Source organism: Dunckerocampus dactyliophorus, chromosome 8 (genome assembly GCF_027744805.1).
Source record: "Dunckerocampus dactyliophorus isolate RoL2022-P2 chromosome 8, RoL_Ddac_1.1, whole genome shotgun sequence".
NCBI lineage: Eukaryota > Metazoa > Chordata > Actinopteri > Syngnathiformes > Syngnathidae > Dunckerocampus > Dunckerocampus dactyliophorus.
In genome coordinates this window covers 8339989-8401329 of record NC_072826.1, presented here as the reverse complement: position 1 = coordinate 8401329, position 61341 = coordinate 8339989, and the positions used below count along the sequence as shown (strand labels likewise).

Genomic DNA, 61341 nt, shown 5'->3' with positions numbered 1-61341 from the left:
CATGGAAACTGAAGAGGGTCTGCCAGCACTTTCCACAGCAGCATTGGTGGCCATTGTGTGTAACACATTTGCTGCTGTCCTCCTGCTCCTCCTGTGTCTTGTCGTTTATCGAGCCTGCAAGGTTCCTTCTTCCAGGCCGGACCGACTGATGGTGCTGGCTCCCAGTGAAGAAGAAAACAGGCCTCTCAATGAGCAAAAGTACTTGCTGACATCCTGACTGCAGCAGGAAGAGCTAAATGTAGCAATGGGTCTGAGGAAGCAATGGGAAAGCAATAATAGGACTGGAATTTTTAAATGTTTTTGTAACAGCTGACCTGGCTAGGTGCTTTATCATCAAAATACTCTGTGCACCTCGAAGACGGCTGTAATGAACAGAGGTGGAGGTGGTGCTGTCGGTGGTTTCTAAATATATCCAGTCATTTCATCTCAGCGTATTGCTGTAAACGGGGGACTTGAGCCTGTGTGTGTGTGTGTGTTATTGTCACTCATAAATACTAGTGATCTGTGTAGCAGAAGGCAGAACTCCTTACTGAGGGTGTTACATAAAGCCTGAAGAGGCTTAATAGAGATTGGTGTCCTCTTCTACACATGCCTCACACTGACATCAGCTTCCAGCTCTCTCTGATGACCCATGTGACTGACATGTTGAGACAAGTGAGATTCTACAAATGGTTCAAGTGTTGGGACACATCTCAAATCAATTTATGGATCATTCAGGGGTTGAGTTCCCCTTGAATCGTAATTCATCATTTCGCAAGGGAAGGCTGTTTTCTGTCTCAGCAGGACCGTGCCAAAACCTTGGGAACTAGAACATCCTTTGGAGGCACAGACCAAAAATCACACAGACACACTACTCCAAATTGCATAGGTGTAATGGCCAGGCGTCCCATCTAGTGGAATCGCAGCCCAGCCAACATGTACTGTATGTCAAGCAAACAGAACTGTAATGACTGTCGTAAAATAGGACACACATTGTTAAAAGCAACAAAACTTGAGGAGCTGAACTAATGAATCACAATTAATGGACAGAGTGCTTGCATGTGTCCTGCGGCAAGATGTTAGCGCAGCACTGAGTGGTACTTAATGAACAAGAGCATCACATCAGCCGTAACATCATGATTCAAAGCTCTCCGTGTAGATGGAAGTCAAAAGGCTCCTAGTTTGATCCCTGGAATGCTGCCCAGGACTGCACGTGCAAGTCAATAAACATCATTTGTCTGATTATGGTGTGTAGATGTTTAATCCATCATGATAATTTGTTTTAAAGGAATGCACTCCCGCACTCAACATCTTAATCAACCTGTACAACACATGGAATTTCTTTAATGAGTCCTAATGCTGCCTGTTTAGTGTATGGGGTAGTGCAGTATACCAATAAATGCATTTCAAAATGGAATGGGAATTTATTTATTAAAAATAAAGACTATTTGCTAGCAGGCTACGTCCTGTTTCACAAAAAAATGATGCATAATTTGGGGATTCCAGTGTGGGCGCACATAAAGAGAAAAAATCCTGACGAACATGAAAATAAAAAACGCAGAGTGCTGCTGTATTTGTGTGTTTGTTTGTGCAGTAATGTTTGTTTATGTAAAATAACTCTTCTCCTCCCGAACCACTGCACACTAAAAGGTGAAAACTTGTCAAAACATGCACCTCAACTGTGTTGTCCGTGCTATTGATTTTCTGACAAATAGCGACATAATTAAAACCCAAAGTTTTACCCCTTATGTCGGAGCGACTTGAAAATTGACACAACTCAATGTGGTCAACAAAGCACCCACTGTAACTTTATGGTGTTTATCGCAATCACCATAAAATTTGGTACTCTTTTCGGGGACTGAGAAGTACATGTAAAGGAAATTTTAACAAAATTGGTTGAAAAATGGCCGCCATCAACCAAAATTTTTTTGCAGGGCCACGGGCGGAACTTAGCAAGTAAATAGCCTATACATCTTTGACAATTTGTCAAATGACAATAAAGTTTTGATGAAATCTGTATGAAATTTATGGTAGCGTGTCTTCCAAAGCAATTTGTGCACAATCGACGGGGGGCACCACAAATGTCATTTCCAGTTGTCCCTCATTTATCACGGTCAATTGTTTCCAGACCTGACCATGATAAGTCAATTTTCGCATGGTAGGATTTCTTATTTATAAATCCAATATTTTCATACTTAAAGAGCAAAAGAAAACCTGTTTACGACCTTATATATATATATATATATATATATATATGTTTGACATTATAAGAGCCCTCTAGGCATGATATAACACCCCTATAGTCACATTTACAATCGCATTGCCCAATATCATGTAGTAGACATGATAAACGAAAATAAAGACATAATATGGACTCACACACACAAACACAACCCTAGCCTAGGTTTGTTTCCTTTGATGTGCGTACTACACAACCACTAACCCGTGAAAATACTGCAACTTGTTTGATGACGATGATGATCTGCTGTGCAGATACTGAAGATGAAGTGATGAAGATGAAAGGGTTGAATTTGGGTGAGCGCAGTACGTCTTCTGAATGCCTTATATTTGTATTTTAGTTCATTTTGCCATTTTTATGCTTGAAAATCCTTAATTTAGGCGTACAATATGTTAAATATGCATATTTTTAACTAAAAATAGGCCATAGTCAACCACAAAACAGCAAGGAACCATGATAGGATTGTTTTAATGAATATAATCGAAAAAAACAGTGACAGAGGGAAGCCACAAAAGTCATGTGAAAAAATTAGGAGATTGTAAGAAGGCTACCAGCTACTTCTTGGTTCAAGAAGAATGACACATGAGGTAAGAAAAAGACAGACAGGGCTACCATATGCATTCCATGCCAAGAGGAATGGCTCCAGTGTGACTCAAAGGCAAAAGTAAATTCTTTATTACCATTTGTGTCTGTGCCAAAGTTTAATACCTATTATTATTAGATTGTGTGCTATCCCTCCTCAATATTCCACTTTAATTGGTTGTGTAGTTTTTCTTTAATCCAGTTAAATAACAGTAATCAAAACAATAGCCCTCATCTTGATGCTTGGCTGCGAAAAAAAGGACAATATGCCCACAAAGCCATGCACTACTACAGTATTATAGTACTCTCAATATCATGGATGCATGTATACTTACAGTGGTACACAAATATTGCCAATGCTCTACTTTGTAATTCCTATACTCTTTCATTTACAGGTTAACAAACAATTGCTGGCAAAAAAAAACGACTTCCTTGGCAAAAAGTGTTCTTATTTTGTTGCACTCACTGAATAAACAGAAAGGATACCATGGGGACTTGTTTAAACTGTACTCTGCTTAGGGTCCTTCAATAGGCTGAGGAGCTTCTCCATCTTGGCGAATTCCACTTCAGGACCTTCAGGCAACTCTTGACCCTTTTTGCACTATGAATACACACAACACAGACACACACACACATACACACACAGAGTATTTACTGTACTTGACCTCTGCTGTTTAAACACACAAAGAGATGTCATACCCAGCAGGTAGACAGTCGTCATGAGACCACGAAATGTTATAGCAATTTCTTATTGAAGGTGAAGAGAGAGGCTTCACAAAATCTGGCGCGTTTTGTGCACATGTAGCTTAATCAGGGTAAACAGAGCCTTGTATGTTTGTTTACATGTGTGGTTCAATTTGCTTGGAATCCAACTATTCTCCAGTTCTTCAGACGAAAACATACAAGTAATAAATGTACTAAATATACATTTTAAAAGGGCTAAAGGGGACCATGCAGGCCCTCGGGCAATATGACAATAGCCTGCATTTTCAAATCTGAAGAGCACAGCATTGCGTCCATCATTTTGTCATTAGTGAGTGCAGCCCTCCAGCTTGGATCAGTATAACAGATAGTGCTCAGGGTATTATAAAACACACTTGGCAAACGTCATTAAAATCCCATTCTCCTGATGACATACAACTCCTAACCTCTCTTTGTCAAATTAAAATAACAAAATAGCACATAAATTGTGTAAGATATGTTCAGTATCACCCAATGGTATTGCTGAAAATTTGGCTGTGCAATGTTTTACTGTAAGTAGATCAGACCGTGGTAGTTTAAGTGGGCCTCTGTGTCCATGTTTTTAACATACTGTTGATAATATTTGCTGTGGGTGTGGGTGCGTCTGATGGCTATTTACCACTCTGAGGCCCAAGAGCACTGTCAGTGGTGCTGAACTGTGCAATTATCTCCCAAATGTACTCTAAAGGACTGAGGTTGCTAATGATGTACTACAGGGCCTTTGTGTGCTGCTATGCTGCATACTCAAAGCTCAAGTCAAACAGTGTGTGTGTTATGGCCCATAATCTGCTGCACAATGTTACAAACGATACCAATAGTATCCCAATTTAATGTAGATACCATGAAACATTAGGAAAGATGGACCCTACATTGTGACTCTTGCGTGACAGTTGGGTTCCTCCGATATTAAGGCCTTGAATGGCTAATAATTAGGGCTGTCAAAAATAACGCGTTAACGGCGGTGACTAATTCATTTCATTAATTACGTTACATTTTTTGGTGTAATTAACGCATGCGCACCAGAGCAAGCATGCCTCTGTTAAGACGGCGGACTGAATCACAGTCCTGTATGTCCTTACGACGACGCCTCCTCATTCTCACTACTTGAAGCGAGATGCCTTCAGGGACACTCTAAACATCACAAAAACAGCTTTACAAGGCGTGCATGTGTGTAAATAAACTGGAAGATAAAGAAAAACGTGGATATTCTTATCACTCTCTTCGTGACTCTTAATTTGGGTGTACAATTTGCTACATTTAAATATGCGAGAAAATAGGCTCAAAAAAGTCAATTTACCTAAAATTGCGTGATGTCTTTGAACACAACCCCTCGTTGTTCATAAGAACACGGTTTAAAGTGTGGTTCAAATGTTCTGCTGCTGTTAAAGAGACTAGCGTTAGACTAATAGATTTTTAGACTTGTGTGACATCTTTTAGCTTGATTGACATATTCAGTTCATGTTTAGCTGTTAATACATACAGATATATATAATCCTGTCCAGTCATTGATCTTCCTGTTCATTAAATACAGTAAAAATGGGCATATTTCAGACATAGCTGCCAATGGTGATTAATCATGATTAATTAATAAAAAAAAACTATGATTAATCTAATTAAAATTTGGAATAATTTGACAGCCCTACTAATAATACAAAATCATTTAAAATATAAACACTAATCTAACATAAACGGTGCTTCTTAGTACTTGAAAGTCTCATCGAACAGCCTGCAGACACATTACAACCCATGAGTCGCCAACATTTTCTTTCTTTCTTTCTTAAAGTAAGACATCGAGTGAGATAATCTGTTTTGCCTCTGGCTCTGGTGACATTTCCTGACAAACTAATCTAATCGGAGCACTCAAGGCTCCGTGTTGCTAATTGTTAACTGGCCTGAATGAGAAAAAGGAAGGGGCAACAACATTGATTAGTCATGCTGATAATGAGAAGATGAGTAAAGAGGGAAGGTAGTGTCCATTAGTACATTTATTAATCATGTATGCTGTGTTCAATGATGTGGGATATCAACACAACAGGAAATAACAGAATACAAACAACAACACATGCCTGAAAATGGCAAAAATAAAGGAAAATACACAATTATTGACATGAGATACTTCCAGGTTGGTTTAATTACCTTTGGTTTCTTGCGGAGGTTGGGGGAGAGTTTGAGGCTGGTGACGGTGCCTCGGTCATCACCGACTATGATGATGGGATGGATGGGATTAAACTCAATGTGAGTCAACTTGGTCTTGTTTTTGGCCACCACTGATTGCCGGCAGATAGCCTGATACTTGTTGATGCTCAGGTCAAACACATGAACCTGAAAAACACAAACCAATCACTTCACGGGCAACGCTACCAACAGATACATACACACAGTGGCCATAACAATACAGTATGTACCGTTGCACAATGTAATGAAAAAAAATAAACAAGTTGCATCAAAATATATTCATTAATGTAATAATGTGTTTATTATTGTGATCGTAGTTTGTAGTATTTTCTTGCAAATAACGCTTGAGAGTGCATTTGCACCACGGTGTGCATGTATTTTGGTTCAGTTCACTACAATATCCATTTTTTGCATTTTCATTGTCAATAATTTAAGTCGAGTACCGAAATAACTCTTTTTAGCACACTGATTAGTCAGCATTAACTCATTCATTTTCTGATGCTTATCCTGCTCAGGGCCTGAGAGACAGGGTAAACCCTGCCTAAACGCCAGTTAATTACATACAGTAAACAAGCATTCACACCTAATGGCTATTTCGATTCCAGACATTCTAACATGCATGTCTTTGGACTGAGGGAGGAAACCAGAGAATCCGGAGAAAAACCCATGCAAGATGTCCCACATGTGATTCAAAGTCAGAATCTGAGGCAGACGTGCTCACCACAGGCGCCATCGCACTGCCCATCACTTCCATGGAATGGAATATGAGGAACACAAAACATGCCTTTTCTCAAACAAAGCCTGTCTTCTTCTTATAATAGAAAGCCACATTGCAAGATGAAAGAACACAAGCTGCTGGGTGTGCTCTATTGTTGTCCTTTGTTTACTGTGTTATGTTCCTCTACTTTATTGTTTCTGCTGTAATGTCAAACTATTGAGCTATTGTAGTTGGCGCAGCTATCAATCACCATTGCGACTAAACATCAGTGAGCCAGGGTTTACCATTCTAAACTGCACTGTGGTGAAGAGTAATTAATTGCAATGCTTGTTAGAAACAGGCCGCATGGTGGGCTAGTGGTTAGCATGTTGGCCACACAAGGAGGAGCTCTGGAAGATCTCTGTGTGGACCCAAATCACTGTGTGGAGTTTGGATGATCTACCCGTGTGTGGGTTTCCTCCGGAAATTCCAGTTCCTCCCACATACCATAAATACACATGTTAGGTCAAAAGGAGACTCTAAATTGCACACAGGTGAATGGTTGTTTGTCTATATGTGCACTGTGATTGGCTGGCGACCGTTAAGTTAGCTGGAATAGGCTCCAGCATACCCCCGCGTCCCTGGTGAGGACAAGCGGCATGGAAAATGGATGGATGGCTTGTTAAAAACATGTCTATGCTGGATGGCACCACATAATAAATGAACTCTTTGCAGCCCACTCTTTTTAGCCAGCAGATGACTGCATGGGTCACTGGAGTTCACACTCACCACGAGTACTGGCTGCACACAAAGCATCGCAGTCATCACTTGTAATTACTGATCATAATATACCACAGCATGACTTTCAGCAGCTTGTGTCCCTTTGGCATTGAACTATACTGCTTTTTGTCTCCAACAATTGTTTAAATGGCAGTCATCATGGATTGTGTTAGGCACATTGCTCTTATGCCGAGCAATATAAGATCCATTTGTGATGTGTATTTTCATACCACTGGCAGTTCTTGTGTTATTTATGAAAGATGTGTTTTGGACCGGGCATGTTAACTGTTGTAACTGTCGTTAGATAGTTTCCAGTGGCATACAACTACACCGGGGGTGAACAAAGTGTAGGCCGGGGACATTTGCGGCCTGTAAAAATAGAATTTAACAAGAAAACAAACAAAAAAAAACAGTAATCATGGAAAAATCTGCAATTTACAACAATACTGTCAAAAATATTAAAAGGAAAAATTTGTCATTTTTTGAGAATAATGTAAAAGTAACGTAGTTTTATTTCTAAAAAAATTTTTCAAGTCGTAATATTATGAGAAACGAGCAAAACAACAAATAAAGTTATAATTTTTTTGTATGTTAGGTTGCATGAAAAAGTTACAATGTTATGAGAATAAAGTCAAAATATTATGGGAATAAGTGTCACGCTTCGCAGGACAGGAGCGTGTACTTCCGGTCCTGCGCCATTATTCTGGCAAGTGGTGCTTCCGGTGTGGCGGAAGGAACTGCCGCTCCACGCCTGGTGGCCGCACAGCTGCGGTCAATACTAATCAGTGACAGTTAAAAGACCAGCGCCGTCGTATGCGCGGCGCTGGTTCATTGTTGTTGTCATTTTCATCGTTGACTTTCCAGTGCTGTAACCTACCTGTTTATATTTTGTATTATTTTTCCCCCAGAGTTTTTTCCACTGTCACTTTTAGTTTTTTCTTGTCCTGTGCAATAAAATTTGTTTTATTTTTGCACTTTGCCGCCTTCTCTCTGCACCCTGGGGGTCAACCTCCCGACAGCTTCAACGAACCGTGACAATAAGGTCATAATAACGAGAAGAAAATTTACTAGAATAAAGTTGCAATAGTTGGAAAAAAAACAAAAAAAAACAATAACAGCAGAAATGGAAAAAACAGCTGTAATTTTACAAGAATAAAGTCAAAATATTAAGAGAAAAAAGTCCTATTCCAACAAGAACAGAAGTCGCAATTTTTCGCAAATAAACTATAAATAAATCAGTCCGTTTAGTTGCATTTAGTTGAAATTTTAAAGAAAAATATTGATTTTTTTTTTTAAAAGTCATAATACTTTGAGCAACAAACAAAAAAATTAAGTTGTAATTTTTGGAAAACTGGGTTGGGGAAAAAGTAATATTATGGGAATGAAGTCAAAATATTTTGGGAATAAAGTCATAATTTTACAAAAAGAAAATTTAAGAAGATTAAGTAAGAAGAAAGTTGAAATATTTGGAAAGTCCATCCATCCATCCATTTTCTATACTGCTTCTCTTTAGGGTCGCGGGGGCATGCTGGAGACTATCCCAGCTGACTTCGGGCGACAGGCTGGGTACACTCTGGACTGGTCGCCAGCCAATAGCAGGGCACATATAGACAAACAATCATTCACACTCACATTCATACCTATGGACAATTTAAAGTCGCCAATTAACCTAACCTGCATGTTTTTGGAGGAAAAACATGCAGGAGGAAACCGGAGTACCCGGAGAAAACCCCACGCACGGACAGAACATGCAAACTCCACACAGAAATGCCCAAGGGAGAATCGAACCCTGGTCTTCCCGATCTCCAGGCTGTTACTGTGTTGGCCAACAATTTATTTGGAATGTGAAGAAAAAAACAACAGCAAAAATGGAAGTGAAGTGAAGAAAAAAGTGCATACTAATCCTGTAGTACATTTTTTTGCCTAAACCACAAAACTGAGATGTAGTTTTTTCTTGAAAAATACAGTATATACAAAATATCAAATTGGCCCTTGCATCCTTTCATTTTTCAGTATGTGGCCCTTGGTGGAAAAAGGTTGGACACCCCTGAACTACATGATACCGTGCCCCTCTCATGCTGCAAAAGAAGATAACCAATCCAATAAGTGCAACATTAATATTGTAAAGACAACATCCGAGACAGCTTTTGTATTGGATCATTGTGGAATAATTTTGAGGGGGTATGGCTCGGTCCATTACTATCTCATCTTGACATGAGAATTCGTCAACTGTCAGCTCTGATGTAAAGTCACACATAAAAAAAGGAACTGAGTTATTTGTCAGCACAGTACATTCATTTTCATATCTCGAGCAGCCAAGCATGTTGTTATCCTCACAAACACATCAACACAGACTGCAGCAGTCCCAATGAGTCAAAAAAATTGACGTCACATAAAATGACAAATGTCATGCAAAAAAAAATCTAGTGACATTATGTGCTGAGACAGGAACCATGAATGCCAATCTTTTGTACTTGTGAGTGGGGCTTGTAAAAGATGTACTGTATCTTTCCAAACTTAAAAAATGAATTGCCAAAGGGTACTGTGTATTCTATGTCCCGTTAATTCCACAAAGCAGGGGACATTTATATCATAATGTCTCATTTATAGACCTTATCACTGGCTTAGACTCTGCCCATCACTTTGAATTTGTCTTTTTACAGTCTTCTATTGGAAGCTATTGCAATAACCAAAGTCCAAAGTTGAGTAAAGTTCAATGTTGATGAATAAACTGGACCAGCCTCGGTGATCTTGATCTGCGACAGTTTAAAATATTGTCTTTCTTCCTGCTTTTTTAATAGAGGGGGTACGGACTTTGTCAAATGACCTCTTAAGAGCCGATGAGCTCCATTTTTACACGTTTTATTACACTACATGTGAGACCTGTGCTTACAAACAAGGGATTTCATTATTCTTACTGGCTGCTTTCTTACTGTACCTGTATACAGTGGAGATTTTTTGTAGCAAAATGAGGCAGCATGACCAGAGTGTGTGCCAACGCCAACTGAGGTGTGGCGACTACTAACCTCTGCTAATGGTAATGGTTTAATTCATTTTCATCATTCATACTGTACAAGTTACACCTGAGTACATCACACAGTACAGTTGACAGGTCCACATGTCCAACAAGGAGTAGAAAGAAGCAAAGCTTATTTAATCCTGTCCCTCATCCGTTTCACATCAGTTGCAATTCATTTGTTCACTTCCTGTTTTCCAAATGCAGTCTTTTTTGTTTGGCATCTAAGAAGGTGTATACGTTGGTGCTGATCCAAATTAGGATTGCCAAGCCTTGGCAGAGATGTGTGCGTTACTGTGTGCCATTCTACAAATGTATTACATCAGTCCTCTGTCACCACCACCAAGTTCCAGATGTTCATTTGAAAATGCATACATTGATTCCATTCTAATCCTACTGTGCCATGGATTGAAAGTCTACTTGAAAGTCGACTTTGTTTGGGCAATTTCAAACAATTCTTGGAAGGATTCCTGGCAATGTAAAAATGCTTATTTTTTGCCCTAGTGACTTATTCTCACTGATGCTTGTAGTGCTTGTAGTAAATATTGACATCCACTACTTCAATAAATACAGTGTAGGGGGCATATATAGTGTTACTGTAACAGAAATGCATTACGAATGTATGAAATGGATGTTCATGACTTGAAGTTTGTCACATCAGGCCTAGGGCCATGCAATAATAGAAAGGAAAAAAGTAGAACGTAATAAGTAAACAGCAAATATCACACACTTTTAGTTTAAACGACATACCGATCCTTCTGTGGTGACAGCAGCAAAGACAGTGGAGGAGTACGGCGCCCAGGCCACGTCACCAACTGATGCATTGAGCTCAAAAGTGAACACTGGAATGCTGGAAGAAAATGATTCACACAGTCAAGGTGAACCCAATCTTTCTTTCTTATTAATTAAAAAAATATATATGTCACAGTAACATTGAGACTGAGCAAACTCTTTACTTTGTTGATCCCAGGATGAAAATTTAGCAGTATTTATGTGAGGCAGGTAGGGGAAATGGTTTAAGGAAAAACTCCAGTGGAGCTCATCACCATTCAGGGCCGCTAGGTGGCAGTATTGGACCACTACAAGTACTTGGGGGTCCACATGAACTGCAGACTAGACTGGAAGGACAGCAGCTATGCTGTCTACAAGAAGGGCATGAGCCGACTCTACTTTCGGGGGAAGCTTAGGTCCTTCAATATGAGCAGCACCAGCAAAAAGAACATAAACTGGATGGACAAACTGATCCGGAAAGCCAAACAAATCGGCACTCATTTGGAGGCGTTTGTAACAGACAGCGACAGGAGGACACTGGACAAACTGCTCATGGACATCATGGACAACCCCACCCACCCACTCCATCGGACAATAGAGGGGCAATGGAGCCTCCTCCAGTTCCGCTCCCACAGTGAACGCTACAGGACTTCATTCATTCCACATGCCATCCAGCTCTACAATACCTCACCTGTCTGTAAAATATAATTCACAACACTATTGCGCTGTACTGTCTATCCTCCCTTGTATAAAGTGTAAATTTACTTGTATTTACTTCTATTTTTACACACTACTTAATATGCAAATCTTGTTTATCTTTATTCTTTTTATTGTATTATATTTTATTCATATTGCATTGCATTTTAGTTAAGAGTGTTTGTCTTTTTCTTCTGCAATTGAGCTACTGTAATCAAGCAATTTCCCTTAGTCAATAAAGTCAGTCTAAGAACAGGTGGAGTTAGTTAATTAAGTGGGCGTGGCAGGCAGGTAAATGAAAAAGTACTGGCTGGATGTACAGTAGGAGAAATTGAATGATAAAAGAGTATGAAGAATCTAAATTCTAGCGCTGAGCAGTGCAGTTCAAAGTTTGGGCCAGGGTGTTTAATCAAGACCTTTGCATCTACATGTCATGGATCATTGTTGAATACATTGTTTCTATAATGAGAGAATGATTACCATCATTATTCAATCAAACTGCCACTGCTGACAAGGCGTGGGAGGCAACAAATATGCCATGAAAAATCATTATGCAGTCAATGAGGACACTAAATTGGTGATAAATATACTAAATTGTTATGCAAGGATCAGTCTGTTACACATTATAGTACTACTTTTAAAATCAATTCTAATTAGTCGGATCGTCTGTTGAAGTGTGAGAACAATTCAGAAAGAATAATCACCAACTTCATTATTATATTCTTGCTTGGATGGACACTTTGGCGACTAAACCCTAAAATACAAAACATTGCATATTGTTGCTCACTACTGATGCAGCAGTGAATTTTAGAGTTGAAACACATCCCATTACTGAGAAATTATGCTAAGTTGATTTTTTACAATCAGCAAAATGTTTTTTTGTCCCTAAAGAGGCCACCGTACTTCCTGGTTGGACTACAGATAGAGGAGGTTCAGGTGCTTATTTAGCTAATAGTCTCTCCATCCTAGTTGGCGTTTTTGAGAGACATATTTCTATAAATAAAGTAAGAATAGTAACATGTGTTTCTAGTGTAAATTGTTCGAATATAGGTTGGGAGAAAACCCCCGCTATGAGCACAAATAAGCGACTGACAGTCAGTGCGCTAGACAAGAGGAGCAACTACACTAGTTATGCATTCTGGGACTTGCTAGATAGAAATAGCGTCTTTGGTATAATTTAACTGGTCACCACTGACAAATGTTTATAGCAGTGGTGTGCAATCAAGGCCAGCAAGGCCTTCTCTGCTGGCCTAACCATTACCAACAGCACTGATCTATATTTCAAACTTTAAATTTGAGTATTTGTTCCATTACATTTATTCATGCCCACTCTGATTTTAGCTTTTATGTGTTGCTATGTCAGTGTAGTCTACCCTGGGTCTTCAGAATCAGGAGGGTTGGCGCCTGTCACATATACACTCTTAGCAATGGGGCTGTTTTTTACCAGCCAGTCAGTCTTCTGATTTGCCTCCCAGGGCCAGAGGGAGGACCAGAGCAAAGAGGCAGGCCCCGAGTCCTGATTGGTTGATCAGAGCAAAACTATTCAACAAGATATGTTACGCCCACAATGGCTGACTGAGGAGGAGGAAACTGACAACTCTGGAGAGTAGATGTATTTTACTAAAAGGTTTTATATTGTTGTCGTGATATTAGATAAATATTGATTGTGAACTGCTTCAGGTGATGTTGTAGTATATATGTTTTGAGTTGTCTGAACCTTTAATCACAGAGCTGTTCTATTTACACTCATCACATTTGGCTGAGCAGCAACTTTACAAGCACCAGCGTACCACCGGTCACTGGTGGAAATTAGTCACTGACAGGCGTATTGGTGATTATGTATTCAAAGATAAGAGGGCTTACATAATTATCAAACAAGAGCTGGTATTGCTGCCCTCTTAATTAATGTGTTGGAGTTCCCTCTTACTCTAAATGTCTATTATTGTTTTTGGTTTTTTTGATACTGGCTGTCACGGTGTCTGGAAAAAAAAAACCTGGCCGGCACACTGAAGGCCTGCCAAATGCACCGCCCACCACTGATTTATAGCATAAAAGTGCTTTGTCTGGTTCTAAGAGTTTGAAGACAATATTACACAATAACTATGCTTTATATTCCAAATGTATTTTCCAGTGGTATTTGGGCCTAAAACATCCATGTTAAGAATCATAAAAATCATTACACAAAATGTTTAAACATTGTTGAAAACCCAGAAATGAATATAAAATATGAATCTTATTCATCCAAAAGTACCCGGCTTCCGATTCACTGCTATCCTTTGTCACTGTGTAATCCCCACTTCACCCAAGGGAATACACAGCAAGCCATAACAATCCTTTAAGTATCATCATGGAAGATGCATTAACACTCCGGGATCTTACAATAAGCTAGTCAATTTAGTATGAAAAGTAATGTAATAGTAATTTGTAAAAAAAATTATTATAATTGGGTCATCTAAATGTATTTATTACATGTATTTAAATATTATACAGCGAGTTAAAGGCATAGTTCCGATTTTTTGACATAAAGTTGTATGACATCCCCATCAGCATTGTAGTCCAATAAATTAAACCATCACTTCTAAAATACAGACACATTTAAATACTCATCACACTTTTACTATTTCACCCATCATTTGTCTTACTTGACAGTATGGTCCCAGATCTTTACGGTCCAGTCAGAACTGCAAGATATAAAAACCTTTGGGTGGTAGGGATTCCACTTCACTGCATCCACTGCCATGTTGTGGGCATCATAGGTCTCGAGATATTGGCTCGAGTAATTCTTGGAGCACTGGGGAATAAGAGCAAAGTCTTCATTTAGACCCCAGGTGACCAGACCATTCATATTGCAAAGATATTCTTGAAAACTTGAAGTCTTGGGGAATCAGTATGTTCTTTTGGGTTAAATTTGTATATTGTCAACATGGTTATTGAATTCTCATGCCTTACAGTAAAATAGTTCACTGTTTTAAAGAGCGTAATGAAATCATTGTTGGTTGAGTGTTGAAAAGTCCTTTATGAAGTGAATGTGGAATGCAGGTCTGATTGCGGTGATAAATAAAGCACATCCAGTCAGACTAAATCAGCTTTATGGCTTATGGGCACAGCTGTTGTATTTCAAGCCACTGACACTTCATGGACAGCCAAATCTTGGATGGCGGAATGAATCCTTCCAACATACCTTGTGTATTTTACCTTCCTCAGTGCCAACAAGGAAGAGAGAGTCGATCTGTTTGTGGAAGTCACAGGATGTACCGCCAGCTGTGTAGACATCACGTACAAAGCATTTTCATCAGCACTTCACAATTACAGAAACTAGCCGGTGAGAAATAGCCGTTATAGATTATAGATATAACAATAATCTCACCAGTGGTGAGCTCCTGAAAACCATCTGGCCCATTAGACACTGTGTCAGTCAGCATTAGCCTGATAGCATCTGAGAAGACCAGCTCATTCTGCAATAACACATTACGATGTAGTTACATATATGATCACAATTTAAACATCTTACAACCAAAGACCAGCTTACATCAAAATTTAAATATACACACTTATGCAAGTGAATTTCATCATATAAAAATGTAATGGTAATGGTTTCATTTATTTTGAAGTTGTAGTGGAATTCATCACATGGTACATGTAGATACCAGTACATTGCCCCTATAAAATGAGGGATGGAGGGTTTTAAATATTATATTATAAAAATATATGTGTATAATATAGAATTTTTCAAATATTGGTTACTCATCAAAAATACTGTAGCACTCAAAGAAACAAAGCCTGACAATGAGGTAGTTAAAAATGATGATACTTAAAGAGCTCATTAGTAACATTTTCAACATTTTTGTTTATTTTTTTGTCAATTGGTAGACAAACATAACTTGTTAAAGTTTGAAGATGGTATGGATGATATGCATGTATGTATAACAAATCGTGAAAATTTGGAGAAAAAACACGAATATTGTGAATTTTTCACACGACTTACTGTCTTTTCCCACTTCTTTGTGTCATTTCCAGCCAGAGGATACCCATTTAACAAATAGAAGGTTACTTTAACGCATATTTTGGACAGTAGTCTTGCTGCTTTAAAGAGACTGGCTTAATATTGTTCTCACTAGAACTCTGAAAAGGATCAAATACTTTGTCAATTGTCAATAATGCATGACAATTTGAGATATATTTGACAAAGGCAACTTGTAGAGCAGAGACATGAAAGCTTAGAGTAGACCGTCATCACTTTGCAGTCACTATACAAACCTTAATGAGCGTCCAAGACACAACACGGCCATCAGAGGACACAGAATAGAAAATGTGGTTGTTGTCCATGTCATCATTTTGCCAGCGTACCTAATCGAAAAGCCACAATGAATTGCAATAAAATGAGTACACCATAGACAGGCAGAGTAACTCTTACCTGCCAGACAGGGTCGGTATGCTTGCCAGTATTAGCAGTACTCTTATAGTCAGGGTCCTGTCCCTTCTTCTTCAAGTTGTACACACACACACAGCCATCATAGAAGCCTACAGCCACCAAGTAGGAATGTTGCTTATGGATGTCCAGGCACAGGACGCCAGAACTTGTAGGGAAGATGTACTCAGGGAAGGTGGAGTTCTTCAGTGTGTAGAAGAGAAGCATCCCACGGCCCTGTTTGCTGAAGTCATCTTCAGAGAAAAATTAGGACAAATGAAGTGTTTATATAATTTTAGTCTGTCTGGTAGACTTACATGATCCCAATCCCACAGCAAACAGATCTGGATATTTTTCATTCCTGTAAAACAAGGTGCAGTCATTACTGTAGTCATCTTTTGCTGCATAAAGCACAGTACTGTAAATGCTTTGTATTGTCCAGACATCCAAAACCTACCAGCAGAGGGCAGTGACACACATCATTTTGGCTTGGTCATACTGGAACTTCCAGAGGGGGAGAAGAGTGCCCTCCTGCTCCCTGAATTCATCTGCTGCATCCTCAAAGTATTTAAAATCTAAAATGACATCCAAGAAGAAATGCAAGGATAATAGGAGTGTGACAGATTACAATTTTAGTTTTTTTTTTTTATATATATATCATGTTATCTGATACCATGGACAAAGAACAAACAATACCTTGTGCTATTTCATTACATGTATTCTGATTGACCATTCGTTCCAAGAGCTTGATTGCAGTGGTCATTTGGTGGTTTTCATCACTCTGCAGATATAAAAACTATCACTGATTGGAAAAGTGAATGCTCCCTACAAAGTAAAGTGTTTCCTGGCACACAATGCACATGAAGACAAGTGAATTGTTAGTTTAAGACACGGATCAGTCTTGCTTGGTTAAACCAATTCAAGTTAATATAGAAAGATGCAAATAATAAAAAGGTATAATGTGAGAAAGAGGATTTTGGTAGTCAGGTGATTTACCTGTGTATCGACGAGCATAATCTTTTTTTTGTTTTTGTCACCATCTTTCTTTGATTTCTGTTTCTCTTTTTTCATTTCTTGTTTGTGCAGCTCCTCCATGTAGGCATCATATATGTCCCACTGCAAAGATACAAGCACGAGCATTTTATTAGCCTGGAAAAAGGATGTGAGGTAAATATGTTTTTACAAATCACTACCTGACTAGCGGTGGCGGAGTAGTTGCAGCGCGGTGGAGGTACAGTCTGGCAGCTTCTATCCTGAGGGAAGACAATAATTAACCTTTGCGTCTCTATTATGTCATCACACTGTTACCTTGAAATGTCTTAAGATATTTTTGTCATAATGTAGAAAAGAGGGCCGTCTTTCTCCTTCATACCCGCAGTGCGTTATTGAGGGTTTGAGAGGCTCTTTCGATGAAGTTGAACTGGTTCGTACATTTTGGCTCTTGATTGTTTGTTTTGGAGGCAACACTGTCTGGTCTGTCGTCTTCTCCAGCATCATCATCCTCACCTCCATCCCCAGATGCATCCTGAATAGAAAACCGACAGGAGCTACAATCACACTGCAGATAGAGCGACACTGAAAAATATTTTATAAAAAGCCTATGATTCCCAATATTAAGAAGTAAATGAACATTTTCCAACATAAATTATTTTATTTACCAATATTTCTGGTTTCTCTTCCTCTGGTCCAGTATCGACTGCTGCTGTCTCTGGACACATCAGAAACATCAACTATTAACCTCTGACTACTGTACAGTACATCACTTTTTAGTGCCTGCCATCTTGTATGTCACACGTTGGTAGTGTCACCTGGTGGCACTATGTGTGAACTACACTAAAATACTACCAGTGAACTGAGTTACATAAACAGAGAACAAGACTGACCCTAATAATAATCATGAATCACATATTTGGGGACGGAGAAAAACAAAATGTGACAGGGTTCAGTAGGCACCTTCAGGGAAGTCTTCATTGGCTGCCAGCCTACGAGCCTCATCAGAGTCCTGATGTATGAGACAACCATCCAAAACAAAGTGCACAGCCAGCTGATCAACCACACTGGTGAGCTTGAACGCACCTTCCTGGAAAAGCAACATTGAGAAAGAGGTTTAAGGAGAAGGTCATGATCTAGGGTCCTAGGATGGCTGATTTATTAAGGTCCTATATGCAAAATTTAGTTTTTTACTGATTTAGTTACTGATGCTATAATAGTAACAGTGTCCCAGGACCCTGTTTATGACCACCTAGCTCCACTTTTGAGAGAAGAGGTGCTCAAACGGCTTTGAACCTCTGGGTTTTTATGATGTCATAAATGAAAACCCTTATTGCTCATGGACATGATATCGCCTCTGACATGCGTCCAGGGTGCCCCTGCATACATCCACCACTTGACTGAGGACAGCTTTGTACAAAAGCAGGCTTTGGTACATAAACCCTAAAGCTCTGCCAACTATCTGTCAATCAGCGACACACCTGACAACTGTGAGTTTTCTGATTTTGTTTTCCTTCAGGAAATAGGTTAACCGAGCATGACAGCCTGTTAAAATGCGACTGTATCGTTAGCACTGTAGCTCATATAACTATGCTAGTGTTGCTAATATTTGTGTTCTCACCCGTGTCTTAATGCTATGTTGTTGTGCCTTAAACATCACTACAAAGTGGCAATGTATATGTAAAAAGTGCACAATGACACTTGTTTGAGCCACACACAGTCACAGACAGGCTACACAATACTTGTCAAACTCAGGCCCGGGGACCAAATCTGGCCCGTGCTGCCCGCTCGCAGGGTTGGCCCGCTCGCAGACCTCATCAAAAAAAGTGCTTCCAGAGATTTGTGAAGTTCAGTGATTCCTCCGATCTGGTACTATTTTAAAAGTGGAAACAATATTGTATATAGCACGGAATTCACAACCATTCTTGGGAAGGGTGCCAGATTCAGACCAAAATTCAAAATAATTTAACTGTACACGACTGTAAACGGCAGCACTTTTAACTATTAAACTCTGTCTGTACAAAATAACATCTTAAAGACAAAAGTGATCATTTTAACTACAGCAAATCATGCTGGGAAACGTGCAATCTGCCAATTTCACAGCTGCAAACTCTTCCGGGTTACACATCTCACGGATACTAATGTTTTTGTGTTGATATAAAATACTGTAGCTTTTACCCAGACATTGAAAAAATAACAAAGAGCTGGTCGATAAACAATCACTTTGACACGAACAACCACGCCATAATAACCATAGTCGTATATCCACAGACTATCGGAAAGTAGAAATTTCAAGCAGGAATGAACGGACATGAAAAAATGCACATTTCCCCCACTCTGATGTAAAAAAAAAAAAAAGCAAGCGCGGGAACCGAGATAAAATGCATGTAGGCTGCTTACTTATCTATTCGTCAGTGCTAATGAGACATTTTCTCAAAATCTGACCATGCCACCTACTATTTTTTAAGCCTTGATTATTGGGGCATGTCCTGTCATGTTAGCATCTTCAAATGAGCATGTGTGTGTGTGCACTGATGATGCATATGAGTGTGCTTCGTTCATGTTGGTTAAGAGGACAAGAAGGTTTTTAATACTTGCAATATGCAGAAATATTCATGTGTTGAAAATTTCAGGATAAACAATAGGAAAGATACAAAGTTTGGGAGTGGGCGGTAATCTCCAGTTCGGCCCACAACCTAAAGTAGGCTTTAAGTTTAGAGTTTGACACCCCTGGGCTAGACAAACACACCTCATTAGCATTAACGCTATAGATACACAAAATGCTATGGGACTTATGCCTCTGAGACTTTTCTAAAATTGTTGAAAATATAAGTATGGGACCTTTAAAACAAAATGTACAATTCTTACCTTGAAGCTGTATCGGACAATATTTTGAGGGGCATGTGGATTTTTTGCTGTCAGGAGCCTTGTGATTTCCTCTTTCAGTTCCTATTATAATCATAGAAACACGCACACAGTTCATATGTGACTAATTGGTAACCGATGATAAAATGGTATTTTATCTTACAGCATCAGTGAGCTCCAGTTGATCTGCAGGTTTAATAAGTTTCCCCTGGGCCCTTTCTTCCCAGCCATAATCACCATTGTCATCCTCCTCCTCCTTCAATGTTGCGTGTAGTTTTAGACCATTTTAAGTCAAATACTTGTAAATTTGACAGTAAATGTCTTTTTTTGTCTTGCACGTGACTCACCTTTCTTTTATTAGCAGCTTTTTGTGACTTTGCGCCAGGTACCTTCTGGTCATCAAAACAAAAAACGAACATGTGGGAAGATGTTGAATATAGATGTTGAAATAGATTTACTTAGCAGCAGCAGTGCTATTAACTATATCTCATTCACTGAACACTACGTTGACTTCTTAACCTTACCTTTTTCGCAGGCGCTGTTACGTTACTAGTCGGCATATTCAACAAGTTCCTTGTGTAATGGCTTAAATTTACGTCAAACGACAGAGAAAAGTTCCAATATCTGAAGACAGGCTGCTGTGTATTGGTTACCTGGACAACCAGCAGGCTAAGCAGTACTTCTTCGATTCCCATTCCCAGCTGGCCAACAACTCTTGGTGTGCATTACTGCCACCCAAACACGAATTACTGTACTGCATACAATACAAACATTGCTCCAAATCATAATGTACGTACGTCCAAAGCACGACATTTTGCCCGCTGTATGTAACAATTCACAGAATAACGGCAAGATGGTGTCTGGTTGTCATACGTCCCAGTTTGTTTCGTTAAATTAAATTGTTAACTGAAAGTCAGACTTTTAAGGTGTTAATTATGTAAATAACAGTGAGTAGACGCACGAATCTGCTTCATTGCGCACTTCATTATGATCGTCTCTCTGATTGGGCAGGGCGCTCATGAATATTTAATAAACCCGGAAGTTAGGCGGTGCTGCTGTTTTGCTGTCGAGTCACCTCTGTCGGGATGGAGGAAAACCACCGCTATAATGCCGCATAACGAAGGATTCCGACAGCTGAGCATCTCAAACCGGGACACTTAAGACACATAACATCATTTATGCTAAATCGTTACAATCGGTACAATTACGTTTTGTCAAAATGATGGAAGAAATCGACAGGTTCCAGGTACCTCCAGTCAACGGAGAGACGCAACCTTTGGTAAGGCAGTAAATACACATCTTCATGCTAATCGGCATCTCATTGAATGTACATGAAAATGTATTGTCTCATATGCGCCTTTTTGCCCATATATTTGTTATGTATATATGTAGGCTGGGATCCGAGCGTTAGCATTGCAGCTTAGCACCAGTTGTATTTGGGATGGGAGCAACCATAACGTCAGATTGATTAACGAATAAGAGCATCGCTGCCAAGTCTCGCCCCTCACAGGATGAAACTGGCTAGTAAACAACCCATTATCCTAGCTAATAGTTTCCAGTCACTAAAATCACGCCTATTCAGTCAACGCGGAGTGTGTTTACATTTAATGCTGCTTTGGCCCATTACTATCACATTTCGTCATGTGGTGACGTGGGTCGGAACCAAATGCAAAAGCCCAAAGGATCAACAGGAGCTACAATGCAACACTTGTCACGTTCTCATTTTTAAATGGAAACGTGAAAAGTGTTATATGGTCATATGACAAGTGTACGTCAGAAATAGGAAGTCACAAGAGTCAGGTTTTTTGTGTATTATCCTGTAATGCACAAGATTGTTCAAGTGACATATGATAATCATTGGTCTCGACTGCATTTTCTATTCTTAGTAGCTTTTATATCCAAACTAAATTGTGGCTCCTGTACTTGATATTTACACAAGCTGTGGATTTTACACTTTAAACTAAGCTCCCTCAAACAGCTGCCCTCTTTTTAAGTGTTTGCCTCAGGCTAAAGGAAAAAAAATGACATATCAGGGCTGCACTATTCAAAGTAAATGCATGCAGAATGAACCCTACCAGCCCTGGGGCTAAAATCACAGACAGACAAACTTTCTCCTGAACAAAGTTGACTTTAATATGCAGCAATAATTGCACTAACCCATAAAGATTTGATCAGTATGCTTTTGTAGACAAGGCACTTGGCTTTAAGAGTGTGTGTGTTTTGTCGTCTTCTTGGTGCAGGCACTCACTTTATATTATCATTGCCTATATGATTGTGTTCATGGAACATATGGCCTGTCCTTTGTAATGCTAACCACTTCATTGACATTCAGATTGAATCAGTTTGGCACCTGCTACCATGCACGCAAATGCGCACACACACACACACACACAAATAAATAAAACCCACATCCGAATATTGAATACATTTTAATGGTTTAGTTGTAAAGTTAATCAAAAGATTAAGCCTAATATCTAATATTTTCTGAACTTACAATTATATCTAAGGTGGGAGGAATCACATTGGTAAAGTCCAACTCTATGACAGATTGCTGTGTAGGACGTTAGTACAGTATCTAACATAGAGCAGTTACTATTGTCATTCATGGTCACCTGATGTGTTAGTCAGTGGAACATCATGATGTGTAATCTTTGCAATCTCTGGAGTCTGCTGCGTCAGCAACGTTGTGGCGCTGTCTTCATCAGGAGGCAATAAAGGAGGATCAGTGAAATGAAACGGATACATTGAGAAATCATCAAATTTCTTGTGTGTGTGTGTGTGTAGTTAAATATATATGATAGGTGTGAACGGTAAGGGCAACAGGCCATGTCTTATTTTGTATTGCGTCTAAAAAAGCCTCTGCTGCTTCCAAATGTCAGATCTTAAACATTTTTATTGATGTCCTGCAAAGAGTTAAGGGTTGTTGATGTTCTGAATGCTATTCAAGTTCTTCCAGTTCAAACTACTTATGAGTGAGCTTGTATGACTTTGTTATTTATATGTGGAACTTAACGTGGCATTTAATTTGGCCGAACTTTACCAATATACAGTGGAACCTTGGTGAGCGTCATTCATTTGTTACAGAAGGTCCAACTCAAACCAAATTGACACCAACAGAACAGATTTTTCCCATAAGAAATAATGTAAATCCAATTAATCCCTTCCAGAAAGCCAAAATGTTAACTCAAAACACATTTGTATAGTTGTACAATTGTATTTTTATATGCGGATAATCATTCAAAATGCATATAAAAACATATGAATGATGAATAAAAGGAATAAACAAACATTTAAGGTTACTTTTTAAGGATGCTAACAGGATGTTGTGTGATAAAAATATATTAAGAAACACAATTACACACACAGGCAAAAATTTTTATGTACATTTTTGACATTATTTCACATGTCTATCTTTCTTAAATGGTGATAGTGAGTCGGCTGAATACTGTTTACATCATTCAGAGAGAGAATTGCTAGATTTCCGGTTTAGGTCCAAGAAGTTTTTGGACAATGGCGTTTTTATGAGTTTCACCACTATGTTTTGTAATAAAATATCCAATATGTCATTCAAGTCTATCTTGAATTTAAAAGGTTTCACAAAAATAAGGCATTTACTATTTACAGATGACAGACTTGTTATGTCGAGTAGCCACATTTTCAGGGGATCAATAGTATTTGGACAAAGTGACTTAACATATTCATCATTTTTGATACTTAGATGAAGCACAAAGTCTGCAGCCAAGTTTCCTCCCTGGAGATGCTTTGTGAGGCCTTCACTGCAGCCACCTTCAATTGCTACTTTCACGCTTGCCTTCAGTACATGAAAAGCATGCTTTATTGGTTTCTTCTCTCTTGTTCGCCTTCAAAAAGTATTGAATGCTGTCATAGTGTGTTTAGAGTCATTTTCCATCTGCACTGTAAAGCGCCCATCCTATCAGTTTTGTAACATTTGTCTGAATGACTTTAGAACAGGGGTGCCCATTACATCGTGAATGACTTCAGAACAGGGGTGCCCATTACGACGATCGCGAGCTACCGGTAGATTGCCAATGTAGTTTGGGTTGATAGCGTAAACGTCACTTTGTAGATGTCATATGACATCAGTAAGCTGACATTAAACTCCCCTCCTGATTCGTTCTTGCTCCCCCACGGCGTTTCAAGCCACACACGGAGATGCAACTTTCATTTTTTATTTTTCTGATTACGGATAAACTAACTCAGCGGTAAGATGCTTATAGCTACAACAAAAGTTATCGGTTTACTTGTAGCGGCTGGTTATGTAGGGGAAAAAAAATCCACTATAGAAATCAGTGTTTTCTACACATCTGCTTCTTGAACTATTATTTCATCATGAAATGGAAAATGTGCCCATTGCTGAAACCTTTTGCATAATCTTTTTCATTTCTTGTATGTGGGTAATGTTTGATAGCAAATGCTAACTGGATGTAATACACGAACTGTGTCTCCTAATGAACATTACGTGCTGTAGCTCTTTTGACCGACATATTACCACTACTAATATTTGCAATGGCATTTCAAAGTTTACCGGTTAGATTTTATATATATGTTTTATAGAAAGAGGTAGATCATTTTGACTTGGAACTTCCTTGCTGAAGAAGTGCTTGCACAACTGATTTACATGTATAACAACAAAAAAATATATATATAGTAGATATATATATATTTTCTATTCATAGTAGGAGGTAGATCTTTGGGACTTGGTCATTTTAAAATTAGCTCGCAGGCTGAAAAAATACGAGCACCCCTGCTTTAGATGTTGTTGAATCAACCAGTGCCTTTGTTGATTTGTAAGAATCTGTTTGTCGTCTCTCATGCAGATTTATATTGGGTTTTTTTTCAGCCAAATTTCTTGCTGATTGGATCTTAGTAGATATGCAGCAATATCTTTGACGTAGCATAGATTAAACTCCTATTTTTAATTCATTGGCACATCCATGTATCACCACGACGAATGTGGGGTATTTACTTGCCAGCTGCCTGGCGGCCTCCACCCATGTGCCCTGTCGGAGTGACTGCTGTTGCAACAGTGGAGGGCTTTCGCATGAACATAATGTGCGGCTCTGTGAGCAGGGCAGGCCAAGTGTGACCCCTTGCTCCCCTCTCAATCTGTTGACGCTCTGGTTGGAACAGGAGCCCCCTCTGTTCTCCCACGACCTCCTCTCCATGCCATCAGCGCTCACACAGAAAGAGCCAGAGCCAGAACTGCATAGACAGAACACTCAGGCCTATTGATGCTGCAAACCATTGCAACTATAGTTGTCCTCAAGCAATGCAGTTACTGCCGGGATGTTGGACACAAGCCCCATCCAAAGAGAGCTGATTTTGTGGGCTTTATGTTATTTTGGTAATGTTTGTTTTAGCTTGAGCGTGCATCATAATGTGCTAAATTGTGGGTGCTTGTAGAATAAACACCAGAATGCTTTACTCTTTACTGTTCTAGGATCCAGCAGCTTCCTCTAACTCAGAGACCGATCCTGATGCCAAAGCAGAAACAGTGGCCATAAACTACAAGCCCTCACCACTTCAAGTCCAGATAGGTATCAAAATGAACACAGTGCAAATCACCACCAAAAAAAAGTGAAAGGTTACACATTGAATATAGTAATAGCATGTACTTTCGTCCTGAAACAGACTTTTTATTAATGTTATAATTTAGGACTGAGGTTGTATTGAAGTCGTACATACAAAGTGTAATGTTAGTGTTTTGTTAAAGATTAGTATGGTAAACACTGTTCTATTCATTACACGATATTTAGTTGCTGCTTATTGACGTGCTTACTCATGACCTTGCATCCTGTGGTTGCCCAGAGAAACAGAGAGATCTTGCCAGGAAGGGCTCAGTGAAGAATGGCACTGTGGGTAGTCCTGTCAATCAACAACCTAAGAAGAATGCTAGAACAAGGTAACAAGTTCTGTTTGTAACTTTCTCTCTTGTTCCGTATCACAAACCTTATTGTATTTCTAGTATTTTGTCTCCAGTGATTTCACAATACAGGCCCCAGACTGAAAATTTAAATCACAACGATGCATCTGATTTGCTTCCAGACGTCTGTGGAATCCATCAGACTTGCTAATGCTACAGAGAGAGTACAATAAAAACAACACTTGGGCCTGTTTGTGTTCTCTGAATGGCGCTGGCGTTTCCGAGCATAAGCCCAGTGCAACCCACAATATCGACAACTGGCTCATCTGTCTAATCCCACTCCCTTGTGGATTAGTCAAAATATATGTCAGGCTACCGAGTACCTTGAAGCCACATTCTTTGAGGCATACAATCTTAAAGGAAAACAGCACTTTTCTTTGGAATTGTGCCCATCATTCACAATCCTTATGTAAGACATCAACACATCTCTCTTTTTCTTTTCTGTACGTTCTAAAGATATTGTATTGATTTTTCTATTGTGTCCCGGTTTGGCCACGGCCACGGATGGTTTGGTATCCCTGGTTTAGAGCACAAGTTTAAGTTATAAGTAGAGCAATGTCATGCTTGAACACAATACACAATTTTGAACCTCCATCCACAAACCCATCATGGTTGGAAGTTGTACAACAAGAAACAAGAACTTAGAAAGGGGTTCTAAAAAGGTCTTTTTGCTCCTGTGCAGGTTGGTTGTGCCAAATAAAGGCTACTCCTCTTTAGACCAGAGCCCAGATGAGAAGCCCCTTGTAGCACTGGACACCGACAGGTATGTGCCGCTTCCTGACTTCACCTTTTTAAAACACGAAAACCATTTCAAACAGAACATGTCCGCAACTAAATGCCTGATGACCTAAGAGGGGAGTGGGGGATTTGTAGTGTTGTGGTCTCACTATGTTACAGTACATTAATCCACGGAGCCACTTGAGAGAGTTGGAACAGTAGGGATCCCAAAAGGGGGCAAATCCTCTCCCAGGGGCGCCGGATTATTGAATAGTGGGGTGAGGATTTGCACAGGGAGAAGCAGCTCAGTGGCAGCGTCTGCTTCCACCCTGTACTGAACGGGTTTGTGTTGGACACAGAAATAAATCATGTGAACCTACATATTTAGCATAAACAAATAAAAATCCCACTGCAACGAACTCCAGAACAAATGCACTGCAGCGCTCCATATTGCCATAAACCGAGTATATTTAGTCCTAACCTAGTAGCGGTGAACAGTTTTAGGGTTAAGGTTAAGTTTTTTTCTGTAAACTTAATTCACAAACACTGCATAGAAACTGCTTAATCAAGTAACATTTAAATAGAATAAAAAATACACAACTTTCTGTTATGTTTTGAAAGCAGTCTAACTAAATTCTTATTTAACAAAGGCCCATACATCAATACCAGTCAAATCATTCATGGTTATTCTAAAATGTATAGTCTGGGCTCTAACAGTCAGGTTTTATGTAGACTAAAGGATAGATAGGTTACCTAAAGGATGTACTGTATGTGTTTAGTATAAAAGATGGACTATAAATTGGTATTTTACCTGTTATGTTAAATAGTGCGTTAAGGTCTAAATGTCCCTAAAGGTCTGCATTTTTCATTCAGTCTAGAGTGTTTAAACATCTGAATATTGCTATGGCTGCACTGCGGAAAGCAGCATCTTCTGAGGTGTGTATGCCCGTGTTTTGCAGTGATGATGACTTCGACATGTCCAGGTACTCGTCATCAGGATACTCCTCAGCCGAGGTGAGATGTCTGAGGGACCAGGTATCTATACACACATTATATTTCAGTTCATGTAGTGTCACCCAGCATCACCGCCTGGTCATCAACTCCCATTCACATCAATCCCACACCAGGTACACTGCTTTGCTCTCCTTCACTAGTCCTACTAGTTGTATTCCATTGGGGGTGGGGACACATTTGAGTTGTAGTTGTTTGTCCTTTGCCACCCCTTTGTGTATCGAACATGCAATTTCAAATTTTTATTTTGAGCATATACTGTGTGGAAAACAGTACTTTTGATATCCCAGCACGGGCAGAAAATGCTTTTGAATTTTGCAAAAATGCTCTAACTCACCCCAGATGGCGATATTGCACCTAATTGCCTGATTACCTTACAGACAAGAAAATTAAGGAAAATACAATGTCGATGGCTGACTGACTGACTGAAAATGGATATGTTTTTGTACTGGTGGTTTTAACGGCCACAGAGTGTTACATGTGCAGACGTTCTGTCGCTCAACTTGATGAAGTCTTCGCTGTTGAGCAGATTTTTAGAGACCAAGCACCCTCATTTGGAAAAATAAGCCACTTGATATTTTTTAGCGACAATTAAGGCCACAAAAACTACAAATACCATGCCTTCATCAAACAACACTCTTTCTCTGAGTATGCATGGGATGGTGGATAGGGATGCACTGATCCACATTTTTTCACTTCGGATCCAATCCCTGATATTGGATATCTCTCGATACTGATGCTATTCCAATACAAGAGTTGTGTTTGCTTTAATGTTGTTGGGATAGTTCTAGTTGGCGCATCCTGCTGGTGTCAGTGCATGCCTTTCCTTGGGCTGTATCCTCAACTTGCAAGACAGGAGAGAGTCAGGAGTCAGGTACAGTCCTTGTTGCTTGGTTCCACCATCTTCAGCAAGGTATTCTGAACTGTGCAGACCACATCATACTCCCTTGGGTCGTCAGAGCCCATTCCCTACTTGTACAACGCTTAATCCTTCTCTCTGTTTGCCCGAATCAACTATATCTACATTCAGTCTGTTCAGTTCATCATTTATGATTCCAGTCTTCCTGGCATCACTGATGTACTTGAGGTCTCTCGCAAAGTCAATCACCATGGTACTGACTAAGCTCCAAGTTCCAAGAGGTGGTCTCTTTCCAGTAGGGCAGAGCTATAACTTGTTATTTTTAAAATATCAATGTCAATGTTTCTTTTAAGCACGATATCAAAAACAAACATATCGTTCATATTGATATAGACTGGATTTGCGCTCTTCTCTTGTAGCTTGAGACGGAGGTCTTCCTCACTGTCCTGTGTGTGTCAAGCGCTTGTTAGCGAGGCTGCTGTCCCCCCCCGTGTTAGATCTGGTGACATTCCAAATCCTCTTAGCGACATATTTTTCTCAAAAACGACAAAATCTAGCTGCTTTTTGTGGCATCGTTGGAGAGTGTCTGGTATTTGGGAACTTAAAAGTGAAAGTAAAGCTCCCAGGGCACACTGTAGTGGAGATCCACGCATCCTCGAGGCGCGATGGATCTCCTCCTGTTTTACAGAGCGGTATCTCAAACGAAAATGTTTCTTAATCTTCATGAAATGACTGCTCATTACACTCAAGCCTCATTCAGACTCGGTCACTTACCTGTCAGTGTGTCAGAACATGTGATGGAAGAACGGTGTGTGATAAATAAACAATTAGTCCTAACCACAAAGTGGAGGCGAGTCTGGATGTAATTATTAGACTTTGAGAGGCGCTAGCCAAGGTAAAATATTAAAATTATTTCATTTGATGAAGTAATGGCTAATTTTAAATTAACACTGAATCAAGTTTACTTGTACTTCTAAACGTAATTAAGGTGTTTTAGTCACTTTTTTGTCTCTCCTACGAGGTTCCGCTTTCTAAAAAAATAATACTGTTAAAACAAAGTATTTTTGAGTTGCTGCTGACATTTAAAAAAAATTTCTCTTAAAATGGGGCACTTTATTTCATGTATTGTTCGTTTGTGCTTTTGGTATTTGCTGAGCATAACTCAAGGTTTGATGATTATATATTTTTTTTTATATTTAAAAAAGAGAATGGACTATTTTATTTTAGCGGCTATTTTTCGATAAAGTTTTTTTCATATTTTCATGAAACAACTTCACACGCATATTTGATTTTGACTCTGTCTAAACTCACTTTGTGGAAAAAATATCGGGATATATATCGGACTGTATATCGATATTCAACATAAAGATATCAGCATATGAGTTTTGGTCCATATCGCCCAGCCCTAGTTTCCAGTCTGCCGTTCAAACTGTTCTTCTCCATGCACCCAACGAGGAAGGCAGACTGTGGAGAGACTTGAAACTGGTGCCCGGGGTTCAGGTGGACAGTGGCTGTCCAGTGAAATCCAAAAATCCCCACCATCTTCAGAAGTAATCCCTGGCGCCAATGTCTACGTCAGTTGAGTTACGGCTTATCGATCGCTCCCTTTACGTTGACACCATGGGCGAAGCTGGAGTGTTCTGTCTAGTGTGCTGTCTGGGTTTAGGTTTCTACCTCTCCATGTGTTGGGTGGTCAGATCGAAGCCTGGTCAGGCTTCAATATACAGTACATGTTGTCCATCCAGCGTATCCCAACTCTCCACATCTCTGATTAATTCATAGAAAGAGTTTGAAGACAATGATTGACTGCTTTAAGGGCTCCTACTACGATTTTTCCTCAGGGTTAACTCCTGAAGTATTTTTCTTGAACTGCTGTGCTGGAAGGCAGTGGAGGTTTATAATCAGGGTTTAGCTTCTTCTTGCTTCCCTGGCCTGGTCTATAGCAATTCTTTTGTAGTTGTCAATAACAAATAGTTTTTGTGTCCTCTTAGCTCACTTCATTGCAAAACTTCCATTCTATTGCACATTTCTGTATAACTAGTACCCCTAATTGATTTCTCTCTGTATGACAAACATGATTATAGTTGAACGTATTCTGTGATAAGGTCATGCTCAAAGTCCTGCTTCTCTCTTCCACAGCAAATCAACCAGGACCTCAACATCCAGCTCCTGAAGGACGGCTACCGGCTCGATGAGATTCCAGATGATGAAGACCTGGATCTGATCCCCCCCAAAGCGGTCAACCCCACCTGCATGTGCTGCCAAGCTGCTCCCTCCACAGCGTGTCAGATCCAGTAGCATCATCTTTTTCTTGACAAAGGAAGGAAAAAAAATTGAAAATCTCCTTTCTGGCACATGCTCCAGGACAAATTCTCAGCAGTGACCGCAAAGAGAAGTGGGAAAAATGTTTGCACACCTTGAGGTGGAAAAAAATAAAGGGTCTGTGTCAGGTAGGTAACACATTTTGGAAGAACCAGTGGATGTTGTGCACCTTCCTCCTATGGTTGGACATGTGCACCTTACATTTGCATTGTGAAGTGAAATGATGGTACAAACATAAGCTTGAAGGAAAAACTATTACTTTTTGTCCTTATTGTCATGGATTTTTTTTTTGCTAACATGGACCATTAAGGACTATGAATTACTTGTAGAAAGGACACAGGATGAAAGACCAGATATACTGATTGGAATGTGTGCGGATTCTCTTAGCTTTGTCTTCCTGTGTATATACTGTATGTCTAACATGAACATGATGTTTATGTGTGAGTATATCCAGTAAACACAGAAAAGTAGCGTTGAACCATCAAGCTACTGATAAAACACTCGTAGTCCAAATCTTAGTTTCCTGATGTATTGTCTGTTTCATGATTTCGGTTAAAAATCAAATAAAAAGTGCATGTTGCTTGTTTACACTGTGTCGAATAGCCGACGTGTGCCCACTTTAGTTGACCCTGTACCACACACACGCACCAGTCAGACATCATTCACAGTAATATTATTATTTTCAAGATGCTATTTTGTAGAAAGAAAAAGCTTGTCAGCTAATTAACTTCCTTTGTGCATCAATGCGTATGAAGGGAACATGTTCTCATGAGAATTTAGTAGGACGTTGTACAAAACATTGTATTATAATAATAACTGGACATTTTTGCAGCAACATGAGCATTACTGCATGTGTGTGTGTGTGTGTGAGCTCTGTGTGATTAGCAATTAAAAAAATAACGCCAGATGTAGGTAACCTCAAAAATATTGGTTTTCTATCTACTTTTTGTACAAAAATCCTACTAATTTCTTGTGAGAGTATGCTAAGATAGCATAGCATAAAGTCGTGTGCAATTTGCTGTACCTGCCGTGAATTCTGACAGTATACTCTATTATAGAATATCTTCTTGTTTTTGTAGATGTTTCTTTTTTAAGGAAGGCGTAAAATAATTTTATTCCTTAGTTTTATTTAATGTTTGTTGTTTTGTGCTTATCCACCCCCATATTTGTTTGATTTACTTATGTGTAACACCACAGACACAGCTTTGCATTGTCACTGCCAATGGCCTTTTGTCACATGGTCGCTTTGTCTTCACTACACGGCTCGCACTCAGCTGATTTCTGGTATGTGCTGTTTGATTTCTGGTATGTGCTATCACTTGTGTCAGTCTGTTATGAAAAAGTACACCATTAAAGACTAAGGCCAACACCCTAAATATTAGAACTTAGCTGACATATTGAGCAAACCCTTGCATTCATGCTTCATTACTGGCCTTGTGCCCCATACTGTATGTTTACATCCCTTTTGTTTTTATTAGAAATACTACACCAAGCCATGTTGTATAACTCAAATGTTTCTGGTTTTTTGTATGTGATCAAGAGGATAAGTCATGTTTTTGTTTTCAGAATGTGTGGATAGAAGCAAATCCAAGCCCATTATGGAGTGTTGCTGGTTTGAGCATCAATCCATACATTGTCATGCAAATAAGGTGCCATGCGTAGATAGTTGTTTGACAGTAAGATGTGTAACGTCAGCTCACACAAATATACTCTCACTGTGTAAAAGATGCTTAACAATCATGTGGTGCGGTGGTCTTCTTAGGAACACTTTCTGACAAGTATTTCATTTAGAATGTAGATTCACTACTGTCTTTGGTCCAAAATAATGCTTTGTAACATATTTATTTACAGTTGTAAATTTTAAATTATTTTCTAGTTATGTGTCATAATTTCATTCATTTTTTTTGTTATTTTCTACGGCAGAGGCTTATTATGATGATGACTGTAAAATGGTTCCATTTAGACTTTTAACAGTGCTCAAGTCCTGTGTATAGTGCAACATGTCCAAAAAATAAATACTAGATATCAGAATCCCCACTTGTTTGTAGTTTTTTGTAACACCATGATACAAATATGTTTAGATGCACATTAGCAGGTACACTTGGTCCTCTCATGTAGCTAAATAAGACAAGCCAAATAATCGAAACAGCTCTCAGTATGATACAGTACGGTATACAGTACGGTTCTATAGTACAGTAAAGTACAGCATTCTAACTCAACAGTACAGGTTTTGTATGCATGGATCGCTGACTGATGCGGCTGCATCTAATAGTTTGGGTAGAGAGAGGATATCTTAAAACCTGCATTTCAATGGAACACAAAAACCTACACTACTGTTACATAAAATGTGCAGTTACTAATATTCTGTACCATGGGATAGATGTACGGATCCTGCATGCCCATGTTAGGTGGGGTGGGGATTTTTTGTGATTAGCCTCAAGCTGATCCCTTGGGAGCAGATGGTGAATGATGGCTTACCTAGAAGCCTTGAGTGACAAGATAGTGTGTACTTGGGAAGAGAACGCTGGGAGTCGAGGGAGACCTTAAAATTTTATGAGGTGAGAGAAATCTTGCTATGTTTATACTGTAGTGTTATGTTGCATCATTAACGGAGGGCAAACTGCTACTATATATAACGTACAGTATGTGGTAAAGATATTTTATAATGCTCATTTTGGATATGTAAACCTGATGGAAGTCATGAAAACCTAGTTTTTGTGCACATTGTTTTTGTGCAGTGTATCCTGGCCTTGTTTCAAGCCTACTGTCTGCTTTTTTTTCATAGTCAAGACTCCACAACAAACACCAAGCAACACGTGGCGTCATGCTTTTGCAGGATTTGAAGGTTGTCGTCATAGTGCTGCTGCTCTGTGTCCACACTCTGCATGGCTCCACTCTCCCTGCTGCATCCTCCTATGAGTTCACTGCCCACAGGATGCAACAGTACAACCTGGTAAAACAGAAGCATGGTAAGTTGACGGCCTTACTGTACTTTGCACAGTAATACAAATTATTTGAATCAACTCATGAACAATCACTATTCACAAACAATACATAATATATACGCTTTGTGGCTGGTCCGTTTGTATGGTTTTATGAAATCACTGCGCGTCCTACAGTATATGTGCACTCACTGGCCACAACATTAGGTACACTTAAGGATCCAAAGAAATCTGCCTCTACTTGGATAATAAGGTTCAATGCTACAACAAAATGTTCATTATTATAGTTGTAAGTTGCGATGATGTGAAACTGCACGGAATCAGTGCAAGTTTTAATATTTTATGTCCCCCAGCCAATTTTTTCTAAATGGTTTATTCAGGGTGAAAACTTGTTTTATTTAATTTGTATTTTTTTAAATATATTTTTTTATTTGTTATTATTTTTACTATTCTCCCCATCCCTTTATGTTTTATACTTTTTATATAAAAATTAGGGCTGTCAAATGATTACAAATTGTAATCAGATTAACCGTAGTTTTTAAATTAATTAATCATGATTAATCACCATTAGCAACTATATCTGAAATATGACAATTTTTACTGTATTTAATAAACAGAAAGAAAAATGACAAGACAGGGTTATATATATATATCTGTATGTATTAATAGCTAAACATGAACTGAATATGTCAGTCAAGCTAAAAGATGCCACACATGTCTAAATATCTATTTGTCTAACACTAGTCTCTTTAACAGCAGCAGAACATTTGAATCGCACTTTAAACCGTGTTCTTAAAAGCAATGAGGGCTTGTGTTCAAAGACATCCCGTAATTTCAAGTAAGTCCACTTTTTCAGTGTATTTTCCAGCATACTTAATTGGAGCAAATTGTACACCCGAATTAAGAGTTACGAAGTGAGCGATAAGAATATCCACTTCCATGTTTTTCTTTATTTTCCTGTTAATTTACACACACACACGCACACCCGCACACACACACGCACACATTAGAAAGCTGTTTTTGTGGTGTTCGGAGTGTCCCTGAATGCATCTCGCTCCTTGTGACGAGCATGAGGAAGTGTCGTTCCCAGGATGAACGGACTATACGTAGAGACGTGTGTGAGTTGGAGATTCATACAGTTTATGGTGTTGAAATTGTACTGCTGTTGATGTTTCCAGGTCATAATGAAGTTTCAAAGACTCTGTGTGACTCTGTGTGACTGTGTGGGGACGCTCCAATGTGATTCAGTCTGCTGTCATAACAGAGGCATGCTTGCTCTGGTGCGCATGCGGTAATTACACAAAAATATTTAACGTAATTAATGAAATAAATTAGTTACCGCCTTCAACGTTATTTTTGACAGCCCTAGTAAAAATATAACATTTCAAATATTTAAGAATTATTATTATGAATATAATTATAATTATTATTATAATTATAATTTGTATGAATATAAGTATACGTATAAAAGCAAGAGCACAGCAAGAGCATTTAACCTATATAATAATAATAATAATAGTAATAAAAATAATCATAATCACATATATATATTACTTTTTTAGGTATGCAAATTATTTTTAATTACATATGTTTTGTTGTTTTATGACATTTTAGTATTATTGGTTATGAGGGAAAGGCTTCTTGAGAAGTCATCTGTACTTCTGTGAAGAAGGTGTCGGACGTTTTGCTCCTCATCCGAAGAGCTTCGTCAGCGAACCCAAGCTCTTCGGATGAGGAGCGAAACGTCCAACACCTTCTTCACAGAAGTACAGATGACGTCTCAAGAAGCCTTTCCCTCGTTGGACAACTCCTGTACGACTGAGAGCCTACACAGACGTATTATTGGTAATAATATAAAAATGATAGAATTACAACAAAATTACACTGAATTATCATATTAGAATGAATATATTCATGGTCATTTTGCTGGATGTTTAGGTTGCCGTGGCGCCATCGTGGTAGCAGAGGCCCGCTCTGCTGATGAGCCGGTGCTGACCCGCCGCTGTGTCATCATGAGGGTACCAGACTTCACCACAAAAACCTACAATGAAGCTCAGAGGCAAAACGCTGCTGCCATTCTCATCCTGCTGCCACAGAACATCTCAAGTGTACCACACGAAGCAATCCGGGTAACATTTTTACATCATGCATTTCTTTCCAATCAACTCAACATTTTCTATAGATTTTTTAAATCAATATAATCGTTTTGTGTCTGTCAGTCCTTCATGGTAAGTGAGAGTGAAGCCTTGATGAAGGAGACCCTCATGCCAGTCTATGTGGCCCCTGAGGATGAGCAGCTCCTCTATATGTATGAAGAGGTCAAGCGGGCTGCATCCACACGGACCTTGTCTATATTCATTCGAGGTGACAGCTGACAATGTTTTTAATAAGAACACAGTATGGAGTCGTAGTTTGTTACCAAGAAGAGACAAGTAGATACGGGAAAATAATTGTACAATAGAAACACGCACCATCCTCACTGCGATGTATGTAGCTTTTTAACTGCTGCAGTATGTTTTGATCTGTGACAGTCCTTCGAAGTATGGTGACGGCGACAGCCTTTCAAATTTTAGTGAGCAACAATGCTCCCATCAAGGCCATCACAGACAGCACTCTGGTCACACTGGAAGTAAGTCACGATGCAGCTGAGAAAATACCTTTTTCCAATTATTCACAACTGCGCTATATTGTATGCAGTATGTATAAACTGAAATTATGTATTTAGGGAGTGCTTCCTGGAGCAGGCGAAGACATACCCACCATTGTGATCACCGCCCATTATGATTCCTACGGACTAGCACCGGTGAGTTCGATGCATAAGAAAACACAGACCAACAACATAAAACTGTGTTCCAATTCAGTGGCCAAAGACGTCATAATAAAGCAACGGACAATCTGCCCCCAATTTGAAGGCTCCTTTACATTCAGCCTTATTGTCCCATTGTTTGCAGTATGCATCGCTGCTATCCTTCATGGTCTTCCCATTTCCCAAGATTCTTTGCGCGCCACTGCTTACTCCTAAAATATATCGAGACATGATGCCACAGAAGGTCCTCTCATTGAGTGTTTCATAAATTCACAAGACTTGTATAAGTCATCAGATAAGAAGAGCAAGACAGACATCCTGCTTGCCAAATAGTGATATGCTCGACTGCCAAGTTTACTTTTCATTTCTAAATGGCAGTAGAACATTAATATTTATCTCACTTCATGTCAAAGGAAAATCTACTGCTAGCGCCAAAATAGACAAGAGACAAGACAAGCTCTTTGAGAATAATGGAAGGTACAATTTAATAAAACTTTTACGCAAGGAGACAAATGGATTCTAGAGAAATGTCTGACTATTCATACTAAAATGTTAGTTATGGGAAGGGTGATCTCCTCCTGTGAGGGACAGAGACGATGAAGGGCAGACTCCCCTTCCCAGATATCCAAGACTATTTGAATCAAGTGATAAGCATGTGGAGGACTTCTACATAAAGGATTCTGTTAAAAACAAATCATTATAGAAATAGAAATACAGTGGGGGTGTCATTAAACAAAACTAGTGGTGGCCTAAGACTTTTGTGTAACGCACTGGTGTGTTAAAGCTATCGGACCCCAAGATGCAGAGAGGAACACGACGGCGGAGAGTACAAAAAGGTTTAATACAAAAGGTGTCCTCATAGGAGGAAAAGGCAACACAAAAACACAAAAAAGTGGTAACACAGTCCAGGAACAAAAATACAGGGCAGAGCCACAGAAAAATAGATAACGAAAGACACTGCCAGCAAAAATGAGCTGCAGGGAAAAACACACTATGGGTAAGTGAAAACGCTGCTGAGAACCAAGCAGGTACTTATCATTAGCAGTAGCGCACCGGACAGGCTCATTGCTGGAAGCACCAAGCAGGAAAAGATACGCACTAAGAGGTAAAAGGCAATACACAAAGCTTACAAGCAAAATGAGAACAAGGCAGGATGGCACAGGTTGCAGGTGAGTGCGAGTGAACAATCTGGCACTGAACAGCTGCCTTCAGCCAGTTTAAGAAGGTGGATGAGGAATTGGCTGCAGGTGTGCGCTGATAGCTCCGCCTCTGCAGGACCGCATGTGCTACAACAGAGAGCAGACAGGCGGCGGCAGAGCGACAACACACATCATGACATTTTGCACAGTACTGTAAATCAGCATATGCCCAAAGACATATTTGTGGAACTTTTGCATTTGTGTTCAAATAAATGATGTTAGTGATGCTATTATGTAATCATGTAGCATCACCAGGAAATCTCCGAAAGACTGGATAGTCAAACCTCGATTTTCATACACCCCAGTTTTCGACAAAACATTTGCTGTTTTCGTACACTAGTGCATTTGCCCTGTACTGTATTGTTCCATGAAATCAAGTGCCCAAATACAGTAAGAGCCCTTTACGCGTTGCTGACTCTGTCTGTGCATTTTTTTATTGGGCGACTGTTATAAATAACCCGCCATGGGGCCAAAGTAAGCTGTAACTGATAAAGAAGGTGAGAAACATTATTGAATTTGATCTCGCCAGGATGTACAGGAAGACTGCATCATCAATAAATTCCATCCATACGTCATTTTTTATTGTGTATTCTTTTCTGCATGTAAGACTATAATTATTATAAGTAAAATGTGTTTTGCGTTAATATTTTTGGATGTCTGGAATGCATTAATTGGATTTACATTATTTCCTATCGCATAAATTGCCTCGGTTTTTGTACATATCGGTTTTCATCTGACCTTTGGAAACAAATTAGGTTCCACAAGTTTTCTTAGGCTGTGATTGGCTGGCCACCAGTCCAGGGTGTACCCCGCCTCTCACCCAAAGTCAGCTGGGGATAGGCTCCAGCATACCCTCGCAACCCTATTGCGGACAAGCGGCATAGAAAATGAATGGATGGAGCTTTTCTTAGGTACCGTGTATGAGATGGAGTTTTTTACCTTATGGATAAAAAATAACATCTAATATAGCTTAAAAACTCAATATAAGAAACTGAACATATATTCGATAAGATGACAAAATGAACGAGTTCGAGTTATTAAGGATTAATGCAACATTGGGTGCATCCAGAGCATGTAGTCTGGTTCCTGAGAAGGATGGATTGGACACAGCTTACATGTAATCAACGTGTTCAATTAACGACTTTGTTCGGGAGAAGGCAACCGTTTACTTCATCCATTCTGCATGTTTGTGTTACTCAGTGGCTGTCATATGGAGCTGACTCCAATGGAAGTGGTGTAATCATCTTGCTAGAACTGGCACGTCTCTTCCATAAGCTTTACAGTAGTCCAAGTACCAGACCCCGGTTAGTCACATATAAAACTCTACAGTAGATATTTGGATATTTGTCCACGGTGAGGTAACTTTTCTGTCATTATGTTTGCTCATGTAGGTATCATTTAATGTTCTCTCTCACTGGAGGAGGAAAGTACAATTACCTGGGCACAAAAAGGTGGATTGAAGAGAACCTGGACCATGCTGGTGAGTTCTGGTTGGTTTTGAATACAAGGAGTGTTGTCTCCACTATAAGATTTGTCTCACTTGAAATCTTTTCTCACCAGAGTCAAGTCTTCTTCATGACAATGTGGCATTTGTGTTGTGTTTGGATACACTGGCTAATGGTGATGAGCTGTACATGCACGTATCCCGTCCACCTAAATCTGATACTCCCATGCACGCCTTCATTCAACATCTGGAAGAGGTACAGTAAATAATGACACGGCACCATTAGTAACGGTGAATCTCCACCAGATGGCACTGCTTGGCTTTCTTTCAATTTATATTTGCCACAGAGTTGCAGTGTTTGACTTCATGTTCTTGCACTGCCTTCATAGTTTGACATTCAATCAGCCTAGTGGGAGCATGACTGACTGATGACTGATTATTTATTTAATTTCAGTTTAATAATGAACAATTTTATGCATGTTTATGTCGTATGGTGAAACTGAATTTTGTAAAAAGGCACGTTAGACAGACACCACCACTTAAATCAGAGTAATGCAGGTCAAGGCCAAGATCAAGTTAACTCTTGCACAAGAACATTGGTAAAGTAATACAGGTATAATGTGAGTTTAATGGTATGAACACACACAAACAAGGTATATTCTGGAGCTAATAATTGGTTTTTAAGCACTTTTACTGAATGCTAAATAATAATACTAACAAAACGTGTTCTCAAGTCATCGCTGAGAAATTATTTTAAAGAGTGTTTGCTTGCATTATGAGAGAATTCAACAAGCGTCGGATTGCTCACCCACTAAGACGGAACGTGAGCTGGGTTTAAACCGTCGTGAGACAGGGTAGTTTTACCCTACTAATGATGTGTTGCTGCAATAGTAATTATTAAGTACGTAAAAAAAAATAACTGGAAATATGGACAAAGTACGCTCTCCACTGGTGCTGATGCAGGGACTGAAACATGTTTAATGCCCAATTGTGCACTGTATATGCTAATTTAATTAGTGGTTATGAGTCCATTATTATATTTAAAACCACAAGTGAAGCACTGTTGAGTGTGAGACACCCTGAAAGTGGCCTTAAGACCGGTCTCAAGTACGACAAGATGCCCAACCAACTTGTTATCATACTTTGTACTAAAACAACCCCACATAACACATATAATCAATAGTGCGCATGTTGAGAATCAATAACAATGTCTCACTTTTGTCCAGGTTGTTTCCTCCAGATTCCCAGGAGTGAAGACCGGATTGATCCACAAGAAGATCAACCTGGTGGAGTCCACAGTCGCGTGGGAGCACGAACGCTACAGCCTGCGCAGGATACCTGGCTTCACTCTGTCTCACCTGGAAGACCCCAAATCTGAGCGACGGGGCTCCTTGCTCGACACTGTGTAGGTTATCACGCCTGTCTGTGTTGATCACAAACACTTTTATTATTATTACCCCCAATGGTATAAGAATATGTTCTTTCTGGGAAGATAGTTCAATTCAAATGTCTCCTAACAGCTCACAGGTGGACTTCAGGAAACTTAAGCGTAATGGCGTCATCATAGCAGAGGCACTGGCACGTTATATGTACCATCTATCAGACAAGGTGAGGATAAATGTGTAGGCCATTTGTCCCATGACGAAATACCATATTGACCAGACTAGAAGATGATCTTGAAGCAAGGCCCATTTTTGTGGGGGGTGGGGGGTATTTTTTTCAAATAATTTATAAAGTACAGTAAAAATGATTTACATATGCGTGACAGTTACTTGAAGACTCTGCTTCATTAATCACCATGGCCTTAAAATTGGCATCACAAATTGTCTGCCGTTCGCTAACTTGCCCAACCTTTTAAGCTCAGTGTCCACACTTGTGGTCTAGTACTCTGGTCCGGACCAAAAGCAAAAAAAACAAAAAAACAACAAAAGAAACCCTGAGCATTCACTCTGGTAATTATGTCATCAGAACAAAGGCTGCACAGTAAAAACATGTAAGTATGGCGTAAAGTAAGCATAAATATGACGTGGGGTAAGTTGAATATGGTGGTTATTTGTATATTCTGGTATTTCTGCTAGCTCAGATTTCACAAAAAGCTTCTAAAATATACTTTTAAAGAGCACTGTTGCCCTACACACAAACCTCTACACGGCCTGCATCTTGTTTTTTATTGGCCTGCGGCACATTGAAGAACTAAAATTAAGCCAAAAAACCCCAGCAAAAATGGGGCAAAATTCAGAATGTAAAAATAAGCTAAAATGTAGATATTAATAAATAATTATAACACAAAGCCTTGTTTTTACAATGTATATATATAAAGTTTTTTTTAAGCTGTTTTAAAAATACATACAAATATGAAAGTGGCCCCCTGCATCCTTTGATTTTCAGTACGTGGCCCTCTGTGGAAGAAGTTTGCTCTAGACCCTGAAAATACGACAATCCCTCTTTTTGAGACTTTTTCATAACGAAAAAAACCCATCTTATATTCGGGTTAATACGATATAAGACTGTCCTTCAAAACAACAGTAAAGCAAACATAATAAATATGCTTAGTTCATACACATAAATGTTTTATATGACTCATAACTTTATAACAATTTTTGATGTCTTATGTTTAGGGTTCACCAAAAGATGTGCAGCTCTTCAAAGGCCAGTTGGTAAGCGCCTTACTAAGAATGTGATCACAATGCTGACCTCTAGTGTTCATTTGCAAGCATTACATACCTTCTGTGTTCACATACAGGAGGTTATCTGCTTTTTTTCTCGTAACAATGACAAAATAAATGCATGTTTCTACAGATTCATAATTCAATGTGCTGTTATGTTTCATTTTCATTTTTGCATCCGTGATCCAACTTGCGGCTGCAGGATTTCCACGACAGTCGGATATCCAGTCTCATGTCCTTCCTGACCTCAGTCCCTCGGGCCACTCAGCTGATGGATAAAGAGTCCAGTCACATCCTGCTGGTCAACTCACTGGAACAGGAATTCAAACGTTACTTACAGCAAGTCCACAGGCACACGTTCAGACAGGACAAAAGGTTAGTGTAACAATAACTGCTCATCTGTGCTGAAACAAGCATTTCATTAACTACATTTCCACACAGGGACCCTGATATTACATTTTTTGATCAAATGAACCAGCCAGTAGTGATGTACAGGTAAATATATGTTCACGTTTGTTGTTGAAATGGTATTATAATGTTTAATTGTATTTTTTTTTCTTCTTACAGGGTAAAACCTGCTGCATTTGATCTCTTCCTGGGTGGATGCATCACTGCATATTTGGGCATCGTTTACTTTGCAATACAGGTATCTTCATATTCCCTATTGTCTTATGAAAATGGAAATGTATGGAAAATGGAACCTCAAGCATTGTAAAATATTGTTTAAAACACTGTTCTGTTTTCTAACAGCTAAAGTTGTGAATACCTAAAAAAATGAAACGGATCCAGCATACCCATGCGACCCTAATGAGGATTAAGCGGCACAGAAAATAAATAAATGAATGAATGAATGTTTGTAATGGCAGATTTGAAAACAGCTCTTCTATTGCATTTCTTAGATTGTGCAGGTGTTCCTAATGTTGTGGCTGAGTGCATGTAAGGTGTGTTTTCGTGAACATACTCTACTTTCTCTTCTCTCTTGCAGAACTTTGGCTATGTCTACAAAAAACTGAAGGCAGCAGTGAAACCCACGAGCAGCACTAAATAAGACATGGCATATGTTACATTTTTGGGAAACGCGAGCATGAGATTTGCAAGTATAATGCTCAGTTTTGATTGACAATGTCATAGAATTGTTTAAAAAAAATAAAGAAAAATAAATATATATATTGAACTGCATTGCATCATACTGAGAAGTGTTCTTATTACCTTCAAAAATACCTTAAAATCTCTCTGGCAGTGTTAAAAAGTGCGAAAACAGGGTTGTCCAACCATGTTCCTCCAAGGGCCACATGCAGAACAAAAGAAGTATGCGAGGGCCACTTTATTTGATATTCTTCATCTTTATTTTACTTCAATACGTGCAAAAACCAATGCAATATACTGTAAGTCAAAACGTGCTATTTTGTGAAGTATTGGAGACAAAGCAAATAGTTTGCAATGGTTTTCATGTGAGTCCGTGATTAATTGTGTGTGCCTGGACTTTCAACGCCCATTAAAGGGTTTAAATTAGCAATAAAAGCTAAAGTTACATTTTAAGACTTAAAAGTAAAAATGAAATAAAATAAACTAAAATAACAAAGAATATAAAAATAAAAGTGGGACATCAGATATGATTATTTTTATTTAAATAATTATCAAAACACCAATTTTTGCAAAAAAGACAAATTTCTCATAGCAATTGAAACAAGTAATGGTTTACTTTTTATTGAACATGCTTAACAAAGTCACATTAACGGACATCACGTTTTCACACGCTGCACAATACTGTACAACACATCTGAAAAGGAGTAGGAAGAAGCAGAGCTTATTTCCTCCTCATCTTCCCTCTCAGGAATTACTTATTCCAAATTCACGTCCTGTATTTAACACGTGCCCATATTATTATTATTATTATTATTATTGTATATTTTTTAACGTGTCCAGTCCAGCCAATAAGGTAAATAGTATTGTTTGGTACATTTGGTACACTGCGTGTATTGGACTTTTGTGTATTTGATGTTTTATGATGATGTATATTTATGGAGCGGCCAGACCGGAGCAGGAGGGGATAGAGAAGAAGAGAAAAGGAAACAGAAGGCGGAGTGTGGGGACAAGATAAGACAGACAGAGACAACACAGACAACAGCAACAACAAAAACAACACCTGCAATTGTCTATGACAACCATAAAGTCCACAATAGTAAAAAGATTGTTTCCTACCACCCAGCAAGCCCAGCCCCACACAGACAGCACAAGCCCCAATCACCAGGGAGTGGCAACCCCCACGGGCCACCACCACACCCGGCCACCGACAGGTGACCGGCCAGCCCAAGGCCAGAGGAGAGATATCACCGCCCTGCCCCAAGGAGGCCCAAGTGGCAGAGATGGAACCTCCAGCCCTCACAACAAAAAATAAATAAGTAAAAAAATAAATGAGTAAAATTCAATGAATAAGTAAATAAAAGCAGACACACGTCCAACACCCCAATTGCACCCCTGACAACTGGAAGCCATGTCGTGGCACCCCGACTTGCCTCCCACAGCATTACACCAGACCGGCACGAGGGTACAGAGCCAGACCAGCAAGGCCACACTTTGCTTCATATGTGTCCATTTTACCATAGCTACAGAATGTAGAATTGAGTTAATAGCTAATTAAAATTAGTCGATGCAGTACTGAAAAAATAGATTAAAGATGATTTTGTTCGTTAGTTAATTCCGTTGTACTTAAAAGGCCAATGTAGCATACTTCGCCTGCTTTGCAGCTGAATCAAAAACAAGTGTGGTGGTGGACTACCTCTCCCATGATGCTGTGCGCGAAGACAAGGCGGATACGCAACTGTCTTGGAAGGTTTGGAAGGTTTTTTTTTTTTTGCGACTCAGAGTTGTGGCAACGACTTGTGCCTGGTTCGAAGGGAACGTCTACACCGTTCGGTAAGAAAAAAAACTTTTGACAATGCGTGACTGAAATGCATAACACTACGCTGGAAGAGACTACTTGCACGGTTTTTGTGTTGTATGTTATAGTTTTTTGTTGGATGTTTTTCCTCCGTTAACTTTGGCATACTAGCCTCGCACAACGCATACATAACCACTGTCACTAGACTCAGAAGAAGTTGTCCGTGAATATATTGCTTTGGCCCATGTCTTCGCATTATTTTAAATCATTAAGTACATTAATTAGCGAGAGGACGTAAACATGATTGCATGCACGCGCTCGTGCTCTTTTTTTCTCAGGCTGGTAATGACTCCCATCAGCATGTTTGTGTTTACTGTCACCCTCGCAATAGCTGAGAATGTCGATATTAATCTTTCTCACGTTACGCCACAGATAAAGACGAGTCCAAGCGTCCCCGTTGAACGTTAGTGGCAAGACAGTTGGTTTGTAACTGTGTAACTACCTTTCAGGGGCTGACATTCATTTGACAGATTAATTAATGGAGCGACAGATATTTTTGTAAACTATTTGTAGAGTCAACAAAGTAATGATTAATTTTTTTCAAAACAATCGTGTGTTGGTGAACAATGAATAAGCAATATTTGCAGCCCAAAAGTGATAACCCCATTTGCGCTTACACAACCACCACCTAACATTTTTTCTTTTTGTTGTGTGTGAGGCACTTATGCATACATACCTACCATGCATTTGCAATGTTCTGCAACACTTTGCAGGTAAACAATAATGTTGTTTTTACTTTTACACTAAATGCTTCAATTGACACGATTCCGATTTTTTACTCCCAAGAGGCAGATATTTGGATATCAAATCCACACTGAAAGCACATGACAGTAAATATGGTCTGCGTAGGGAATTTCTGGATCATTAGACAATTTCCCAAAATGTTTCCCCCACAAATTCAAATGCCTTTAAATGAATGATGTCGGGCGTAAATAAAACTGCTATTAGAGGCGAATTGTTCTTGTCTTTTTATTTCTCTTTCTTTTTTTTTTCTGTTGAAGCCACTTGCGATTGTTCAGCTACATGAGTTTGTGCAGGAGGGGCACAGGTGGGTGTTACAGACACAGCACGGGCACACACACACACACACACACACACACACACACACAGACAGAGAAAACAGGAGGAAGGGAGACACACTGGACACATTTCAGTTACACCGAGAGGCAGAGTAAAGAGCATGCAAGATCAAAATTTCATATCGCTCAGGCTCGACAAACAACACTGCACAGGCACATTAGAACTGTACATCCATCAGTGCAGTTGGAAGAAAAAAAGACAAGCACGCTGAGCCATAAGAACTGGCTCTTTGAAAAGAGCAGCAATTCCCATCACTACTTAAAATACACATTAACATGAACCCAGCATATTCTAACAAATGGATAAATGGTTATCTTTCATCAGACAGGCACAGAGAAGCTCTGCCAACTTCACGGCCAACCTACTCATTCAGTTTGACTGCATGCACAAAAAAATTATTGCATGAATTCGGAATATTATATGTTCAGAATATTCTGGAAGAAGCCGGTTTTCATACGTGACATAATGCCTGAGTGCATCCCAGATTGTTTTTTTTGTTTTCAAATTTGAATGAAAATACTAGGACAAATCTAGGCCCGTCACGATAACTGATAAAAAAGATGAAAAAAAAAAAAAACAGGTCAATAATTGTGATGCCCTCGATAAATTGACATGTGCACGCATGCGTGTGTTTCATCTGCTCGTCTCTCTGTGCCACACAGGCTGGACGACAAGAGGGTTCACTCTGCATCTGTCTGCGCGCATTGGTTTTATAGTGTAATGAACAGAGAGAGTGGGCCCTCATCTCATTCAGTCTCTTTGTGGAGGCGGGGCTACTAGTGAGTGGATACAGAGGATTTAGCAGTGAGCTTTGTGAGGCAACATACGCTAACATGAAGAAGGCGCCCAAGCGATGGGTTTTGAGGCGAATGCCACAGCCGATAGCCACAATGTGGGAACATTTTGGTTTTAAACAGAATGAACACGGTGAGCACATGAACACCGACGACCGTCACGGACAGTTTTCTCAACTGGAAAAAAAAAACTACCGATGTAGGTGCCTCGGGCAGCGGAGCCTTCGTCCAGACAGTCACTATTTACTGAGGCGTTTGGTCGGCAAATATAAGCAAAACAGTGCAAAATGGTGAGCTCTCACAGACATTGTCGCTGGCTACATTGCAAAAACGTGCAAACAGGCAACTTGTGTGTCAAGCTAATGTCTGACAATAAAACTCTTGAATCTTGAATCTTGAATCACAGAGGTACACCGTACATTATACTTGAGTACCATCTAGTGGTTCAAATGTGAAGTACACCTCATGACAATTAATGAAAAAATGGTCCAAAAAATATAGCACAATTATCACAATTATAATTAAGTAAAAGTAACCGTAATGTTAATTCATGTATAATTCCAAAACTACAAAAACGCGTTTTGTGTTAAGATTTTTGGCTTTCTGGAACGGATTAATTGGATTTACATTATTTTGTACGGGAAAATTTGATTCGGTTAGAGTACTTTTCGGTTAGAGTCAAACCTTCTGGAATGGATTAATGACGCTAGCCAAGGTTTCATTGTGTTTCAGTGTCTGAGAAGGACATCCGCAACATCCACAGTCTTCACTGTAATGTAATTCTACATTTTATTAACTTTACTTAAACTTGTCTGCACTCTTAATCATCGAGCGATTCTGTTGACACTCATTGCATTTAACTCAGCACTAACTTTCGGTGCTGAGGATACATAGAAGAGATCTGTGATAACAATTTCGTGACATGGTCGCCATGAAGGGTGCACATATAAGTGTTTCTTGCGCCATGCATGTATTCGGTAATTAAATACAAGTCATCAACAAAGGTGACGCATCCACCGAGCAGGCGAGCTGGAGTGAGCTTCTTCTTCTTCTTGCGTAGGCCTTCAGATTGTCAGCTCTGTTGCAGCAAGCCATTCCAGCGTGGAGTGAGCTCTATCTCCATAACGCAACACATTGCATGTCTAAAAGCTGTAAAGCCCCCCCCCCCCAAAAAACTCCACAATGTACCTCAGCCCCTGACCAACAGAGCCACGAAAGTAGAGTTTGGACACGATCCTCGCTTGCCTTGCTGCACCTCGCCTTCCTAGCAAAACATGCCAGGCAAGACAAATCTTGAAATGTATAATGTATGTATATATATATATTTTTTATAAATTGTTTTTTTTAAATGATAAATATCAAAGGACAGCTGGACATCCCTGACATAAATAGACAAAACAAGTAGATAAGAGAAACCAGCGAGCTGTCATATTATTTATTATTATTATTATTATAGAGTATATTATCATAACAGTGGTTTGTTTGGTCTGAAAAAGTGTTGACATTAATATATTTGAGCGTCAATTTGTGGGACAATAAATGCACCTGCATTGTTTTGTCGCTCGGTTAAATAAAAAGTCTCTTTGTCCAGTCATATTTTTTCATTGTACGTTTCTTAAAAGTAATGTTAAGATCTCATCTCGTCATGGAGCCAATCTCGTGCTTCGTCTCGTCTTGTGAGTTGGGTGTTGTGTTGTGTGTTGACTGAACAGCCCCTCCAGCCTCCCTTTTAGAATAGGACTCAGATGCAGTAAATCTGTTTGTCTTGCTTCCTGCCTGGGCACTGCAGCTGGAGAGGAACCAGCTTTCGGTGCTGGGTTAATTAATGATGGCTTTATCTTATCTTGTGTTGCTGGGGAAAAATCCATACTGAGGGTGGTTGAACACAGAATCAGTCAATTTGATTGGTAATTAATAGTAAGGGGAATTAGTGAGAGGACTGGCTTACCTTTTATCTGATGCGCATTGTAATCCACAGTTACTAACATCAATGTTTGGACGTGAAACATGCAGTCATTGTTGTAGTTTTGCTCACAGGTTTTAAAACTAGCCAGAAGGAGTCAGTTTACTTCCAGCTTGGCTTTGTTTTGCTTGGTGAAGCAGAAAGTTTAGTATGCTTTCCTCTGCCTCCTTGGATTGGCACAGCTCTAAGGCCAAAATCCCCCCTTTCAGCCTTTACTTCCTCCCATACAAATGACTTTGGTTGAAGTTGTGTGTTTAAAATGCAGCAGGGAAACTGCATCTCATCCTCTGGTGGATAATTGGCAGTAGATTTGTTGTTTAAGTCTAAAACACGCTTTTAAAGTTTACATAAAGTTTACAGGCCTTGAGCGGACAAACGTACTAAATAGTTGGAGAAGCTGCATACAAAAATGAACGTATTTACCAACCAATTGCATGAAGGTGATATGTCATTGTATTCCTATATCGTAGGGGTGTAACGGTACGCCATAATCATGGTACCTCTGTTTTAAGGTCATGGTTGGGCTCATTTATGGCACAATAAGGGAACAAAATGCAAAATATAACTAAATAGCTTTTGTGTAAATGGCTTTAGTGATTTCTAAAACGAAACAACCTGCTAGCAGGTAAATCTCCAATAAATAATAAAATTGAATAAATTAAATAAAAAAATAGATCTGAAAATTTAAATGTTTCTTTTTACAAAGTAATGCAGAGGAGTGCAACAATTATTTTGTTTTTTAGGACAATGAAGTTCCTTATTGCTTGCAGTGCAGCATGACTACTCAGCTTGCAGCCTCGTTCTCGATCTCTTCTGAAAAATGCCAGAACACTGGTTTTGTCTTGTCTGTTTGCGTATTCCTCTGGGATTGCGGGGTGTTACCAAAGAGGAGAAGGAAAAGAGTTTTGAATCTTTGGCTTCTCCTTGGCACTAGTCATGAATCCCGGTAGCTAACGGATGGGCTTCACTGTATTTGTACACTTAACATGTACTGTAGCATGTGGGAAATCGGTCTGCCTCTGTACTGTATCGAATAGTCTGTACCGTTACACCCCTACTATGCTGTCATTAAAAACATCAGTGTCACATTATGTAATCACAGAAAATCTCTCCTTTATGACAGACGAAGAGCAACCAAGGATTCCCCTGAGAACAATTCAATGATCTGTTGAGTGTCAACCCAAGGATTTGGTGGGTGAGCAGCACAAGTCATGTACCAGGTTGTACCAGGGGGAGCGGGAGGCACAATTACAGATGTTATCCCCAAGCAAAAGCACAGCAAGGACACCCGACCCATAGTTGGAGCAGGAGTTCTCGGCCTGGTACTGGTGATAGCGGCAGTGACTGCGTGGTCTTATTACATTGCCTCACTCCGAAAAGCCGAGTTGCTGAAGACTCAGCTGCTAGATCTAAATAAAGATGGCTACATTATTCGCAACCAGGGAGGGGCTATTGTTTTTAGAATGGATTTCAGGTGAGTAGCTTTTGCTTATCTTTAGATTCATGCAGTTAAGCAGAGGCCAGACTTAATCAAATCCTAGCCAAATTTTACCTTAAGTGGTTTTATGTGTTGAATGGGTGTCATCTGGCTTGAAATGACACGAGAAAGTGGCAAAAGAGGTGTTGTTTTTGTTTTTCTTTACATAGTGATTGGTTATTCATATCGATTGGTTATTCATATCCCTGATCTAACTTTTAGTATAATTTTAGTATCATTCTACTCAAATATACATTTAGAAAATCAGATATTAATTATTTTTGTCAGACTTTTAGTACGATCTCATCATCTTAAGTTACTTTCTTGTGTCATTTCCAACAAAAAGATAAGATAAAAAGCGATCCCCATTCAACAAATAAATATGTACACATTATGGTATGGATTGTTGAACATATGAACAGAACTCGGCATGACATGCTCTACGTTTTTAATAGTATTGTTTTTTTGGTTTTTTTTTTTTTAGCAGCGCCATCACCCAACACGTTCAGACTCTAAAGCTAAAGCCATGTGTCCACCAAGCAGTACTGTTGTGGGCTAAAAGATTCGGCACTGATACGAATTTTGCTGCTTTATTTTTTTATGATTCTTTTTCTATACAGTGTATAGGCACTGTCAACAGAGGCACTGTTGATTCAGTGTCAACTAGTCTGTGGTCTAAAGAACAATGGGAAATTGAGTTACATCCAAACCCAACCCTCCCAGGCTGCATTATTTGCCTTCAGATGGTGTTTATCCCCTCCTAATACTAAAATAATAATTAGTCGATTGACTCATCAGGGACTAGTTCGACCCTAATGCTTAACCAAACTGGCTGCCTACTCTTTTGGTCATCCTATTCTGTTCACAATCCATAGGGGACATGTTTGCACGGTATCTGTAGTAGTACACTATTTTAACCAGCATTTCTGTTCTTGTAATTATTTTATTTGTTTGCCGAGTTCTAAGGGAATCACAATTATAGTTATTACTACGAGTAAGAGAGTTGCAAACACACTGCTCTGTATAACTTTATATATGGTTAAATATTTGCAGGTCAGGGACGTTGGATTTGGACTCCTGCACTAAAGAAGGAGAGCTTCTTAGCTGTGGACGCACCACTGACAGAAGCCTCAACTTCTTCATTGAGACCGTGCGGCCCAAAGACACGGTGCAGTGCTATCGTGTGCGCTGGGAGGAACTGGTTCCTGACATTTCCGTCGAGCACGCCATGACATACAAGTTTGCCCATTGGTATGGTGGTGCAGTGTCAGCTATTCAACACTGGCCTATTTCTATCTCAGGACAACAGTCTCCCAAACCTTTTGTTACAAGTGACATCTACTCAAACCGCAATGAGTTTGGAGGAATCTTGGAAAGCTATTGGCTTTCCTCCAATGCCACGGCCATTAAGATTAATAATTCCGTGCCGTTCCACCTGGGCTGGAATGACACAGAGAAGACCATGTACTTCCAAGCTCGTTACAATGACAGTCCCTTCAAGCCAAACCCATGGGAGGCTCCTTGCGCTGAACTTAGCTACAGAGTATGCGTCGGCTCTGATGTGACATCCATACACAAGTACATGGTCCGTAGGTACTTCAACAAACCAAATAAAGTTCCTGCCAAAGCCATGTTTCAGCATCCTATTTGGTCCACATGGGCACTTCATAGAACTGACATTGATCAAGAAAAGCTTTTGACATACGCTGCCAACATACGTAAGCATAATTTTAACTGTAGCCACTTGGAGCTGGATGACCGTTACACCCCCCGCTATGGAGAATTCGAGTTTGACCCAATCAAGTTCCCCAATGCCTCCTCCATGTTTCAAAAGCTCAAATCAGATGGATTTCTTGTGTCCCTCTGGATTCACCCTTTTGTCAACTACGACTCTGAGAACTTCCATACTTGTGTGGAGAGGGGCCTGTTTGTTCGAGAGCCTACAGGCCATCTGCCGGCGTTGGTCCGCTGGTGGAACGGCATAGGCGGAATTGTGGACTTCACAAACCCAGAAGCTCGTGATTGGTTTGCCTTTCAGCTTCGGTCCCTCCGCTTCAAATATGGAGTGTCCTCTTTCAAATTTGACGCTGGTGAGACCAACTACTTACCGTGGAAATTCAGCACCAGAACTCCCATCCGCGATCCAAGTTTTTTCACGAGACGCTACACGGAGATGGCTATTCCATATAATGACAGAGCAGAGCTGCGTAGTGGCTACCAATCTCAGAACATATCCTGCTTCTTCAGACCGATTGACAGGGACTCTGTGTGGGGCTATGAGTTGGGGCTCAAATCTCTTATTCCCACAGTGCTCACCATCAGCATCCTGGGTTATCAGTTCATTCTACCAGACATGATCGGAGGGAATGCTTATCTGAACCGCACAGATGGAAATCGGGCATTACCTGACCGAGAACTCTACATTCGCTGGCTGGAGTTGTCCGCTTTCATGCCCTCCATGCAGTTTTCTATCCCACCGTGGGAATATGACAATGAGGTGGTTGAAATTGCTCGCAAATATACAGCTCTCCATCAGAGTATTGTTGCGCCACGGGTTCTGGAGCTGGCTGGTGAGGTGCTGGACACCGGAGACCCGATCATACGACCTTTGTGGTGGATTGCCACAGGTGACGAGACAGCATATAAAATTGACTCCCAGTTCCTGATTGGAGATGATCTTATGGTAGCCCCTGTTTTAGAACCTGGGAAGCAAGAGCGTGATATTTACCTCCCTGCTGGTCGCTGGAAGAGCTATAAAGGGGAGAGGTTTGATATCAAAGAGCCATTGCACCTCACAGACTATCCTGTAGACCTGGATGAAATTGCTTACTTTGTTTGGGTGTAGAAGGAAAGCTTGCTTTGTAAATTCTGAGCTTTTTTTTTGGCAAAGGAAGTCTTCAGGCTCGTGGCAAAACAGCTCTCACCTCAAGTGTTAAATTGTTTTTCAGAAAGGCTCTCGATCTCACTCATTAATCCTAAATTGAATTAATTCATGTATATCTTGCACTATGAGATAGCAAGGTAGTTTTACGTGTAAGTCAGCGCATATGCAATTATCTGTTCAAAGGGAACACACTTACTGTGAATCAAATAAGGCATAATGCTGCAACGATGCATTGAAGGATGACAGAAAGACCTCGTTTTCTATCCTGTATGTGAAAAGTAATTGTCGACTATGTTCAGAAAGTTTTGACGAAGTTTCATCAGGTGCATCATTTTAGTCATCATTTTAAACTCTTCCTCAGATAACCTCTTCGTCCAGTTTTGGTTACTCCTAACAATTAAATGTGCCTTTCTGACTCCAAACACAGGTTAATAACCTCTGATGTATGTCTCATAGCAACTTTGTCCAAAATCTGATGCATGTTTTAGAATTTTTTTTAAATGTGAACTACAGTCGAACCTTGGTTAGCATCATTAATTTGTACCTGTAGGTCCAACTAAGCAAAACGGACGCTAACTGAATCAATTTTTCCCGTTATAAATAATGTAAATCCCATTAATCCGTTCCAAAAAGCCAAAAATATTAACACAAAACACATTTTTATAGTATTAAATTGTAGTTTAGCATGCAGAAAACAATCTTGATATAAATGATGTACGAAAGGGATAAATCAACATAAAAGGTTATTTTTACCTTCATTGAAGAAATGAGTCTTGATCTGACTGTTCCCAAAGACACACTGTGTTAGCAATGTGTTAGCGAGATAAACACCTTCCTCTTCAACACCACTTCCCTGTTTTGCCACGGGTTACAGTATTTCTTGAATTCAATAGTGTTACACACCTCAGTAAACCAAAATGGAACCAAAGAATGTAGCAAGTGATAAGGAAGGTGAGAAACATTATTGAATTTAAGAAATAACTCATGACAAAACAGGATTGTGGTTTTGAAGAGGAAGGTGTTGATCTCACTAACACATTGTGTCTTTGGGAACAGTCTTCAATTGAGGTAAAAGTAACATTACAGTAAATGTTCATTTATCCCTTTCATTTGTCATTTATATGCATTTGGAATTGTGTTATGCATGTAAAACAACAAAAACGTGTTTTGTGTGAACACTTTTGAGAGTCAGCTGCTGATGACTGACTTATTAGCAAGCTGAGGATGCTAACAAGGATGTTTTTGTGATTAAAAAATACATTAAGACCACAGTTGAACTCACGCAATGTATTACTAACACAGCAAGACACACGCCAATCGGAAAATGTATGCAAATGGAGACAACATTTTGGAGTCAATTTTCGACGTTCACTAAAAAACACGCTAACCGGAACAGGCGCTAACCGAGGTTCCACTGTATAGTATCATAATGTAATAGATGATGGTTTGTTTGGTTTTGTGTGGATCCCATTTGTATTTATTGGTGTTTTATTATGTGTGTGATCGGGATATATAACATGTTTTTTTAATTCAACAAATTTAGCTCTACTTAAAAAGTAAAAAATAAATAATTTTTTATTCCGGTATTTTTATTAATGGGAATGTTTTGCGGGCTTTAATTGTTTGTTTTTCCATTGCTTATTGTGTTATTCCTAAACTGCACAATGTCTAAAATGTATAGCCCATCTGCTAATTTTATGAAAGTATTTTATGAAAGCATGAAAATATTTTATGGAAGTTATGCATATTTATTATGGTGTGCTGCATGTAAAGACGTTCAAGTGTAATTTTAACGCGTTTTAATTCTGTGAAGCAAGGCTCAGTCTACCTCCACAAATGGTAGTATTTTGTTATATGAGAGGTTTTTTTTTGCCTGCCTTGTACTTATTCTGACGGTGGACTTTGACATGTGGCTTACACATTAACCTCTGTGGGATCTGTGTGTGCCTTTGACATAGTTTCATGCTAACACCACTGCCTATATATAGTAGTTCTCACCCAGCAGCTATTTCTGCCACAGACACTCTTGCCTTATGATGAGAAGAATCTCATACTGAATGTTGCCTTGCGTCTTGCTCTTTTGACCGTGTGATAAGCTGATTTTTTTTTTTTTGGCAAACTGACAATTGACAACGTGTCATTCTTTTTTAACGTCATTAAAGAAAAATGTTTCTTGCTGACTCAGAAATTATTTTGCACATAGTTTGTTTTCATTAAATGCACCTATTCAGGGCATAAAGGCTACGGTTATCATTTGTAAAGGTAAAGTACAAAAAAAGGGAAAATGAAAAGGATGAAATTTAGGTCAGCCAGAAGGCCATGCAATAAATGAAGCAATAAAAAACTGCAGCCTGTGTAGGTCTGCAATGTATGAAGAAGAATGTTCTTTTCAATATAGTATTGAAAGATTCACCCTTGTGGGACTTTTCAAACTTTTTGACACCCAGCTCATGATGGGGCGATAATGGCGATGTGATGAAACAATTATGCAGGTTCTTTGGAGACCGTTCAGATCAATAAATCATCTGTGTGGGGCCAGAAAGTAAAAGCGTGTGACCAGATACTGAGATTAAACAATTACAGAAATTGCTATTTTGAGTTCAAACACAAGCCACCAGCTGCTTGTTACATTTATCACTGCTACCTACCACAATCTTTCATTTGTTTTTTTAAATGTGTCCCATTACACAGCATGCCCGATATGCTTCTGAACTACTTCACTTGACTTGCTGATGCCTCATCTTTCTTCAGAATTGATCTTGTTGTGCCGTCTGTGGGGGGAGGATATACATTCATTGATTAGCTGTCTTGTGTGCGGTAGGGATCAATAATATTTGTTGGTTTGCTTTCTGCAATCTTATTGTTTGTTGCTCAGACTGGAGAGATAATTTATGCTGCGTGGAGCTATTGCAGGAACTTACCAGATGGAAAGAAACGGAATCATAACAAACAACTCCCAGTTCAGCCAGCCTCAATTTCTATCTTACATGTATTTATTTATTTATTTTTTTACCAGATTGCAATACTTCAGGCGATGTGTCAAAATGTCTCACATATTGAAATCCAAATGTCAGTTTTCTTCTGATCGTGTGGCACTGCAAACATCCAGGAGGGTGCAGTGTAGCTTCATTGATGAATTCTCTTGACATGCCTGTGGATGAAGGTCCAGATGTTATACGAGGACATACACACATTGCAGTAACACCACACAAGTAATGCATGAGCGCACAAAACTTGGCAGAGCACTTCGCCCCCTGTTTTTCCCCACCTGTGATCCCACCTGTGTGTCCATCTGCAAAAGAGACCGTGTGTCTAAACTACCTTCACATATCCTCGTTCTCTGAGGATGGCTGCTGTCTGTCTTCAATGAATGGCAGTGCTGTGTTGTTTAGGGTTATGGTTAGCTCACGCAGGGGTTAGCATTGTTTCCTCCCAGCAAAAAGGTTGTGGGTTTGAATCTAGAAGCTTGTGGATCTGTTTGTGCATGTGCATGTGGTCGTCTGGCTGTCTCGACAGAGATGATTGACAAGTGATCAGTCCAGAGTGTTCCCTGCCTTAATTCAACACATTTGCCCGATGCCGAATGACTGCACATTATTTAACAAAGCATCGGGTTCTTTCTATTTAGACCAAATGTATGCAACCTGAACAACTTAAAAATGTGACGGGAAAGACACTTCCGGTGTGCTTTTGTCGGGGCAAAAGGTTGAGCAAAAATATCCCAACACAGAGGAAACATTACACACAGCCTTGTTTGATTGATACCGTTTTCGGCAACTCGTGTTCCTTCATGCTCATAGAGGTTACCTGGGGTTACCAGGGGAGGAGATGTAGGGTGCCTGAGTTGCTCATCTGGGTTTTGAAGGAAAATTGGTGCCATCCATCAAACAAAGAAAAGCTAACGTAAGTCTGGCCAACAAAAGGATGAATAAAAAGGCATGCAGCAAAGTGGGGAACATGTGAGGTTCAGGGACTGGTAAGGGTCAATCAATCAGCCAGTCAGCTCTTTTATTTAACAAGCGAGGAGCATAGACCCCAAAGGCCACACTCCATATTCTGGCTGGTTGAGCTTGCTGTCTTTTCCTGTAAAAGGAAGGAAAAGGGGAGGGGTGGTGGTGAGATGAGAACGGAAAGAGGGCCGTGGGAGGAGAGGATTGAGGTTGGGGTTGGTGATGGAGGTTCACAAAGGTTTGGCCTGTGTCCCCTGGCATGCCGGTGTGCTTCATCTTCTCAGTGCAAGGGCCTGGAACTGGAGCTTGATGGGATTTTCAGCTCTGTAGCCTATATGCTCTCCCAGAATCCATCTGGAGGGCTGCACAGCAAAGAGCCAGCCACTCAGCGACACAGCCATAAAGAATAACCCATAGGCAGGCCAATGCCAGTGATCTGAGGCTCACAGCTCCGTTCAGTGGACAGGCCAACACTCTGTGACACATATTCCTGTCAGGCACACAGGCTGATCCCTAAGTTACTGTGTGCTCCGTGGAACAGACGGCACACACTGTGAGGCAGCCTCCATCCAACCACTGACCGCTTCAAAGCTTGGAAAATTGGAACGTAACAAGGACTTTACTATTAAGCACCCTTAATGGTCTGTATTGCTGTACCTCAGTTCTAATGTAGACAAGGACCTTGTGCTTGTGCGGTTGCCACCAAGGCTAAATTGTTAAGAAAATGTGTCTAGTATGTTTGCTTTTGTTTGTCCATCTGTTGGTTAGTTGGCAGGCTATGAAATGCTGGGGGGGCATTTTGATTCAGGTGGCGGACCATTCCTTTGATGTCATAGTGACTCAAACGGTACAGTAATTATACGTTTCTGTATTAGTCACTTTATTCAGAACCTCTCCAACATTTAATGGATTCTTTCTTGGTCCAAGTGCCACCCCTTTACAAAGTTAGGTAAAAAATGGTTTTGTATTGTTAGTGTAAACCTGCAAATTATGTTAATTCTACTATTTACTTTCTTACTGTGTCAAAGTGATAAATTAATAAAATTAGTGGAGGCATCAGAGTTTTTTACACAGCACATCTATGTTTGGATAATACTTAGTTCTTGGTCCTGAGCTGAAAAGGTTTGGGAAACCTTGTGTTGAAGCAGGGGTGTCCAAACATTTTCCACATACTGGAAAATCAAAGGATAAACGGGCCACTTTTACATTTTCTAAATCAGCGCCCATGTAGATATCGTAAAATTACTGCTGTAAGTTTTGCTGTTATTCTTAAAGGCCAATAAAAAAAACAGTCACCGGCTAAAATGGCATCTGGGCCGTACTTTTGACACCTGTGTGTTAAAGTATAATATGTAAAATAAGGCAATAAAACGGTGAAAATAGTGAAACCAAAAAGTTAATTCCCATGAACAGTGTCCAACTTGTCCAAATGAATTACCTCCCCCATCCATTCTCTGTACTGTTTATTCTATTCAGGGTCACAGGTGAGCATGAGCAGCTGACAACAGGTGACAACGAGGTGAATTACAACATGGACTGGTCACCAGTCAATCACAGGGCACAGGCTGTATAGAGACAAACAATCATTCACACTCACATCTCACACACACCCACACCCACACACACACACGACTATTCATTGAGTGGGACCCATGCTGGGTACACTATTAATGATTCTTTTCTCCCATTCTAAAGTACCGTGGACTGTTTCCGTAAGGTCTCCATAAACTGAACACAAGTTTCTGTGACCCTAAACAGGATAATCATGACAAAATGGATGGATTTCAGGACAGAATTCCATTTGAATAAGCATGTTGGAAGGGTTGTCCTCCTGCTTGCCAACAATGCTTCCTTTGCATGTTCATTCCATTACTGCGGAGGAGTGCAATTAAATGGCATAACACACAGCATCCTGAACAATAATGCCAGAAATGTATAATTGAAAATCAGCACCAAATATGCAAAGACAATCATTACTGCCTCTCATTATTGGATCCAATTTATGCACACCCCAGGAGACAGAGTGGCAAGTAATAGACAAGTACTATAGAGACCAATATTGGCATTGAACAGGAAGACGATCCAGCCTGATAAAAACCAATATGAGCGTGGAAAGTTTGGATCGAAAAATGCTTTTGCTTCCCCTCAGAGATATGCCGCATTATTACCATTTCTTTCTCCCTCGCCTGACGACTGTAAATTCAGTAAATGTAGCCCTGTGGTGGTAAGGTAGGCAGACGGCAGACTGTATAAATAAACAGAGTCTGTCTGAGGGCAGCACTGTGGACCCCACCTGCCCACCATCAATCAGTATTACAGCAGCCAGTGGCAGCCCAATCGCCCTTTTATAGGCTTGTGAAATGATCAAACATCTGCTTATGATCATATTTCATGTATACATGCTTCTAACATACAGCATCACGTCTTGCATCATACCACTACACACATCAGGATGTAATAGTGACAAAACCAAAACAAAGTTAGCCAAAAAGTCTGTACTGAGAGTATACCGGCCTTCAGGCCCATCACATCAATAACAGGATCTACAGCCGACTTCTAAAAGTCCCAAAGCAATAGGTAACGGAGTGCGATATGCGTACATGCTTTCTATAAAACACCATTGAGTAAGGGACTGAGTCTGTATTGACTGATGCAAGAAAGCGTAAGAAAATTGATGTCAGCCACTCAGAAGGGGTTGAGTTTGTGGGCGAGTTAAGAGAACAACCTTAAGTCGCTTGTAAGTCTTTAGGTGATCGATCATTTTCAGTGTCGCTGGACGCAAATACACAGAAAAGCTCTTATCTGAAAGTCAAAGGTCATTCCTGAAAGCTTCAATTTTCACTAACAACTGATTTTGGATAAAGAATACATAAGAGGTTGTCAGACCATCGGAACAAACAGTGAGAAGACAAATTGCACCAAATTTTAGTTATTTCCTATCACTTTACCTATTACCGTTCATATAGAGCAATAACTTTTTAGACAAAGTAAGTTTTGATATACAGTTGTAGTTAGCAAAGGATCAAATTTGTTTTCAGCACAACTCAGAATTGATTAATTTTAATCAACTTCTACAAACATAAACATCCATTCACCCAGGAAGCACCATACCGAGGTATTGTAAACACTTGAATATGTGTTGTATTTTATAAGACTACTAAATTGTAAATGAAAACAAACAGAAAAATTGTGTGTTGCTGTTTGTCATTAAGTTCAGAGGTACGAAACCCACAAATCGCATACCTATAATCTACTGTATTCAGCTGTGGGTTAAAATCTGTTTAGTACCATGTTTTCTGGACTATAAGTCCCACTTTTTACATAGTTTGGGGGGGTCCAGCAATTGATAGTCAGGTGTGACTTATACAGTATATGAAAATATACTGTATGTAGTATTTAACATGTTTTTAAATGGTGATTCATACTGACTGACGTGAACCATGGCATGAATGTTACTGTTGACAGTTGCGAGAGGGCACTCTAGGCTTGTGAGGAATTCATTGGATTCAGTCATGTAATATGAGATTGGGAGCTTGGTGAACTTGCTTATCAACTTAAGATTGTTGGACTTGCTGCCTTGTTACATTTATTTAGCATGTTCAGCCTCCCAGGTATGTTCTGTATGCTATTGTGTAGCTGAATGACTTACTGTGTTAGGTTAACATACCTCTTCATGACACATTTTTTGAGTGATAAAATTTATACTCTTGATCAATTTATAATCTGGAAAATATGATACTAAAATGTTTGATAGCTACTTTTAATATTCTAAATAAAAGACAACAGAGTTATTTCATTTTGTCGTCACCTCTTGGTCAGATGAAAAGGGCAGCTCACTAATTCCAAGTAACTTGCTAATTCTCTTGAAAGCCTTGACAGCAACACCGAACATTGAGCATTTGTGCTTTGGTCTGTTTGCTTGTCCCATCACTTCTACACTGCTGTTTTTCTGCAGTTTGCCTGGCTTTGTGGATTATTTCCAGTATTATATTGAGTCGTTCTAATAATTTTGCATCAATGATATGACACGTCTTTGTCACAAATGAGCAAGCATGCCTTGGGTTTGAGTTTTGGATTGTTTTGATTCTTTTGTATTTTATTTATTGAAATGTGTCGTTAGTAGGGTCGGGCATTGTTTGAAGTTGAATGATGCCGGTTCCGATTCCTCGTTTCGATTGTGGTTCCTAACGATTCTGATGTTTTTAAAAGGCAGGGTCATAAATGAGGGCGCTGACCAGAGTTCTTTTTGGATGGAATGTCTGCGCTTCTCCATGAATTGTTTAATAATATGAACTTTTCATTAACTTTACTGTGGACTTCTTACAGGGCTAAGATCCAACTGCTCTTTTTTATTAAGTTAAGCCAAACTTTCTATCCGCTTCTTCTTCGCTGGTGCTCGCCGG

General features: G+C 39.6%; 4 protein-coding genes across 9 annotated transcripts; 3 read left to right on the top strand and 1 right to left on the bottom strand.

The window, feature by feature from the left end:
* Positions 1 to 2676: 2676 nt before the first annotated feature.
* Positions 2677 to 20771, bottom strand: LOC129185919 (dynein axonemal intermediate chain 1-like). 3 transcript variants are annotated; one of them, XM_054783597.1, is made up of 20 exons: positions 20464 to 20769; positions 20287 to 20331; positions 20103 to 20195; positions 19943 to 20023; positions 18038 to 18164; positions 17743 to 17792; positions 17457 to 17609; positions 17278 to 17332; positions 17081 to 17200; positions 16781 to 16865; positions 16542 to 16659; positions 16402 to 16445; positions 16091 to 16338; positions 15934 to 16023; positions 15044 to 15131; positions 14858 to 14937; positions 14319 to 14467; positions 10960 to 11059; positions 5678 to 5863; positions 2677 to 3401 (listed from the first exon to the last, which is right to left on the bottom strand). In XM_054783597.1, the coding sequence occupies exons 4-20, from the start codon at positions 19975 to 19977 to the stop codon at positions 3300 to 3302; spliced, it is 1830 nt and encodes a 609-aa protein (XP_054639572.1). In that variant the 5' UTR covers positions 19978 to 20023; positions 20103 to 20195; positions 20287 to 20331; positions 20464 to 20769; the 3' UTR covers positions 2677 to 3299. The 3 variants fall into 3 exon arrangements, 2 of the variants coding, with proteins under 2 accessions (XP_054639572.1, XP_054639571.1); XM_054783596.1 differs by having other exon boundaries at positions 17278 to 17337; positions 20464 to 20767; XR_008572163.1 differs by lacking the exon at positions 2677 to 3401 and having other exon boundaries at positions 5717 to 5863; positions 14375 to 14467; positions 17278 to 17337; positions 20464 to 20771.
* A 212-nt stretch (positions 20772 to 20983) lies between these two features.
* Positions 20984 to 32825, top strand: fam219aa (family with sequence similarity 219 member Aa). Of its 2 annotated transcripts, none has more exons than XM_054785737.1 (6): positions 20984 to 21218; positions 25401 to 25497; positions 25769 to 25862; positions 26566 to 26646; positions 27560 to 27614; positions 30610 to 32825. In XM_054785737.1, the coding sequence occupies exons 1-6, from the start codon at positions 21159 to 21161 to the stop codon at positions 30766 to 30768; spliced, it is 546 nt and encodes a 181-aa protein (XP_054641712.1). In that variant the 5' UTR covers positions 20984 to 21158; the 3' UTR covers positions 30769 to 32825. The 2 variants fall into 2 exon arrangements, with proteins under 2 accessions (XP_054641712.1, XP_054641711.1); XM_054785736.1 differs by having other exon boundaries at positions 27560 to 27635.
* Positions 32826 to 33261: 436 nt separating this feature from the next.
* zgc:109965 (Nicalin-1-like) lies at positions 33262 to 43018 on the top strand. Of its 2 annotated transcripts, XM_054784738.1 has the most exons (16): positions 33262 to 33350; positions 33578 to 33761; positions 35673 to 35863; positions 35954 to 36098; positions 36266 to 36363; positions 36460 to 36537; positions 38940 to 39043; positions 39131 to 39219; positions 39300 to 39439; positions 40410 to 40588; positions 40704 to 40791; positions 41802 to 41840; positions 42052 to 42224; positions 42291 to 42344; positions 42417 to 42495; positions 42835 to 43018. In XM_054784738.1, exons 2-16 carry the CDS (start codon positions 33617 to 33619, stop codon positions 42895 to 42897), a joined length of 1665 nt encoding a protein of 554 aa, XP_054640713.1. In that variant the 5' UTR covers positions 33262 to 33350; positions 33578 to 33616; the 3' UTR covers positions 42898 to 43018. The 2 variants fall into 2 exon arrangements, with proteins under 2 accessions (XP_054640713.1, XP_054640714.1); XM_054784739.1 differs by lacking the exons at positions 33262 to 33350; positions 33578 to 33761 and adding an exon at positions 34876 to 35014.
* A 1599-nt stretch (positions 43019 to 44617) lies between these two features.
* Positions 44618 to 55488, top strand: myorg (myogenesis regulating glycosidase (putative)). Of its 2 annotated transcripts, XM_054785729.1 has the most exons (4): positions 44703 to 44765; positions 45792 to 45838; positions 49751 to 50101; positions 51158 to 55488. In XM_054785729.1, the coding sequence occupies exons 3-4, from the start codon at positions 49839 to 49841 to the stop codon at positions 52947 to 52949; spliced, it is 2055 nt and encodes a 684-aa protein (XP_054641704.1). In that variant the 5' UTR covers positions 44703 to 44765; positions 45792 to 45838; positions 49751 to 49838; the 3' UTR covers positions 52950 to 55488. The 2 variants fall into 2 exon arrangements, with proteins under 2 accessions (XP_054641703.1, XP_054641704.1); XM_054785728.1 differs by lacking the exon at positions 45792 to 45838 and having other exon boundaries at positions 44618 to 44765.
* The last annotated feature ends 5853 nt before the right edge of the window (positions 55489 to 61341 follow it).

Bases quoted from the DNA above. Each gene is read 5' to 3' on its own strand.
- LOC129185919 (XM_054783596.1), bottom strand. From the start codon at position 20,634: ATGGGAATCGAAGAAGTACTGCTTAGCCTGCTGGTTGTCCAGGTAACC. The intron at 20,024-20,102 runs GTAAGATAAAAT...TGATTATAATAG, and splicing joins AACTGGAGCTCACTGATGCT to GAACTGAAAGAGGAAATCAC. The intron at 16,339-16,401 runs GTAAGTCTACCA...TTTTCTCTGAAG, and splicing joins TGCTGTGGGATTGGGATCAT to ATGACTTCAGCAAACAGGGC.
- myorg (XM_054785728.1), top strand. From the start codon at position 49,839: ATGTACCAGGTTGTACCAGGGGGAGCGGGAGGCACAATTACAGATGTT. The intron at 50,102-51,157 runs GTGAGTAGCTTT...AAATATTTGCAG, and splicing joins GTTTTTAGAATGGATTTCAG to GTCAGGGACGTTGGATTTGG.
- zgc:109965 (XM_054784738.1), top strand. From the start codon at position 33,617: ATGCTTTTGCAGGATTTGAAGGTTGTCGTCATAGTGCTGCTGCTCTGT. The intron at 35,864-35,953 runs GTAACATTTTTA...TGTGTCTGTCAG, and splicing joins TACCACACGAAGCAATCCGG to TCCTTCATGGTAAGTGAGAG. The intron at 36,099-36,265 runs GTGACAGCTGAC...GATCTGTGACAG, and splicing joins CTTGTCTATATTCATTCGAG to TCCTTCGAAGTATGGTGACG.
- fam219aa (XM_054785736.1), top strand. From the start codon at position 21,159: ATGATGGAAGAAATCGACAGGTTCCAGGTACCTCCAGTCAACGGAGAG. The intron at 25,498-25,768 runs GTATCAAAATGA...GTGGTTGCCCAG, and splicing joins ACCACTTCAAGTCCAGATAG to AGAAACAGAGAGATCTTGCC. The intron at 27,636-30,609 runs GTATCTATACAC...TCTCTTCCACAG, and splicing joins TGAGATGTCTGAGGGACCAG to CAAATCAACCAGGACCTCAA.